This window comes from Physella acuta, unplaced genomic scaffold, assembly GCF_028476545.2.
Source record: "Physella acuta isolate Inbredline_101_S28 unplaced genomic scaffold, ASM2847654v3 ptg001648l, whole genome shotgun sequence".
NCBI classification, from domain to species: domain Eukaryota; kingdom Metazoa; phylum Mollusca; class Gastropoda; family Physidae; genus Physella; species Physella acuta.
In genome coordinates, this window is record NW_026733162.1 from 47,881 (window position 1) to 114,168 (window position 66,288).

Consider the following 66,288-nt stretch of genomic DNA (forward strand, 5'->3'; position numbering starts at 1 on the left):
AACATCATTTGGAGCATAGCAATAGAACTTTTAAAACATGAACATCAGATACAGATTGCAATACAACTCCAATACATCGTTTAGAGCAAAGCAATAGAACTTTTGAAACATCAAACATCAGATACAGAATGCAATACAACTCCGAAACATCATTTGGAGCATAGCAATCGAACTTTCAAAACATCAAACATATAGATGCAGATTGCAACAGAAAAAAAATTACCCCCGACACCAAATAAATTACTATTCGGAATTTCCCAACGCGAGATAAAGATTGTATCAAACCTTTAACAACATGCACCCAAGTCGCAACATATCCCGTCAAGGCATTCAACATTTCAATGAGGACCGTGTTACAACTCCGCGGTCATCAGAAGCAACAATGAACGGTCCATTTCTCCACCCCGGCGGGCAGGAGATTGTTTTATTATTCCCGACCCCCAACAAACACTGCATACGACTGTAGGTAAATCATGGCAATTACGCGGTGGTCTAAGCTTCATTTGTCCCGTAACCATGGCAACGTATGAAATTGGCATTCAGGGGTAATGTGTGTGGTAGGTTCGTGTGGGGGAGTTCTCTTGCTGGGAAAAATAAGTATTGCTCGTGGGGAGTTCATTGCTGTGATAGCGGTAAGGGGGGAGGGGGGGGGGGCTGGAGGGAGGGTGGGGGCAATCAAAGAAATCAATCATCGTGTGATCAACGGATCAAACGTTCATAGGGTTTTACTCTCGTGGTCCCCGGGGAGGGGGAGAACGCTGGGGGGGGGGGGGGGGGGGGTCAGGTTAAGGGGTGTGGTCGACTCGTCTATACAAGCTGATCGCATTATTGAGCTCTCGATAATGGAAGTTTGGTTTCCATGGTAGTTAGAAGCTCATATCAATGGCCCAGTCCATTATTACATCACTGGTCTGTAATGTCCAGTCCATTATTACATTACTGGTCAGTTGTGACCTATGGACCTACTTAAGGTGGCTGGCCAAAATCTGCTTGGGTTAAAATATCTGTATCTGTAAACTTCTTTAATTAGTGAGTATACTAACATGACCTGTTGACTTACTTATTCTTCTGATAATATGTGGCAGCACAGAATCCAAACAAAAATATCTGAAGTGTTTCCAGTAAAACAGCTGCCCACTGTCAGTGTTTTATTAAAGTGTAATTACTTTTTAAACTGAACAAAAACAGAACACTATAAAGTTAAGATAAATTATTTACTTATTAGATCCATTCAACAATAATTTCCATATCATCAGGCAAACAACATTTATAATTCAAAGGCAAATCACATCCACCCTAAGATCAAACATACCATCATATTAATGAGATAAAACATCATGAATCAATCACTAGTATAGAAACATTGTATTTTCAATCAACAACAACAAAAAACAGTGGTACAGATCCCAGAATAACAGAAAGTTGTGCATGGACATAGGGACATGGTTAGCATTTAGATGGTTTAGAGCACGCTAGAGATGGATTCATGTTTGGATTTATATATATACACATACATATGTATAGATGTATTTATACATGTATATATGCACACATACACACACACATATATATATATATATATATATATATACATATAGATGTATATATACATGTGTATAAGCACATATATTATATATATATACACATATATACATAGATATATATATAGGTGTAAAATGTATATATATATATGTGTGTATATATATGTATATTATACCAACATATGTATAATATAAATTTTTACATATATACACACATAAATATTATATAAATATATATATATATATATATATGTATATATATACATATATATATATATACATATATATATATATAACTGTATCATATACATGTGTATATTATAACAAACATATCTATATGAATGTTAAGTGACTTAAGTCTATGTACATAAAATACACCAAAAGAATAGTCCCAGTAGCTCCACCGGGAATCACCTAACCCAACACCTGCTGTCATGTCACTGACACAATGTACCATTGATGCCAGGCTTACAACACCTGCTGTCATGTCACTGACACAATGTACCATTGATGCCAGGCTTACACTTAACACAACAACTCAAGTGAATCCCTCTAGATGCACAAGTTTAAAAAAAAAGGAATTAGTTGGGTATAACTGCAGTGACCAGATTACATCCTTCTGACTTTAAAAAAAAAAATGCAGACTGCTGTGTATATTGAATAATGTGGTTAAAAGCTTTGGTTAACGCATGTAAAATTAAAGAAATTAAAGCTACATCAAGTCTAGAAAAATCAATCCCCCAAACATAGCCAGGAAACTGTGGATCAAATGTTTAGTGAGGTTTGTCCTGACACAATCATCACATAACTAAATCAACAAACTTGGATACGTTTGTAAGGTGGATAATAAATAAAACGATCCATTTTATGATTAAATCAAGATGCTAAATATGGGTTAGAGAAATTAGAGGTCACGGATAGGGTTAGGGTTATAGGGAAAGCGAGGGATGGTATAGGGAAAGTGAGGGATGGTATAGGGAAATTGAGGGATGGTATAGGGAAAGTGAGGGATGGTATAGGGAAAGTGAGGGATGCTATAGGGAAATTGAGGGATGGTATAGGGAAAGTGAGGGATGGTATAGGGAAAGCGAGCGATGGTATAGGGAAAGCGAGGGATGGTATAGGGAAATTGAGGGATGGTATAGGGAAAGTGAGGGATGGTATAGGGAAAGTGAGGGATGCTATAGGGAAAGTGAGGGATGCTATAGGGAAAGTGAGGGATGCTATAGGGAAAGTGAGGGATGGTATAGGGAAAGTGAGGGATGCTATAGGGAAAGTGTGGGATGCTATAGGGAAAGTGAGGGATCGTATGGGGGAAAGATCAGGGACAGAAAGATAGAGAATAATAGGCTAATATATAGAGAAAGTGTAGGATGGGAAAGGTAATTGATGACAAAATAATGGATGGTAGAGGGAAAAGATAAAATATAGCATATATCAATAACATAGTTTTATATTTCATAAATTAATATACATAATTGATATAAACAAAAACATTGTATTATGTATCAGACATAAAACCTATATGTATTCCCCACACATCTATAAATAATAAAACTGTCAACATAACATCAGAATGTATATCATGTCCAGACACACCGTTATATGACTGACATACAAAACAGTCATTGTTATATCATTCTTTATTAATACTTCTCATGTAATCACATAACCAACTTTTTCTGGTAATTTTAACAGTTGAATGTGGATGACGGGAGGCAGTTTGCATACCTATAGCCCTGGGTAGCCAAAACAGTCACTTGACAGGAGGTAGCCCAACAGTCACCTAAGGTAGCCTACCCATCTATCTAGCCAGGTTTACATCTAGACCTATGGCACAGGCTAACCTGCCAGCCAGTAGGTTGCCTATCTAGACCTATGGCAGAGATCAACTGGCTAAGACCAAGATAAACATTGCACTGATTTCCCTTGAGCCTTTGGTATTTAGTGATACAATATTTATGTAGTCCTCTCTCTACATTCTGCTGGACTGAAACAGTGGAAATGATATAAGCAACAAATCTCCATGGCAACAGACATTAACAATGTTGTTTGTCTAACTAGTGGATCTAAGATCTGTCGGCCTAAGTTGTGTGGGCCTAAGTTGTGAGGGCCTAAGTTGTGAGGGCCTAAGTTGTGTGGGCCTAAGTTGTGTGGGCCTAAGTTGTGTGGGCCTAAGTTGCGTCATTGGATGTCAACTAGCCTGGACCTATGATGTGTCATTGGATGTCAACTAGCCTGGACCTATGATGTGTCATTAGATGTCAACTAGCCTGGACCTATGATATGTCATTAGATGTCAACTAGCCTGGAGCTATGATGTGTCATTGGATGTCAACTAGCCTGGACCTACATATGTCAACTAGCCTGAACCTTATGATATGTCACTAGATGTCAACTAGCCTGGACCTATGATGTGTCATTGGATGTCAACTAGCCTGGACCTATGATGTGTCACTAGATGTCAACTAGCCTGGACCTATGATGTGTCATTGGATGTCAACTAGCCTGGACCTATGATGTGTCATTTGATGTCAACTAGCCTGGACCTACAGATGTCAACTAGCCTAGACCTATGATGTCAAGCAACCTAAAACTATGTGTCACTGGATGTCAACTAGCCTGGACCTATGATGTGTCATTGGATGTCAACTAGCCTGGACCTATGATGTGTCATTTGATGTCAACTAGCCTGGACCTACAGATGTCAACTAGCCTAGACCTATGTGTCATTTGATGTCAACCAGCCTGAACCTATGATGTGTCATTGGATGTCAACTAACCTAGACCCTATGATGTCCAGCACCCAACAACAACGCCACCAGACATGTCTAACAGATGTTTACACTGCCAGCGCCACCAGAGGCTAAAACATTAATTTAGAAAAAATAATTTGATCAATAAAAAAGCCTGCCAGTTTTTATGTCAAAGCTGGCTTAAACAAAAGACTGGCAGAATAAAAGTGTCTGGGGGGGGGGGGGGGGGGGGAGAAATTTATTGCTGCGCTGTTCTATGCCTGCCAACCCCAGCAGAAAAAAAACAACTAGAGATGACTGTAAATCAATTTGGTATGAGAATCTCAGCCAGATTATACCTGGTCGTGTTGTACAGTCAAACTAGATCAGTGCTTGTAAAATTGTCTATGGTATAAATCTTAGCTGTGTTGTTCAAACTGATTCTTCTTATCTTTTGTTCATGTTATATATGTAGTACAGACAGTGGAAGCAAACAGGGGCTTACATGATTTACATCATTCAAGTTCTAAGTTACTGCACAATATGATGGATGCTAAAGAGCGGATTTGGTGCTAGATATCAGTGACCAGTTTCAGAATCAAGTGAACAGTTTAAGAATAAGTGGCCAGTATCAGAATGAAGTGCTCAGTTTCAGAATGAATTGACCAGTTTCAGAATCAAGTGACCAGTTTCAGAATCAAGTTACCAGTTTCAGAATCAAGTGATCAGTTTAAGAATCAAGTGGCCAGTTTCAGAATGAAGTGCTCAGTTTCAGAATGAAGTGCTCAGTTTCAGAATGAATTGACCAGTTTCAGAATCAAGTGACCAGTTTCAGAATCAAGTGAACAGTTTCAGAATCAAGTGACCAGTTTCAGAATCAAGTGCTCAGTTTCAGAATGAATTGACCAGTTTCAGAATTAAGTGAACAGTTTCAGAATCAAGTGACCAGCTCTACCATCATAAACAAGTGATCAGAACCAACACTAAGGCCTTGTGTTTTGACCTATAACATAGGTTGTTCCAGGTAGCTAAAGCAGCTAGTATGTCTGTCAGTCCAAAGTATGTCTGTCATTAATAAGTATATCTGTAAGTCCAAATTGTGTCTGTCAGTACAAAGTATGTCAGTCAGTCCAAAGTGTATCTGTTAGAATGTTTTGCTTAAAACGGCAACTAAAAAAAAGATTCTATTTTAGGCAGTAAATTATGACAAGATATTATCAGCCAACAACCTTGGAGATACATTTTAATCTTGACAAAGAAATGACATCATTAAAAAATGGTAACACATTGGACTCATGACCAAGAAATAACAAGTTTAACCGATATGTGATACAGTCAAGTCTTCACCAAAAAATGACAAGTTCAAACAAATTGTGATACAATATGTCTTGATCGAGCAACTGAAATCATAAACAATGAGTGATAATACAACAAATGGTACTTGCCTGTATAAACTAGACAACAAAACAATGGAGTTGATTTGATAGCATCATAACTAGCAAACCCTACCCCCCATCTATCCCCTTAACCAAATTCTAAACACTGGTCTAGTTCAACAGAAAAGTACCAGAGAAGCAAAAAAAAAAAAAAAAAAATGAATCATTCACAATTTGAGCACCACATTCTTGTCTGGAGATAAAAAAAAAAAGAAAACAACTTTCATCATCTGTCCACATGTCCTTCTTTAACAGAAACTTTTTCGCCTGTGTGAGAACTGGCCTCCGCGGCTGGCGCCGCCTGGGGCTGCTGACCATCCGCCACCCCATCGTTCAGCACGTCCAGCTCCCGCTGCTTCCAAAAGTCAGAGTTCTGCTTGATGTGGATTGTGTTGTCTGCCACATCAGGGTCAGGCTGGCCGTAGTTGGGGGGGTTGGCATTGGGGTCGTAGCCAAGTGTCCTGAGCATGGGGGCTGGAGAATAAACATGTACATCGTGTGGTGCAGGGTGTACAATCAGTTATTCTTATTGCCTTCTTAATTAAGCAGCAATTAAAGCTGTATACTAATTTTTTTCCTATATATATGTGTGGGTGTGTATGTGTATGTATATACATATATATATACATAATATATATATATACGTATATATGGGAACAGGGCATTACCACCCCCACCCAGTAGGACATTACCCCCCTGGACAGGGTTAGGGCTAGGGTTAGGGCTATAGCTATGGCTAGGGTTAGTGTCACAGTTAGGCTTAAACTAATGTTTAGCCTTGGTTTTGGTTTTGTGTTAAGTTTCAGGCTGAGGTGGATGCTTAGGTTTTGGTCTTTTTAAGGTTAGGATTAAGGTAATATATAGGTATAGAATTTGAGTTAGAGTTAGGATTCTAACTTGAGGGGGGGGGGGAGAGAGAGACTGTCCAGGGGGGGGGGGGTAATGTCCTGAAGCCATAAATAAAATTAAAAAAAAAAAAATATATATATATATATATATATATATATATATATATATATATATATATATATATATATATATATATAGACAGCAGACAGACAACAAACAGACAGACAGATATAGATCACTCCATGTCTATCAGTTTATGCCTATGTTTGTCAATCATAGTGAATGAATACAGTCATTAAGAGATAAACTGAAGTGATGGTGTGCACATCTGACTCACCTATACTTTCCATATCTTTGACAACATCCTCCGGTATGGCCCCCACCCACTTTGATAAAGCTTCTATATTGACTGGCTTTATAACCTGGTCGGTTGACTTCTCCGTTCTGGAAGAAAACAAAAAATAAAACATCGTTAAAATACAACGAAACAAAACAAACACAAAACATCGTTAAAATACAGCGGAACAAGACAAAAGAAACGCAGCAGAAAGAAACCCACTCAGACACGACGGTCTACACATCTCCACCACACACCGTCCCATCTCAACCCTGCCATTTCCTCAAATTGTTCCACATGAAGAATTAAAGTCTCATTTCGTTTTCAATACCCATTCCATCACACAACGGATAAGTTTGCATGTGCCGCCCCCACCCCCTTCCCCTCCCTAATCGTGATTCACCTAGATCTGCAGTTGTCTCTCCAATCGAATTAAACTCACCCCCCCTCCCCCTCCCCAGAGATGTCCATCTACCGCAGAAGCAAGCCGCTGCTGGCAGCATTCATTTCCGTGGTCACTCCGTTTCTTGCAGACAACGTCTGAAGAATTTCAAGCCTAAAGAAATGTTTTGCATACAAATCTCGGGCTTAGTGGAGCTAGCGAGCCTGGGACGGGGGCCACTCCCATGTGGCCATTTTGTTGGCGGCCAGCAAAACATTGCGTGATTGATGTGGCATTTGAGAAACATTCTAGCCTGTAAATCGGGGGGAGATTCGGAATTAATTTTTTATTATCCGAGAGCCCGGCAAATAAAATCAGAGTCCAACAAGCTTCGTCGGCTAAACATGGCCAGCACAAGTTGGCTAAACATGGCCAGCACAAGTTGGCTAAACATGGCCAGCACAAGTTGGCTAAACTTGGCCAGCACAAGTTGGCTAAACATGGCCAGCACAAGCTTCGTCGGCTAAACATGGCCAGCACAAGTTGGCTAAACATGGCCAGCACAAGTTGGCTAAACTTGGCCAGCACAAGTTGGCTAAACATGGCCAGCACAAGTTGGCTAAACGTGGCCAGCACAAGTTGGCTAAACGTGGCCAGCACAAGTCGGCTAAACATGGCCAGCACAAGTTGGCTAAACATGGCCAGCACAAGTTGGCTAAACTTGGCCAGCACAAGTTGGCTAAACATGGCCAGCACAAGTTGGCTAAACATGGCCAGCACAAGCTTCGTTGGCTAAACATGGCCAGCACAAGTTGGCTAAACATGGCCAGCACAAGTCGGCTAAACATGGCCAGCACAAGTTGGCTAAACATGGCCAGCACAAGTTGGCTAAACATGGCCAGCACAAGTTGGCTAAACATGGCCAGCACAAGCTTCGTCGGCTAAATATGGCCAGCACAAGTTGGCTAAACGTGGCCAGCACAAGTTGGCTAAACATGGCCAGCACAAGTTGGCTAAACATGGCCAGCACAAGCTTCGTCGGCTAAACATGGCCAGCACAAGTTGGCTAAACATGGCCAGCACAAGTTGGCTAAACATGGCCAGCACAAGTTGGCTAAACATGGCCAGCACAAGTTGGCTAAACATGGCCAGCACAAGTTGGCTAAACTTGGCCAGCACAAGTTGGCTAAACATGGCCAGCACAAGCTTCGTCGGCTAAACATGGCCAGCACAAGTTGGCTAAACATGGCCAGCACAAGTTGGCTAAACTTGGCCAGCACAAGTTGGCTAAACATGGCCAGCACAAGTTGGCTAAACGTGGCCAGCACAAGTTGGCTAAACGTGGCCAGCACAAGTTGGCTAAACTTGGCCATCACAAGTCGGCTAAACATGGCCAGCACAAGTTGGCTAAACGTGGCCAGCACAAGTTGGCTAAACATGGCCAGCACAAGTCGGCTAAACATGGCCAGCACAAGTTGGCTAAACATGGCCAGCACAAGTTGGCTAAACTTGGCCAGCACAAGTTGGCTAAACATGGCCAGCACAAGTTGGCTAAACATGGCCAGCACAAGTTGGCTAAACTTGGCCATCACAAGTCGGCTAAACATGGCCAGCACAAGTTGGCTAAACATGGCCAGCACAAGCTTCGTTGGCTAAACTTGGCCAGCACAAGTTGGCTAAACATGGCCAGCACAAGTTGGCTAAACATGGCCAGCACAAGTTGGCTAAACATGGCCAGCACAAGCTTCGTCGGCTAAACATGGCCAGCACAAGTTGGCTAAACATGGCCAGCACAAGTTGGCTAAACTTGGCCAGCACAAGTTGGCTAAACATGGCCAGCACAAGTTGGCTAAACGTGGCCAGCACAAGTTGGCTAAACGTGGCCAGCACAAGTCGGCTAAACATGGCCAGCACAAGTTGGCTAAACATGGCCAGCACAAGTTGGCTAAACTTGGCCAGCACAAGTTGGCTAAACATGGCCAGCACAAGTTGGCTAAACATGGCCAGCACAAGTTGGCTAAACTTGGCCATCACAAGTCGGCTAAACATGGCCAGCACAAGTTGGCTAAACATGACCAGCACAAGCTTCGTCGGCTAAACATGGCCAGCACAAGCTTCGTTGGCTAAACTTGGCCAGCACAAGTTGGCTAAACATGGCCAGCACAAGTTGGCTAAACATGGCCAGCACAAGTCGGCTAAACATGGCCAGCACAAGTTGGCTAAACATGGCCAGCACAAGCTTCGTCGGCTAAACTTGGCCAGCACAAGTTGGCTAAACATGGCCAGCACAAGTTGGCTAAACATGGCCAGCACAAGTCGGCTAAACATGGCCAGCACAAGTTGGCTAAACATGGCCAGCACAAGTTGGCTAAACATGGCCAGCACAAGTTGGCTAAACATGGCCAGCACAAGTTGGCTAAACATGGCCAGCACAAGCTTCGTCGGCTAAACATGGCCAGCACAAGTTGGCTAAACATGGCCAGCACAAGTTGGCTAAACATGGCCGGCACAAGTTGGCTAAACATGGCCGGCACAAGTTGGCTAAACATGGCCAGCACAAGTTGGCTAAACATGGCCAGCACAAGTTGGCTAAACATGGCCAGCACAAGTTGGCTAAACATGGCCAGCACAAGTTGGCTAAACATGGCCAGCACAAGTTGGCTAAACATGGCCAGCACAAGTTGGCTAAACATGGCCAGCACAAGTCGGCTAAACATGGCCAGCACAAGTTGGCTAAACATGGCCAGCACAAGTTGGCTAAACGTGGCCAGCACAAGTTGGCTAAACTTGGCCAGCACAAGCTTCGTCGGCTAAACTTGGCCAGCACAAGTTGGCTAAACATGGCCAGCACAAGTTGGCTAAACATGGCCAGCACAAGTCGGCTAAACATGGCCAGCACAAGTTGGCTAAACATGGCCAGCACAAGTTGGCTAAACATGGCCAGCACAAGTTGGCTAAACATGGCCAGCACAAGTCGGCTAAACATGGCCAGCACAAGTTGGCTAAACATGGCCAGCACAAGTTGGCTAAACATGGCCAGCACAAGTTGGCTAAACATGGCCAGCACAAGTTGGCTAAACATGGCCAGCACAAGTTGGCTAAACATGGCCAGCACAAGTCGGCTAAACATGGCCAGCACAAGTCGGCTAAACATGGCCAGCACAAGTTGGCTAAACATGGCCAGCACAAGTTGGCTAAACAAGTTATTCTACGGCTACGATATTGTACTTTGGGTTTTTCTAATAGCCCCTTGAAGGTAATGTCATCAAATTAAAAAAAAAACACCTAATGAGCAGTGTTAAGATTCGACAAGCGAATACATGACATGTTTTGTTTTTGCTCGCACGTGTAATAAGAGCGGGAATTTCACTCACGCTGAATTAATATGATGATTGAAATTCACAGGACTTGAGAAATGAAAAGGGAGTAGCATTCATACGAGCGTGACATTCTACACATCACGTGACATTCCACACATCACGTGACACTCCAAACATCACGTGATATTCCACACATCACGTGATATTCATCACATCACGTGATATTCATCACATCACATTCCACAGATCACGTAACATTCCACAGATCACGTGACATTCCACACATCACACCACGTGACATTCCACACATCACGTGACATTCCACACACCATGTGACATTCCACACATCACATCACGTGACATTCCACACATCACATTCCACACATCACGTGACATTCCACCACATCACGTGACATTCCACAACATCACGTGACATTTCACACATCACGTGACATTCCACCACATCACGTGACATTCCACCACATCACGTGACATTCCACACATCACGTGACATTCCACACACATCACGTGACATTCCACCACATCACGTGACATTCCACACATCACGTGACATTCCACACATCACGTGACATTCCACACACATCACGTGACATTCCACCACATCACTCGACATTCCACACACCACATCACTCGACATTCCACACACCACATCACGTGACGTTCCACACACCACATCATGTGACATTCCACCACATCATGCGACATTCCACACACCGAGCCATAAGAAAGAAATAGCACCAAGACGCATGATGTAGCCCAGCCCGCCTGTTGACACACGCTGGACTGCACTCAACTATTTTAAACTCTCGAGTGACCCGTGCCAAAGCTGACCACATCACGTGACTTTCTCCCACTCACTGACGTGGTCGCCCTCTGACCACAATCCGCCACTAATTACACACACACAACATGGGATATCTGCAATGTTAACAGCCTCTCACACAGTAGTAAGGTACGCCGAGCCAATGCTGTAAGTTGCCCTGCGTGTGGACATGATAATTTAATGAAAAAAGTTCCAAGTAAAGGGCAAGTGAAGTAGAGTTCACTTGTTTTTGTGACCTCGGCATGTGACCTCAGCCACCTTTACTTACCCAAACGTGCGTTAGGTACCCATCAGAGCTGGGTGGACTCAGTAATGGTCTACTGATTCGAACTCGAGACTTACGGGTTAGCAGTCCAGTCCCACTCCGTCCCTTTACAACTGATTAGGTTTACTAAAGACATTGGCTCATATGGCCTGACTTAAATCCCGGCAACCCCAGCTAAAGCCCCCCCCCCATTACATCGGTATAGTGTAGCGCCACTTTGACCGCCTATGGGAACCTAGTGAGCTGTGCTACAGTGTGACATGGAGATCAAAGCGCCGCCACGAGTGGTGATCTCACTATGTGCTGAGGTGGTGTGACCGGGGCCTCTACAACAAACAAGGGAACCTACCAGCTGGTCAAGCAACTGTTACAATATCTCATTGTGGCACACGGTTGGAAGAAATAGTAGAATTCAGAACAACTTGACTACATTTAACTATTTACACAACAATCCACTGTAAAAATCCACAACAGCTGTATGCACTTCATGAAATGCTTGCTGTTCACTACACCACCACCCCCATACACACAACCAGCCCCTCAGTATAATCCAGTGGTTTGTAATCTGGGTTTGATCAAACCTCAGGGGTTCGGTGAATCAGTGTGAGGGGTTCGCCGGAGGTGAAGACACATACCCGATACATGTAATTCACAATCGGATTTTTGTCAGTGCGGACGATAGAACAATTAAAAAGGGTTCGGTGAATGCGCAGAAGAAACGGGTGGGGGTTCGGTACGTCCAAAAAGGTTAGCTACACAGATACTTGGTGCACCTACCGACTTTGGCTACAGATACTTGGTGCACCTAACGACTAGGGATGCAGATACTTGGTGCACCTAACGACTAGGGCTACAGATACTTGGTGCACCTAACGACTAGGGCTACAGGTAATTGGTGCACCTAACGACTAGGGCTACAGGTACTTGGTGCACCTAACGACTAGGGCTACAGATACTTGGTGCACCTAACGACTAGGGCTACAGGTAATTGGTGCACCTAACGACTAGGGCTACAGGTACTTGGTGCACCTAACGACTAGGGCTACAGATACTTGATGCACCTAACGACTAGGGCTACAGGTAATTGGTGCACCTAACGACTAGGGCTACAGATACTTGGTGCACCGAACGACTAGGGCTACAGATACTTGGTGCACCTAGCGATTAGGGCTACAGATACTTGGTGCACCTAGCGATTAGGGCTACAGATACTTGGTGCACCTAACGCTAGAGCTACAGATACTTGGTGCACCTAACGACTAGGGCTACAGATAATTGGTGCACCTAACGACTAGGGCTACAGATACTTGGTGCACCTAACGCTAGAGCTACAGATACTTGGTGCACCTAACGACTAGGGCTACAGATACTTGGTGCACCTAACGACTAGGGCTACAGATACTTGGTGCACCTAACGACTAGGGATGCAGATACTTGGTGCACCTAACGACTAGGGCTACAGATACTTGGTGCACCAAACGACTAGGGCTACAGATACTTGGTGCACCTAGCGATTAGGGCTACAGATACTTGGTGCACCTAACGACTAGGGCTACAGATACTTGGTGCACCTAACGACTAGGGCTACAGATACTTGGTGGTGCACCTAACGACTAGGGCTACAGATACTTGGTGCACTTAACGACTAGGGCTACAGATACTTGGTGCACCTAACGACTAGGGCTACAGATACTTGGTGCACCTAACGACTAGAGCTACAGATACTTGGTGCACCTAACGACTGGGGCTCCAGATACTTGGTGCACCTAACGACTAGGGCTACATATAATTAGTGCACCTAACGACTAGGGCTACAGATACTTGGTGCACCTAACGACTAGGGCTACAGGTAATTGGTGCACCTAACGACTAGGGCTACAGATACTTGGTGCACCTAACGACTAGGGCTACAGATACTTGGTGCACCTAACGACTAGGGCTACAGATACTTGGTGCACCTAACGACTAGGCTACAGTTAACCAGACAACAGCCTAGGGACACGAGACCTGTGTTTTAGAAATAACGAGCAAAAGATCGATATCACCAAGAGGGGGGTGGGGCAGAGGGATCATAACAGTATCAAACTGTGAATCTAGTTTAGCAGTATCAAAGTGTGAATCTAGCTTAACAGTATCAAATTGTAAATCTAGCTTCACAGTATCAAAGTGGGAATCTAGTTTAAATCCGCCTAACGCACGGGTTCCCAACCTAGGGGTCGCGACCCCCCTGGGGGCGCGAAGGTCTTTCTGGGGGGTCGCCAACTGGTATACTAAACCTTAGTAATTTGAAACAAAACATAAATATTTAGAAGATTTTTTAAAATTCGGCTTCATTAACATCACTGGAAATGTAATAGAGAAGAAACAAAGCGCACTGTACAAAGTTGTTCTCAGTCACGAATCTATGAAATCTTCAAAACTAAAACTCCATTTGAGACGAGTCATTCGGAACACACCAAAAACATATGGAGTTCTTTCGTCGGCAAGAAGCTAGTTGCAAACGCCAGAGACTTGATCGAACTGGAAGTTTTCACCAACATTAGTGCAAGCATCAAATGAAGTCGCGATAGAAAATGCCAAGCAAAAAAAAAAAAAAAACAATAAGGGAAAATCTCATCAAACGCTGCATGTACTTAAATGTTAAATAACACATTTTTATCGAAATTAAGCTTTCACCATTGTTTGCTTTTCAAGTTGATAAATCAACAGACGTGAGTTCGTGTTCGCAGTTGCTGGTCTATGTCTATATTCATGCGGATGATAGCAAAGAAGAGTTGCTCTTTTGTGAAGATAGCAAGGAGAAAATAAATACCATTTTTGAAACTGGATGATTAAAATGGGTTGGAACGGCTATGTGGGTTTGTACGGATGGTGCGCCATCTATGTTTAGCTCAAAATCGGGCTTTCAGAAAGCAGAAAAGATTTAGCTCCCTAACCACTGCCCTAACCAATCGACACCAATAGTCCATTGCTAGTATAAGTCGTAAATTATATAAAATCTGGAGCCTTCAAAGAACTGAGCAAAAACATTGATATAGATCACGAGGTTCTGCTCTTCTACACTGCAGTACGCTGGCTGTCAAACGAAATCTGAAATCAAATTGTTCTTGGAAGTGCAAAGGAAACAAGACTTTTTGGTATACTTAAACCGACATAGAGTGATTGGAGAGTTTCATACCTAGCAGATGTGTTCGAACATCAAGATAAGATTAACCTGAAGCTTTAGGGAAAATGAACGAATATTATAACTTTCCATGATAATCTCGGGGCATTTTTATCAAAGCTGTAAAATCGGTAAAGAAAATAAATCTTGGAAATATTGTAAATTTGAGAAACTCTGCGGTGTGGTAGATGAATCTGATTGTGAGATAATTAAAATTTTGAAAGAAGCGATTTCTGGGCATCTTGAATCTCTTGAAAACGAACTGCATCGCTATTTCTCTGAGCTGAAAAAAGAAGAATCTACATTGACGCATTACCCATTCTCTTCTTCCCTTGATGTTGCCAGCATTCCCGATGAATTACAAGATTATTATTATCTGATTTACAGAATGATTCCGCGTAAAATGAAAAACTGTATACACAATTTCGGTGTAGTATTCACCATTCATACCCAAACGTAAAATTGATTGACTTTTCGAGAATATATTTTCAACACTATTCTTTGATTAAAAACAAAATTAAGATAATTATAATGACATAGGTTGGCGTTAACAAAAATGGTTGTTAATTAAAAACTTAACCACGAAGGTTTAGTGAATAGTATGCAATTTTAATCATGCTATTAAAATAGTTATCAAGAGTAGTTCATATTGAAAGTCTAATAGAAAATCTTATTTTAGTGCTTATTAATTTTCATACTAATTTCGACTTTTTAATTCTATGGGGGTCGCGGGTCGCTTAATTTTTATAAAAGGGGGTCGCCACTCGAAAAAGGTTGGGAACCACTGGCCTAACGTATACAACAGTTTATCAAGGCAATGTCAACAACAGATTTTACTACATCTGGCCAATTTAAACATAGGATCAAACAAAATCTGGCCAATAATAAAAAGTATGGCCAAAGTAAACATGGGATTTAACTACATGTGGCAAATGTAAACATGGGATCGAGCTAAATCTGGTCAATATTAACATGGGTTCTAACTATATTTGGCCAATGTAAACATGGCATGGGTTCTAACTATATTTGGCCAATGTAAACATGGGATCTAACAAAAATCACGGCAAATGTAAACATGGGATCTAACAAAAATCACGGCAAATGAAAACATGGGATCTAACAAAAATCACGGCAAATGAAAACATGGGATCTAACAAAAATCACGGCAAATGAAAACATGGGATCTAACAAAATTCACGGCCAATGTAAACATGGGATCCAACAAAAATCACGGAAAATGAAAACATGGGATCTAACAAAAATCACGACCAATGTAAACATGGGATCTAACAAAAATCACGGCAAATGAAAACATGGGATCTAACAAAAATCACGGCAAATGAAAACATGGGATCTAACAAAAATCACGGCAAATGAAAACATGGGATCTAACAAAATTCACGGCCAATGTAAACATGGGATCTAACAAACTTAGGGAAATGTAAACAACAGATCAAACTTAACATCTGTCCGATGTAATCGTATCTAACTGTAATTACAGCCAGTGTAAAGTGTAATTTAGTCCTCAACCTATCCCAGTGGTTGTAGCCGGCGTGTCATTTTGACCAAGCATTATCCTTAATGTTTCATTAACCTAAGCTCCCCAGCCTGGTGCCACGGCTCATTAGCTCCAGCCGGCCCTGTCAAAGTGAGACGCCCGTGGAGGGGCAGGAAAAGACGGGATCAATAGGCTAGAAAATATGGGGACTCGGGGAATGTTTGCAGAGTCGGAGCCGGAGTTGGTGATAGCTGGCTGGGTACAGCGGCTGGCTGAGTTGGGGAGTTCTAGTTGGCTGGGTACGGCTGCTGGCTGAGTCGGGACCAGGGTAGGCTGGTGCTAGACGGACGGTGTAATCAGCCGGAGTTGGTGATAGCTGGCTGGGTACGGCAGCTGGCTGAGTCGGGGAGTTGGTGATAGCTGGCTGGGTACGGCGGCTGGCTGAGTCGGGGAGTTGGTGATAGCTGGCTGGGTACGGCGGCTGGCTGAGTCGGGGAGTTGGTGATAGCTGGCTGGGTACGGCTGCTGGCTGAGTCGGGGAGTTGGTGATAGCTGGCTGGGTACTGCTTCTGACTGAGTCGGGGAGTTGGTGAGAAAGGCAGATCAAGAGACATGGCTCAAGTGAGACAGTCAGATCAAGGGGGACACTTGTTGTGAGAAAGCCAGCTGAAGAAAACAACTGAACTGAGACAACTGAAGTGAGACAACTGTAATGAGACAGTTGAAGTGAGACAACTGAAATGAGACAGCGGAAGTGAGACAACTGAACTGAGACAACTGAAGTGAGACAACTGAACTGAGACAACTGAAGTGAGACAACTGAACTGAGACAACTGAAGTGAGACAACTGTAATGAGACAGTTGAAGTGAGACAACTGAAATGAGACAGTTGAAGTGAGACAACTGAAATGAGACAGCGGAAGTGAAACACCTAAGCAAGACATGAGTAATAAGACAGCCAGCTGAAACGAGACAGCAGAAATATGAACATCAGCCTTTGTAAGACACCCACCATTTTAATGTCAGCCTATGTACCGCTTACACGTCAGCATATTGAGCCAGAAAGTCAGCACAACACGACCAACACATGAAACAGAACGTGTCCGCTTGTACACTATACCAATGTATAAAACGCTAACAATGCTATGTACACGTGATATTTTGAACAAATGCAATTTTTAAACCTAGCGGCGTGATTAATTAGACCTGTCAAGTTTTTAATATGAAAGGGAAATAATTCTTCATGCTCCAATAATTAATAACGTCATACATCAGGGGGGAAATAAAACCATTAATTCTTCAATAATGTGTATAAGAAAATATAATTCTCTGAACTATTTTTAAGCCGGAAAGATGCATGTAGTTTTATCAGGGTAGATAAATCTTCTTAGCCCCCATCCACAAGCCTCGTTAGCGCCCGGGCAGCGTTTAAATAACCCAATAATAAAGATGTTCCAATAGGATGGAGACGTGGAAGGGTGGAGGACATTGATTGCTCGTTTCTTCAGCCTGCCAGCTCGCATCTACATCACAGCATGGCTACAACCACGTGTCTCACATCTACATCACAGCTACAACCACGTGTCTCACATCTACATCACAGCATGGCTACAACCACGTGTCTCACATCTACATCACAGCATGGCTACAACCACGTGTCTCACATCTACATCACAGCTACAACCACGTGTCTCACATCTACATCACAGCATGGCTACAACCACGTGTCTCACATCTACATCACAGCATGGCTACAACCACGTGTCTCACATCTACATCACAGCATGGCTACAACCACGTGTCTCACATCTACATCACAACATGGCTACAACCACGTGTCTCACATCTACATCACAGCATGGCTACAACCACGTGTCTCACATCTACATCACAACATGGCTACAACCACGTGTCTCACATCTACATCACAGCATGGCTACAACCACGTGTCTCACATCTACATCACAGCTACAACCACGTGTCTCACATCTACATCACAGCATGGCTACAACCACGTGTCTCACATCTACATCACAGCATGGCTACAACCACGTGTCTCACATCTACATCACAGCTACAACCACGTGTCTCACATCTACATCACAGCATGGCTACAACCTCGTGTCTCACATCTACATCACAGCATGGCTACAACCACGTGTCTCACATCTACATCACAGCATCGCTACCACCACGTGTCTCACATCTACATCACAGCTACAACCACGTGTCTCACATCTACATCACAGCATCGCTACCACCACGTGTCTCACATCTACATCACAGCATGGCTACAACCACGTGTCTCACATCTACATCACAGCTACAACCACGTGTCTCACATCTACATCACAGCATGGCTACAACCACGTGTCTCACATCTACATCACAGCATGGCTACAACCACGTGTCTCACATCTACATCACAGCATGGCTACAACCACGTGTCTCACATCTACATCACAGCATGGCTACAACCACGTGTCTCACATCTACATCACAGCATGGCTACAACCACGTGTCTCACATCTACATCACAGCATGGCTACAACCACGTGTCTCACATCTACATCACAACATGGCTACAACCACGTGTCTCACATCTACATCACAGCATGGCTACAACCACGTGTCTCACATCTACATCACAGCATGGCTACAACCACGTGTCTCACATCTACATCACAGCATGGCTACAACCACGTGTCTCACATCTACATCACAGCTACAACCACGTGTCTCACATCTACATCACAGCATGGCTACAACCACGTGTCTCACATCTACATCACAGCATGGCTACAACCACGTGTCTCACATCTACATCACAGCATGGCTACAACCACGTGTCTCACATCAACATCACAGCATGGCTACAACCACGTGTCTCACATCTACATCACAGCTACAACCACGTGTCTCACATCTACATCACAGCATCGCTACCACCACGTGTCTCACATCTACATCACAGCTACAACCACGTGTCTCACATCTACATCACAGCATCGCTACAACCACGTGTCTCACATCTACATCACAGCATGGCTACAACCACGTGTCTCACATCTACATCACAGCATGGCTACAACCACGTGTCTCACATCTACATCACAGCTACAACCACGTGTCTCACATCTACATCACAGCATGGCTACAACCACGTGTCTCACATCTACATCACAGCATGGCTACAACCACGTGTCTCACATCTACATCACAGCATGGCTACCACGTGTCTCACATCAACATCACAGCTACAACCACGTGTCTCACATCAACATCACAGCATGGCTACAACCACGTGTCTCACATCTACATCACAGCATGGCTACAACCACGTGTCTCACATCTACATCACAGCATGGCTACAACCACGTGTCTCACATCTACATCACAGCATGGCTACAACCACGTGTCTCACATCTACATCACAGCATGGCTACAACCACGTGTCTCACATCTACATCACAGCATGGCTACAACCACGTGTCTCACATCTACATCACAGCATGGCTACCACGTGTCTCACATCAACATCACAGCTACAACCACGTGTCTCACATCAACATCACAGCATGGCTACAACCACGTGTCTCACATCTACATCACAGCTACAACCACGTGTCTCACATCTACATCACAGCTACAACCACGTGTCTCACATCTACATCACAGCTACAACCACGTGTCTCACATCAACATCACAGCTACAACCACGTGTCTCACATCAACATCACAGCATGGCTACAACCACGTGTCTCACATCTACATCACAGCTACAACCACGTGTCTCACATCTACATCACAGCATCGCTACCACCACGTGTCTCACATCTACATCACAGCTACAACCACGTGTCTCACATCTACATCACAGCTACAACCACGTGTCTCACATCTACATCACAGCTACAACCACGTGTCTCACATCTACATCACAGCATCGCTACAACCACGTGTCTCACATCTACATCACAACATGGCTACAACCACGTGTCTCACATCTACATCACAGCATGGCTACAACCACGTGTCTCACATCTACATCACAGCTACAACCACGTGTCTCACATCTACATCACAGCATGGCTACAACCACGTGTCTCACATCTACATCACAGCTACAATTACGTGTCTCACATCTACATCACAGCACGGCTACAACCACGTGTCTTACATCTACATCACAGCATGGCTACAACCACATGTCTCACATCACAGCATCGCTACCACCACGTGTCTCACATCTACATCACAGCATGGCTACAACCACGTGTCTCACATCTACATCACGGCATGGCTACAACCACGTGTCTCACATCAACATCACAGCATGGCTACAACCACGTGTCTCACATCTACATCACAGCATGGCTACAACCACGTGTCTCACATCTACATCACAGCATGGCTACAACCACGTGTCTCACATCTACATCACAGCATGGCTACAACCACGTGTCTCACATCTACATCACAGCATGGCTACAACCACATGTCTCACATCACAGCATCGCTACCACCACGTGTCTCACATCTACATCACAGCATGGCTACAACCACGTGTCTCACATCTACATCACGGCATGGCTACAACCACGTGTCTCACATCAACATCACAGCATGGCTACAACCACGTGTCTCACATCTACATCACAGCATGGCTACAACCACGTGTCTCACATCTACATCACAGCATGGCTACAACCACGTCTCACATCTACATCACAGCATGGCTACAACCACGTGTCTCACATCTACATCACAGCATGGCTACAACCACGTGTCTCACATCTACATCACAGCTACAACCACGTGTCTCACATCTACATCACAGCATGGCTACAACCACGTGTCTCACATCTACATCACAGCTACAACCACGTGTCTCACATCTACATCACAGCATGGCTACAACCACGTGTCTCACATCTACATCACAGCATGGCTACAACCACGTGTCTCACATCTACATCACAGCATGGCTACAACCACGTGTCTCACATCTACATCACAGCTACAATTACGTGTCTCACATCTACATCACAGCATGGCTACAACCACGTGTCTCACATCTACATCACAGCATGGCTACAACCACGTGTCTCACATCTACATCACAGCTACAACCACGTGTCTCACATCTACATCACAGCATGGCTACAACCACGTGTCTCACATCTACATCACAGCATGGCTACAACCACGTGTCTCACATCTACATCACAGCTACAACCACGTGTCTCACATCTACATCACAGCTACAACCACGTGTCTCACATCTACATCACGGCATGGCTACAACCACGTGTCTCACATCTACATCACAGCATGGCTACAACCACGTGTCTCACATCTACATCACAGCTACAACCACGTGTCTCACATCTACATCACAGCATGGCTACAACCACGTGTCTCACATCTACATCACAGCATGGCTACAACCACGTGTCTCACATCTACATCACAGCATGGCTACAACCACGTGTCTCACATCTACATCACAGCATGGCTACAACCACGTGTCTCACATCTACATCACAGCATGGCTACAACCACGTGTCTCACATCTAAATCACAGCTACAACCACGTGTCTCACATCTACATCACAGCATGGCTACCACGTGTCTCACATCTACATCACAGCTACAACCACGTGTCTCACATCTAAATCACAGCTACAACCACGTGTCTCACATCTACATCACAGCTACAACCACGTGTCTCACATCTACATCACAGCATGGCTACCACCACGTGTCTCACATCTAAATCACAGCTACAACCACGTGTCTCACATCTACATCACAGCTACAACCACGTGTCTCACATCTGACTCACACCCAACAGGAACAACTTATGACTCCCACCTAAAAGGCCCAACTTCTGACTCCCATGTGACTCCCACCCAACAGGCCCAACTTCTGACTCCCACCCAACAGGCCCAACGTCTGACTCACAGACAATAGGCCGAACTGACTCTGACATAACACAAATGTCAAGCAATCAGTGACGGCAAAATATTCAGCACAATGTAAATTCAATCACGAGCATTTGTTGTCCCATGCCCCATTGAGCATTGTCGACCCCCCCCCCCCCACCTTACAGTATTATCCCCAAACCCTGTTCCTAGATGCTATTTCCCTCTGTGCATGACCCCCTGCTCCTCTTGGTATTGCCTAAATCAGACAAAAATGTAAATGTATAAATTCCCTAAATCAGACAAAAATGTAAGTTTACATTGCCTAAATCAGACTAAAATGTAAATGTATACATTGCATAAATCAAACTAAAATGTACAGCACACGACGCCCTAAGCTAAAAATAAAGCACTTTTACACTTCAGTCCTTGTACGTATTTATAACGTGCTGTGCTTTATAGATCCAAAAAGTATTTACTACAGTAACAGCTTTGAGCATTATGATTAAGTTTGGCAGAAGGTTATACTGTACAGTTGCAACTGTTTTGATTTATTGGAAATGTTTTAATATTACCTGGCAACAAAAAAAAAATCACTGCGTATTTCTTAAAATAGTAAATGCTTTACTACATTTTCTTTTATATTAGTATCTTTGTTTATTATTTTTAAAATCTGTTTAAAAATATTTTTTTTCTATTATTTTCCTAGAATCGATTGGTCATTACACTAATGTGGGCTTCTTAGAGACAGGACAACACGGGTATTACTGGCACAACAGGCCAAACTGGCCTTCATTTGACGCGGTCTAAACAGATTTCAATTGAACCAGTCTAAACAGATTTCAATTGAACCAGTCTAAACAGATTTCAACTGACCCAGTCTAAACAGAAATAGATTGACACCAACCGACACAATAGACTTGCCTTCATTTGGCCCGGTCTAAACAGATTTCAACTGACCCAGTCTAAACAGATTTCAACTGACCCAGTCTAAACAGATTTCAACTGACCCAGTCTAAACAGATTTCAACTGACCCAGTCTAAACAGATTTCAACTGACCCAGTCTAAACAGATTTCAACTGACCCAGTCTAAACATATTTCAACTGACCCAGTCTAAACAGATTTCAACTGACCCAGTCTAAACAGATTTCAACTGACCCAGTCTAAACAGATTTCAACTGACCCAGTCTAAACAGATTTCAACTGACCCAGTCTAAACAGATTTCAACTGACCCAGTCTAAACAGATTTCAACTGACCCAGTCTAAACAGATTTCAACTGACCCAGTCTAAACAGATTTCAACTGACCCAGTCTAAACAGATTTCAACTGACCCAGTCTAAACAGATTTCAACTGACCCAGTCTAAACAGATTTCAACTGACCCAGTCTAAACAGATTTCAACTGACCCAGTCTAAACAGATTTCAACTGACCCAGTCTAAACAGATTTCAACTGACCCAGTCTAAACAGATTTCAACTGACCCAGTCTAAACAGATTTCAACTGACCCAGTCTAAACAGATTTCAACTGACCCAGTCTAAACAGAAACAGATTGAAACCGACCGACACAACAGAACTATGCTAGGCCTGAACTCACTATCAACAGAGGCAGAAAATGAACCGAGTGATAACACTAAGCATATAAGCACCAAGAACAATTACCACTTCAAGCGTTGTCAGTCAAGGACACCACAAAAAAGGACAAATAAAGGCTGCGAATGCATTACATTACAATACAGCATTGTAAAAACAATGGCATGCAAACATAACGTATGTGTGAAGCTCTCTATTTAACAACCAAACATCAAATGTGAAGACGACTTAAGTACTCGAACACGATCTTATCCGTGACAACTGAGTTCTCTTACAAGAAAAGATCGGGCGAGGAAACTCGAGAGGGGAAAAAAAAACTCGGTCTTTGCCGCATCTTGCACCAAACTTTAACGATCACGGTGATGCTCCCCTATTTGTAGAAACAAAAAAAAATATTTAAAGACGGTTGTCCAACTCTGTGTAAAAAGAAGGAAATGACATGTTACAATGTTGCTGGCACCAAGGGAAGCGTTGTATGCAACCTTTTTTTACCAGCCAGAATGTCACTGCAGTTTTTTTTCCCTGGTTTTAATCAGCTTCATTTCAACAAAATTCTTAAGTTTGTTTATAGAGGGGTAAAAAATTAAAAATGGTGACGAAGCGAGCATGTAAAAGGATGAGAGAAAATGGATGATGTTTGTGGGGGTGGGGATGGGTGGAGGAAGGGAGGGTGGGATAACACAAGATAAAGTAACAGATGCGCATGGCAATGATGGACAGAAAAATTGAAGGGGAGATAAAAAAAAATATTGTGTAGGGGAGATAAGATTGTGCTTTAAACAAACAAATAAATGCCAGCAGCTATACAGACGCTGTGGACGAGTGATTGGTCTCGAGATGAATAGAGACCACTGCCGTAGTGAAGACGGACTGTGCTGACAGACCAACTAGCTTAATTAATGCACTGCCTGGTGAGCTGTGCTACCTTACTCACACAATTACACTCTTCGCTACTACCGCTTCCTCCTCTCCTCACAACGCCCTGCCACCATCCTCACAACGTCCCTACCACCCTCCTCACAAAGTCCCTACCACCCTCCTCAAAACATCCCTACCACCCTCCTCACAACGCCCTGCCACCCTCCCACCACCCTCCTCACAACGCCCTGCCACCCTCCCACCACCCTCCTCACAACGCCCTGCCACCCTCCCCACAACGCCCTGCCACCCTCCTCACAACGCCCCACCACCCTCCTCACAACGCCCTGCCACCCTCCTCACAACACACTACCACCCTCCTCACAACGCCCTGCCATCCTCCTCACAACGTCCCTACCACCCTCCTCATAACGCCCTCCTCACAACGCCCTACCACCCTCCCACCCTACTGCCACCCTCCCCACAACGCCCTACCACCCTCCCACCCTACTACCACCCTCCCCACAACGCCCCACCACCCTCCTCACAACGCCCTACCACCCTCCTCACAACGCCCTCCGCCCTCCTCACAACGCCCTACCACCCTCTCACCCTCCTGCCACCCTCCTCACAACGCCCTGCCACCCACCCCACAACGCCCCACCACCCTCCTCACAATTAAACAATGAAGGCACCGCATTAGACTACAAATATAACTAACTTCAATAATGTCTGTACACTATAAATTTCAATCTCAAAATGTCGAAAACATACAATTTTATAATACAGAGTTCAAAAATTAAAGTTCGCCTACGACAAATATAGATCTTGCAGGTCTGTAAACCTCCTGTAGAATAACGAGAACGGCTATTTACACGGTAGCTTATAAGTAAAAGTGTTGAATGGCTAGACTAACAAGGCTCAGTGGATCATGTTTTTGTTCAGCCACTCGTGTTATGAAAACCTCCCCACTCAACACTACTACACACGGGTGTTAAATATTGATTAATGCTTCACTTTATGCTAAATCAATACTATCTACACACAATTAAACACCTTGTTGGCCCATACATAATAAGTTTAACATACGAGGCTTTAGAAACTTACTGCTTCATATATCATAGTTATCACACATTACACTGGTTTGATTATGTAGCAAAACTTTCATTCAAGATACATACATACATTAGGATAAATGACATTATTGCAAATTACTGTTATTGCTTATTCAAATGTAGGCAATAATTTTAAACAAATTTAATGATGTGCCTTGTGTTATGCAGTCGTATGTCTATTCCAGCATACAATTAACATACATTAAAACATTTAAGACCGAGAGACATGAATTTGGAGCAGCGTTTGTACAATATAAGGGGGTAATAAATGCAGATGGTCTGCATATTTGATTGTCCCTTGACAAATTAGTGCTAGGGTCACATAAATAACATACACTGAAACAAAAAAAAAAAAAGAGACGCCGATAATCGATCGGGCACATATAAATGCGAGGCGCATGTCACCTCATGTTCTACGTTGTTCTGGAAGCTATGGGCATTTGGCAAATCTGTCAATTGTCTGCAGGTCTTTAGCCCTAACACCTCGCAAATACATGTGGGTTAATTCGTGGCTATGCCATGGGCTGGGCTCAAAAGCCTATTTGTTTTGTTGTTTTTGGTTGTTTATTTTATTGTTTTTAATCAGGTGCTACTTCCATTATAACGCAATCAACTAAAATATTTAACATTTCTAAATTAAGTATTTTTTATGAATTTTTTTTTCAACTTAAATATCCGTTGAAATTTTTTTTTAAATCTTTCTCTGGGATATATATTTTTTCTTAGCATCACGTGACTCTCTCTCTCTCCCCCCCCCCCCCTCCCTCGCTCTCTGAACAGATCACCTTTCTTCCGTGCCATTAGAAGCAAGAAGTAAATTGTGTAACATGTTTACTGTGTCGGCTGTTACACCACACATGCGCGCAACAGTCGAATGTACATGGACCAACAGCCTCTTGTGGCAGGTTCTGGTTGGTACACAATTACAGGCAGGTTAGGAGCAGCTGGATATACAATACAGTCTTGCTTGAGAAAAAAACATAGCAGTGGGGCTATGGCCTGTAGGGAGGTAGTTTTGTGGTCTTTGTGTGATAAAGTACAACAGTATTAACAGCATGTACATGTACTTGAAATGAGAAAATCTAACATTTTATCAATGGCCTTTATGTGAGCTAGTATAAGAGAGTGTCCATGTACTTGAAATGAGAAAGAATAACAACATGTCTCTGGCCTTTATATGAAAAAGTATAGCATAATGTCTATGGTCCCAGTGTGAGAAAGTATTGACCTGAAGACAGTCCAGTATTGCTGGAACTCAAACGCCAGCCAGAATGGTATGAAAATGTAAATTGGTTTGGTCCGAATCATGTGGTACAGATAGGTTAATAGGGGGAGGGGCAGACGTGGGGGAAGTAGAGGATGGAGCACGCGATTGGAAAACTGGTACAAATTGGTACTGGTGCTGGTGATAATAAACCGGTAGTGATCTCCCCTAAACTTTCTCGAATATTCTTATATAAAACAACAGGGGATGGTAACTGGGGATATAGTTATGATTTTTAATCCATTTTAAATACTTAAACTTTTAAAAATAGAATAGAATCTCATAAAAAAAACATTGCGCACCAAGCAAACGCCGAATAAAAACGCGTATAATAGTGCGCAATATTATTAGTACTTTAAAAATTTACATTAGTTTTTTGAGAAATCGGAAGTAGCGTAAATTACTACTTCCAGTCAACGGAAATTACTCAAAATTTAACAGAAGGTAGAGAATTAGATCTTTTACTTACATGTGAAATTTCATTTATCTATCTGAAATAGTACTCAAGTTATAGGCTTTTGAAAAATTCAAAGTAGGAAAAGTACCACTTCCGGTTATCGGAAATCGCTCAAAAGTTGATACGGATCTACGATTTTGATAAAATACTTATATATGAAATTTCATCAACCTAGCTGTAACGGTACTCAAGTTATCGTGTTTACACACGGACAGACACACAGACACACACACACACAGACATACGGACAAGATTGCAAAATTATGTTTTTCCGTATCAGTGAGGTGTAAAACGTCGAGATTTGTAAAAATCTCGATTTTTTTTTTTTGCACGATTACAATACTTTCTCTATACTACGTATATACGAGAAAGTAAAAAAGGTCAACGCTTAAGGATAGGTGTAGGTATAGGATAGTGCTACTGATACTTGAGTGTAGGTATACAACAGTGCTACATGTATTTGAGTGTAGGTGAGGTATAGGATAGTGTTACTGGTACTTAAGTGTAGGTGTTGGTATTAGTGCTAATGGTACTTTTCTGAAAGGGCTAATACTTGAATGGAAGTGGGGTCAGTGGCGTCGCTATGACGGGGTGTCACCCGGTGCGGCAATTCATGGTGTCACCCCCCCCCCTCAAGAAACAAAGTAAACACACACACACACACACACACACACACACACACACACATATATATATATATATATATATATATATATATATATATATATATATATATATATATATATATATATATATATATATATAGGCCAATAATTTAAGTATATGCCACATACGCGTACATGTATGTGTAAAAGCTTTAATCGCTGCTGACGTAATAGTAACGATGTTTATCTTTAATCTGTTAATAATACAGTTGGATGTAGCATTGTTTTCTCTAAAGTTAGCGCGTTTAAGTCATGGTGTCACCCCTCCCCCTTGTAATAATTGACGATTCGTACTTAAAAGACTATTTACCTCTAATTAATCATTATTAGAACTGGCGAAAAAAGCATTTTTCTTCTGTACATTTTGCAATATTTTGCCTTGGTGTCACCCCTTTAAATGGTGTCACCCGGTGCTGTCCGCACCCCCCGCCCTCGCTACGCCTTTGAATGGGGTATAGAATAGTGCTAATGTTGTTTTGAAGTAATAAGTAGGATCACGACTGGGCAACGCATAAAGTGCATGATTTGAAGAAGAATAAAAGTGGCCAACAAAAATAAAACATTTCATTTGTTTAGTTAGAAAACACGATAAAGTAAATATGATGCAACCTTCGGTTTTCTTGGTGTGCATGCAAACGCCATTTGATTTTTTTAAAACTCAGAACTATTAAAACCTAATACGTGCCTTCGTTCTATTACAAAAAGAAGAGAAATAAACATACCCCTCAGTTTACAAAACTGAAAAATCAACTGTAAAATTATTTGCTCGCGTCCAATACAACCGACAAACTTTTTTAAAAAAACGGAAACTTTGTAAATAAAATTCATCACTGTATGTTTATCAATTCCATCTTGTAAATAAACGGCTGACAGATTAAAAAGAAAAAGAAAAAAAAAAAGTCAACAGACTCGAGTCGTGTGTGGGTTTGAGTGGATCCCTTCAGCCCTGTAATGGGTCAGCTTCCGGTACAGGAATCGATTGGTTGGTGCAATACAATACGTTATGTTCATAAGATAATAGTCGTTAGTGTTGCAAGTTTGAAGCCATTTATTCCAGTGACGCACACAAATAGTAGTCGAAGGATGGGGGGGGGGTGTTGGGATGTTAGGGAAAAGGGTTTGGAGTGGGTGCTTTAAAGCTAGTTAGAAAGAAGAAAAGAAAAGCTGAAAAAAAAATGATAAAATAGATGTTTGAAATGTTTGTTTTAACTTACAAGACGAAGAAAGCAGAAGGGGGTGGCAGCAGGATTAGAGGATATCGTGTGGAAGAGGGGGATCTTATGATCTCATTGAAAAACACAATAAAGTCAGATATCAACTGGGTTGTCTCGGGCAGATAAGGCTCGATAGCTGGGGACAGCAACTCTTCTAGGATAGACAACTCCAAAATCAAACTACTGCCTTGTAGTTTGTTCTTGGTTTCACAAATGCTATGAAAGCAAATCCAAAATAAAAAGCAGGCTGAAATCGGAGTCAACGACATAAGTGGCGTATAACCAGTTGACGCGTATACTTAATTGTGTTTGGAGGGAATCACTTGTAAAACTAAAATTAAAAACGAAGAAGAAGAACTGAGTTGTGTGCTTTTCTGTTTAGTTGTGTAGAATATGTGGCTGGTTGTTTAAACGGGAGCAGCGAGAGAGCAAGTTAACCAACATATAAAGGCCAGACTTGACTAGAGTTGGTAGTCTCAGAACACGAGAAACATTTCCCTGGAGTAACTAAACTACTAGCTAATGGGAGGACATATTTAATCAGCGCTGTCTAGTTATTTCATAATTAATTAGGCATTATGGAATATTGGAGAATTTATTAATTCATTAAACTTCATCACACGGCAAAAACAGAACGCAATATTAAAACTCGTCAAACATACGCCAACAATATTCTATATCCAATATTCATCAACATTCTAAACCATCTAACATACGCCAATAGCCCAGCAATATTCGATAAATCCAACATACAGACCATCAATAATTTATCCCAACAAACATACGCCAATAGCCCAGCAATATTCGATACATCCAACATACAGACCATCAATATTTTATCCCATCTAACATACGCCAATAGCCCAGCAATATTCGATAAATCCAACATACAGACCATCAATATTTTATCCCATCTAACAGATCCCAACAGCCCAACAATATTCAAATACATCCAACATACCATCAATATTTTATCCCATCTAACATACGCCAACAGCCCAACAACGTCCATCTAACGCAATAAACGATAATCTCTTTATTGTCAACAATGTCTTCACATCCCCCTCTCTCCCCCCCCCCCCCCCCCACCATATACAGACACGGACAGAAAACTAATACAATTAACCAGATGACCTCAGTGCCTCCATCGAAAGGGGGGAAAACGGCCGAGGGGAGAGAAGAAAAGAAAAAGGCAAAAGGAATAGTTCAATGGTAAAAGGAATGATTAAATGAACTCAAAGTCACGAACTCTTCAAAGTCATGGGTAAAAAAATACACACGCCGTCAATCAGTTTTAAAGGGGAAGTTTTTGTCATTGGCAGGGAACATGCTTTAGGTCTTTCCTCATTCATTTGCTCAAGTAAAGGGAACCATTTTTATAAGGTTAAAGAGAAACTTGGAACATGTTTTCAAACTGGGGTAAAAAACGAACGTCTCTTGGCTGCTATTGAAGAGAGTGCTATTTGAATAGTGCCTGTTTAAGTGATTGTAACATTGATTCCTATAGATCAGGGCTGTGTGGGTAGTACAGCAGGCAAGTACCTTGTGGTCCACCACCCCACCCACCCACACAGGACATCAGCATTGAGTGGACACACCAACAACATACACCTTCCATCTGGTGAGTCCCGAGAGTTACTGGCTAAACATGTACAGGTTGGCCAACCTATTCAATTGCGTTTCATCATCATCTTTACTCGTTCGTGCCCAAGACACAAGGAGGCAGGTCAAGTAGTTCATCTGTTTCGATGACCTCGGCATACAAGGGGATACTGTGGTCAGCACTATGCCTAGTCACCTCTGATTTCCTAACGGTACTCTTCAGAGCTGGGTGGTTCTAATTGTGGCTAGTGGTGTACTAGCTCTTTTGTGTGGGCACTTTAAAAACTTTGGCAACACGTAGCTGATGCCTGTGTTTGCTGGTTTCGCTAATCTAATACAAGCCATAACTTAAGCCCAAACGTTAACCCTAATCCATCGTCTTATCGCAGTTCGTACCCTAGCACGTATTTGAATGGAAAAAAAAAATAAAGATTCCCTTTTAGACCTAGCGGTCCATTGGGCGGATGAAGTTGAGTTCATGTTTCTTAACCTGGGCATATGAAGGGATGGTGTGGTCAGTCCTATGCCCAGCCACCTTTACTTTCCTCAACGTTAGTCAGGTACCCATCAGAGCTGGGTGCACTCAAGGACGTCCTGGTCACAGGTCCGAACCGAGATCCGAACTCGAGACCTACGGGCTAGCAGCCAAACGCTCTACTATTCGACCACGCCGTCCCATTTTAATTAAAACATCACTCTGAAAGACTTCGAGACATGTTGTATCGTCTAGTTGACGTTTTTATAGGAACCAAATCATATATACGACATTGATAAATTATCCATGTATTTACCCCCCCCCCCCCCCCCTTTAAGATATTCATCTAGTACTAAAATAGAATACATACTTGGAGAGCGCCACACCCCCGGGTTTGCCCACAAACTCCTCGTGGTGGAGCACCGACTCATTCCAAGGAATGTCTAGAAAATGGAGGATCCGGTCCATCCACTCCCGCGGGTGGAGCACGAGCTGCTCGTAGTAGACCGGCATGCACTTGCGCGGCCCCACGTGCAGGCACTGGGCGTACATGGTCTCGAGGGCCACGTTCCACTTGGAGAGGCACTTCCTGTAGCTGTTCAGGTCGAACCCTGAGATGGTCACCTTCCGCGTGATGATCGAGTGGACGACGGCCCGCCCGTCCCGGATCATCAGGATGTACTTGGACTGCGGGAACTGCCGGCTCAGGTACACTGTGGATTTCAACGTGAACGGGTCTTTGTTGCACAGGTGCGGCGCCGCTGAGCCGTGCTTGGCGATGATCTCGAGGATGAAGGCGCGGACCGCCGCGTCGATGACGTCACTGGTGACGCCGGCTTCCTCCAACCGGCGCTTCTCGATGGCGGATTTCTCCCACTGCGACCTCATGCCGAGGATTCTTGGGATGACGCGGGTCTCCTCGCCGCACCGGATATCCGGGTGGGCGTCCAGCATCACCCGCATGAGCGTCGTGCCGCTCCTGGGCATGCCGCCGACAAAAATAATCGCCATGTTGTCGTCGTACGGAAATGCCTGGTGGTCCTTGTCGTAGATGTACTTTGTTTTTTCCTTGGGGACCATCACAGCCTTGGGCCCCGGGTCGCACGGGAAGGCTAGGTAGAGAATGTAGATGAAGATGAGACAGACGGCGACAACGAAGACTTTCTGGCGCCCTATAGTGCGACATATCCCCATGCTAATCCTGTCTTCCCTAGACTTGCCGAGCTCCGTTTTGTACATACAATTGAGCAGGCTATGCTTGAGATGGAAGAAGGAACGTCGCGAGATGAACAGGTTCTCACGGTTCTTCAAGAGCGCTGAAAATAGAGAAAACGGTGTGAGTCTTGTAGTTAAACACTAACAACAGGTAATAGAATATATGGGAGTTTGAAAAACAGAAAACATTGACATATTACATTCACCACTTTTGGAGTTTTTTTTATTTACTATGGGCTAGAAGCGGGCAGCTATTGAGAAAGATCCAAAAGTGTTAGGGGCGTCTGCAGAAAATGTATCTGATTCAAAGCAATTAAGATTATGAGTGCTTTAGCTGTTGTTTACAGTAGACCAGGGGTTCCCAACCTTTTTCTACTCTAGAGCACATTCTAAAATATCGGTAGGGTGGCGGGCACCACCTATTTTAAATCGACAAACTCCTTCCATAACTTGTCATTTAACATTTTCCCATAGTTTATTTTCTTATTATATTATGGTCATAATGTATTAATAAATAATAAACAAAACTGTTTCAAAATAATAAAATTATTTTTTTCAAATTGCATACACACAGAGAAATGTATTTCCAAAACGTAAATAGTGCCGTCTGGCTCGCCGCTAGACAAGTATCAATTATCAAACATATTTAATAAACCTAGACAGTAAAAAAAATTAAAACTGTAACAAATGAATAAAAATAATTCATATTTTAAAATAATGTTTATGAAAAAAATATGTCTCTGTCGAATAGTGAGAGGCGGGCACATACGAATCGTTCAGCGGGCGCCATGGCGCCCGCGGGCACAGGGTTGGAAACCCCTGCAGTAGACAATATGTTACATTAGTCATTAGACAATAAAAAATGTGGACTAAATACTGTTATATTAAACACAAAAATTAAGACTGTATACTACCGCTCTAACCCAGTTTGTTCTGTAAAAATAAAAATAAATAGAAACATGACGTCACTAAACGAGGGAAATTGAGGACAACTCCTGACGTCACACAGACACAGGAAGGCGGGGGAAAAGAGGACCACGTGATGCTGGCACTGAGGGGAAAGGCAACCTTTTAACCGATCCCTTTCTGGGGAATATTTACGTTACACGTCGATAGTCTGTTATTCTATCAACATTTGCCCAATACCGATTTGGAACAATCAATAAATATTTCTCTCTTGACAATAATATGCTGAGATGTAGGGTGCGTGAGGTGGGGGTGGGTAAACCCGCCACAACACGGCTATTTTTACTTTTACTTGTGTTCTTATTTTCTGACAATAATATTTTATGGCCATCTTACAAAGAGAAAAGGGGGGAAATAATGTTATTAAGATCTAGATATAAAAATGGGAGAAGCTTTATTCTATTTAATAGTTTCATTATTTTCTCTGACGTTGTGGAACACATCAGAGTTTAAATGAAACTAAATTTAATACTGCTGTTACAAGCTTTCGAAAGCACTTTTTAAAAAAAGAAAAAGTTTTTAAATATAGATTTAAATATATATTTATTACTCGGGCTTAAGTTAAACCAACCCCTGTGAAAAATATGTTAAGTAAATTTGTGTTTGATGTTGCTGAAAAGGAAAGTTTAAAATTATTTCTGATAAAAGTCCAAAATAAAAAAAAAGGGCAGTAAGGTCATGATAAATATCTTCCAAACAGTTTGTTAACTATACAATTGACTGGATCTAAATACAATACTGTCTATGCTATTACGGATCATTTATCTGTTAAGCATGCGTGAATACCAATGGACGAAAGAGAAAATAGGAAACATTAACAGCCTAGTTTCCGTTGTATTTTACCTCAACGGGCAAAAACAGCTAGTTTGATAAAAAGCAGCCCCATTTTTTTACACATAATATCACATTTATCTGCGAATAGCGTCCTATTTTATAACCACAAAAACACATTATTAAATTAAATAAACAACGGTTCTTTGTATCGATTTGTCTATTTAAATAAAAACACATTCACTAACCTTGATAAATTCTCACAAAAACAACTAAAATAACCCTGTCCTTACACCTAATACTAATTTCTCTGTTATGTCCAAAGCCTAATTAGCCCCCCGCCCCTTTAAACCCCTCGTACTGGCATCAGGAAGGACAGATAGGTTTACAATGAGACCAGCCTGAAGCCGGCTATTACGAGATGGAAACAGATACGAAAACCTCCAGGGTATCAAGTAGAAATTATTTCCGATACTATTTTTTTTTTATAAATGTCACATGACGCAACCGTAGTGGTAGGAACAGGAGTGGTTGGAGGAAAAGTGGAATAAATGGATGTCGATTTAGTTTAGAAGAAAAATAGTTTAGCTGGGACGCCGATTTTTTTTTCCTTCCGAATACCTTCCATACACGCCGCCATGTTTGTCTTGCTCCGACAGAAATCATCGCTCACGGAAAGGGAGATCACTATCTCCCCCCTGGCCGCCAGGGTAGAGGGGCTCTTCTCGCAGCGGGGTGGAACACGAGGAGCTTGAAGAGGACTGGCCAAGGGAGTGAATCTAGCTGTTTCTCATGGCGCTGGAGTTGCTGCCCGCGACGAGTAAAAAACACGGAGATGGCCAGCAAGGTGCGATGCTAATCTCGCTCAAGACGTTTGATAAGCAGGGTGGGGATAAGACGCGACTCTCTGCGATTTTCTAATTATCCGGGGACAGTGGGGGAAACACGTTAAGGATGTCTGTAAAATGACGCGAATCGACCGGCGGCTGTTATTGAGCACCTCCAACACCAGAAACGTGGACATCTGTTAACACAGTGAGAGATGACGACAATAAGATAAACGGGTTTCTGGAAACGTCTCACGGAATAATAAATTGGAATCCATATTTTTAAGACGGCATGCCTATAGAAAGATAATAAGAAGGCTTGGTAATGTATTTTTGGCTATTTTTTATACAGCTTGTGCCTTCGTTGTTTTGACCAGTAGTTCCATATTTGCTTTAATATGATACCAAAAACATGTTTAGAACCCAAGCGTCAGTCACGAAGCACAACTGACTTCCACCCATTATTCTAAGGAAAGATAAAACTGACTTCAAACTTCAATGTTGAAACACCACATACCCCCCCCCCCCCCCTCCCCATTTCAACGACTAGCAATAGCTGACCTCCACTTTTCTAACAAGACACAACTATCACCTACTTCAATGGCGAGATACAACTTACCCCCCCCCCCCCTTAAAAAACGAGACACAACTGACCCTTACTTCAATAACGAGTCACAACTGACCCATACTTCAATATTGACACAAAAACGACCCCACCCTCATTTCAATTACAACACAACTAACCCCCTATTTCAACGACTAAACACAGCTGGTAAATATCCCAGCCCTTTTAAAAAAAAAAAAACTAGACCATTTCGAGATCAAATTTAGTTGTGCTAATAGTCCGCTCATCAAAACTGTGATCGAATACCCTTTATAACGCTGATTTCCCCCTTTGTGTTTCAAGTACTATCGCAGCGATCTCAAGCCTGATATCCGGTAACGTGATTCAAACCCCAATGGGGTGGGGATGGATGATAATTCCAGAAAAAGCAAAGTTCATTAGTGGAGATATCAATAATTGATCTTCGATCCCCACATGAGAGAGTGAGAGAAGAGATTTATATTGGCATCGAGGTATCAATGGACGAGCGGTGATCGCCACTAGCTATGGTTTCATTATCTCAACACCTCCATACAGATCAGGTTTAGGGAGCGTTGGAGTGTGTTTACACAGGCTGGGATGTTGGTTTTATAAGTTGGGTGGGGGGGGGGGGGAGAAATGGTGGTTTTATAGGTCGGTAAAGATGGTGGTTTTATAGGTCGGTAGTGATGGTGGTTTTATAGGTCGGTAGTGATGGTGGTATTATAGGTCGGTAGTGATGATGGTTTTATAGGTCGGTAGTGATGGTGGTATTATAGGTCGGCAGTGATGGTGGTTTTATAGGTCGGTAGTGATGGTGGTTTTATAGGTCGGTAGTGATGGTGGTTTTATAGGTCGGTAGTGATGGTGGTATTATAGGTTGGTAGTGATGGTGGTTTTATAGGTCGGTAGTGATGGTGGTTTTATACGTCGGGGGAGGAGGGATGGAGGTTTAATAGGTCGTGGGAGGTGGGGGAGGATGGTGGTTTTAAAGGTCGGGGGAGGATGGTGGTTTTATAGGTCGAGGGGATGGTGGTTTTATAGGTTGTGAACCTAATTAAGCAACAAATTACTTAGAGCCAGTGCCAGAAGACCGTCTGACCCTCTTGTACTAGTACATATTACGAAACTCCATTGACAAATCCCATTTCAGCACAAGCGGGCCAGGGACTAAGAAGATCAATCCTCACTATAGCACTGACCGAAACAACCTTTCACTGCCTGGGTAACCAGCATAACTAGCCTGGGCGGTGTTACGTAGATGTTGGACGGTGTGGTGTAGACGTTAAGGTAACTATCAACTAATGTTATCACGGTGTTACTTAGATGTTGGCCGGTGTGGTGTAGACGGTAAGGTAACTATCAACTAATGTTATCACGGTGTTACTTAGATGTTGGCCGGTGTGGTGTAGACAGTAAGGTAACTATCAACTAATGTTATCACGGTGTTACTTAGATGTTGGCCGGTGTGGTGTAGACGGTAAGGTAACTATCAACTAAAGCTATCACTGTGTTACTTAGATGTTGGCCGGTGTGGTATAGACGGTTAGGTAACTATCAACTAATGCTAACTTAGATGATGGCCGGTGTGGTGTAGACAGTAAGGTAACTATCAACTAATGCTAACTTAGATGTTGGCCGGTGTTGTGTAGACAGTAAGGTAACTATCAACTAATGTTATCACGGTGCTACTTAGATGTTGGACGGTGTGGTGTAGAAGGTAAGGTAACTATCAACTAAAGCTAACTTAGATGTTGGCCGGTGTGGTGTAGACGGTAAGGTAACTATCAACTAATGTTATCACGGTGCTACTTAGATGTTGGACGGTGTGGTGTAGACAGTAAGGTAACTATCAACTAATGCTATCATGGAGAAACTTAGATGTTGGCCGGTGTGGTGTAGAAGGTAAGGTAACTATCAACTAATGTTATCATGGTGCTACTTAGATGTTGGACGGTGTGGTGTAGACAGTAAGGTAACTATCAACTAATGCTATCATGGAGAAACCTAGATGTTGGCCGGTGTGGTGTAGAAGGTAAGGTAACTATCAACTAAAGCTAACTTAGATGTTGGCCGGTGTGGTGTAGACGGTAAGGTAACTATCAACTAATGCTAACTTAGATGTTGGACGGTGTGGTGTAGACAGTAAGGTAACTATCAACTAATGTTATCACGGTGTTAATTAGATGTTGGCCGGTGTGGCGTAGACGGTAAGGTAACTATCAACTAATGATATCATCTTCTCGTGAGTTCCAGCTGAATTTGATGGTTTTATTTCACCACCAAACACGCCTTAAAGCATTTTACAATTTGTTGACATATTTTTTTGTATAAAGCAGGTACAGTTGGGGGTAAAGCCATTGGGTAAAATATAGCCCAGTGTATAAATAAAGCTTGCGCTATTATATGAGAACATGTTATATTCTAGCATGCTGTATAGCCTAGTTGGGATCATGTTATAGTCTAGTACAATATATGCCCTAGTTGGGATCATGATATATTCTAGTACAATATATGGCCTAGCTGGGATCATGTTATATTTTAGCACACATATTTTATCTTTCTTTACAGAGCTTTCCATGACACCCATTATACAAAATTTAAAAACAAGAATCAACTTCATGAGCTACCTTCAACTTGCCTCTTCCAAAACTGTATAAAACCTTTAATGAAACAGAAGACAGGCAATCTGTGCCCGGCATTATAAAGAGAAATAAATCATAAATCCTCCACAACACTTCCGCTACCTGACTCGTGTTAATTACGCGATAAGTCCACGCTTAAATTATTCTTATCACTACACCAAATTTATGCTCAACGTCATTTTTTAGTACGTCTAGGTAAAGTATGTAGCAAAACAAATATGACATTTTGACCCACCGCGATAGCCATACAAACATTTCCTTAGACCACCAACCTACCTGTCATCAAACATTTCTAAGTAACATTCCACCTTTTAAGTAAAGAATAAAGATTACATTCTGGAAACACAAATATCTCGTATTACATCCCCTTATAGAACGCCAATGGTTACGCCTTCATTAAAACAGATGTGAAGCGTCTAGTGTATCAAAAAATTTAAAAGTATTTTCGTTGTTTCAAATTATTCCTCCAACCATCAAGTGTAAAAAAAAAAAAAATAAGAATAAAGAAAATCAATTAATTTAGGCATACTACTGACGTGCCTTTATGAATAATCAGTCTAACAACTAACGAAACAAAGACCCATTTGTGATAGGCGAAGAACTCTTTAAACCAAACATGTATAGACCTACTGTTCCGGCTAATTACATCGTTCGAAATCACTACATTAGGTAGGAATTAACGTGTTTTTTAACGTTAGGCCTAGTTATTTGAAAGACAGGTCGGTTAGTGAGGTTTTTTTTTAATGTAATCAATTGATAACTCGACGCCAGGTGGGAGCTTCAAGGATACGACTAGGTTTATCTCACAAGTATAGAAAAAGCCATAATTTATTGACAGTGACGGGTTAATGTGTTGAACGGAGGCCACCAATTTTCTGTTAACGACAACCGTTCGAAATATCCTATTAACTTTTTTATTTGTTCCTTCTAAATGTATATCTAAACCAGATTGGACGGTGTGGCCTAGCGGTAGAGAGCTAGACTGCAAACTGCAAGTCTTGAGTTTTAATCCGGGTTCAAATCAGCGGAACGTCCCTGAGTCCACCCAGCTCTGATGGGTACCTAACTCACGTGAGGGAAACAAAGGGGACTGGGCATAGTGCTGACCACACGATCCCTTCCTATGCCGAGGTCTCTGAAGCAGATGAACTCTTCTTCATTTTCCCAATGAGTCTTGGGCACGAATGGGAAATGATGATGATCTCCAAACCAGAAGCTTTTCCCATCTATATTTAACGCGTGATCTACTTAAAGTAATAACTGTGTTTTTTGATTGGCTTCGCTTAAAAAACAAGACAATTACATCAGGCTAGCGTTTCTTTTGTTAGATTTGCAAGTGTCAAATGGTTTGATTACACATACAAACATAATACAAATTGACATATCTGTTGTAACCCTGCGTCTTCAATTGAATCCAGACAAGCAGCACTAAAACACTAAAAAGTTTACAAAAGTAGGCCTATTTAGAAAGGTGTGGAGAGATTTTTTTTCAATTTTTGTTATCTGAATCTAATTTGTGTATAGTTATACTTTTTACTTTCTCGTATACGTATAGTTTACGAGAAAATACGATTAGGCCTATAGAGGAAGTTTTGTAATCGTGCAAAAAATCGAAATGGAGATTTTCACACACCTCCATGAGTCGGAAAAACATAGTTTTGCAATTTTGTCCGTTTGTGTGTGGTACTTGAGTACCGTAACAGCTAGGTTGATGAAATTTCATATAGAATTATTACATATTTGTAGTTTTGTATCAATTTTTTAGCGAGTTCCGATAGCCGGAAGTGAAACTTATTCTACTTTTTGTTCTTCAAAAGCCTATAACTTGAGTACTGTTTCAGATAAATAGACAAAATTTCACATAAAAGTAAAAGATCTAATTGTCTTCTTTCAAATTTTGAGTAATTCCCGTTGATCGGAAGTAGCAGTTTACGCTATTTCCGATTTTTCAAAAAACGCATTTGAATTTATGAAGTACTAATATTCCGCACATATTGTTTGTCGTTCACTTGGTGAGCAATTTTTTTAGGAGATTCTATTATATTTTTTAAAAAATTAATTAAAAATGCATTAAAAATCATGTATAAAACCCGAGTTGCCATCATTTAGGGGAGATCACTCCCGGTTTATTTTTTTTATCTTGAGTCTTTTTATTTCCTATCTTGGAATAATACTTGCGTATTTTCAACAGCATTTGTTTACTTATGGTTTAACCTTTTTTTCATTTCACACACACGCGCACACACACACAAAAAAACATTATATATATATATATATATATATATATATATATATATATATATATATATATATATATACAGAATTATGTACGGCCCACATAGAATTTCAGCCGGGGGCCCCGCTCAAACTTATCCGCCCCTGACCTTTACCCCGTCATGTATATCGTCCGATTAATTACAATGGACTACCCAGGTGTGAGTAAGATTGATATCAATCAATGGGGTGTTAGCAGCACAGTTATCTAGCACTGAGTGTGAATAGCACAGTGAGCTAGCACTGAGTGTGAATAGCACAGTGAGCTAGCACTGAGGTGTTAGCAGCACAGTGAGCTAGCACTGAGGTGTGAATAGCACATTTAGCTATCACTGAGGTGTGAATAGAACGGTTAGCTATCATTGAGGGGTGAATAGCACGGTTAGCTACCATTGAGGTGTGAATAGCACAGTTAGCTATCATTGAGGTGTGAATAGCACAGTTAGCTATCATTGAGGTGTGAATAGCACAGTTAGCTATCATTGATGTGTGAATAGTACAGTTAGATATCACTGAGGTGTGAATAGAACGGTTAGCTATCAGTAAGGTGTGAATAGAACGGTTAGCTATCATTGAGGTGTGAATAGCACGGTTAGCTACCATTGAGGTGTGAATAGCACAGTTAGCTATCATTGAGGTGTGAATAGCACAGTTAGCTATCACTGAGGTGTGAATAGAACGGTTAGCTATCATTGAGGTGTGAATAGAACGGTTAGCTATCATTGAGGTGTGAATAGAACGGTTAGCTATCATTGAGGTGTGATTTAGAACGGTTAGCTATCATTTAGGTGTGCTTAGAACGGTTAACTATCATTGAGGTGTGCTTAGAACGGTTAGCTATCATCGAGGTGTGAATAGAACGGTTAGCTATCATTGAGGTGTGATTAGAACGGTTAGCTATCATTGAGGTGTGAATAGCACAGTTAGCTATCATTGAGGTGTGATTAGAACGGTTAGCTATCATTGAGGTGTGATTAGAACGGTTAGCTATCATTGAGGTGTGATTAGAACGGTTAGCTACCATTGAGGTGTGAATAGCACGTTTAGCTATAATGGAGTAGTCACCGGATAGATGCGAGGCTAGCCAGCTGTCGCCACATCATCTGCAACCACCTGAAGGAACAGCTTAATCCGCCGTCCCAGTAAACACTGTAATACGCTCAACTAAACGTTCGTGTCGAGCACACATCAACTATAATAAGCTCAACTAAACGTTCGCGGTGAGCACACATCGACTGTGCTACACACACACACAAAACGTTCGCGGTGAGCACACATCGACTGTGTACACGGGGTCCACACAGTTGCTGCAACACATTAACTGTGCTATACACACATCTGTCACAGAAAATAAAACAACAACACGCTAATCACGTTCGTGCGTACGAAGGCAAAATATCAACAAATCTATGGTGACAATATAAATCTCTGCCTCTAAAGTCTATTGTGACATTCCAAATCTCTATCACCAAAATTTATTATGAAAGTTCAAATCTCTATCACAAAAATATATTGTGACAGTTCAAATCTCTATCAACAAAATGTATTGTGACAATACAAATCTCTGTTATCTATTGTGAAAGTATAAATCTCTGCCACCAAAGTCTATTGTGACAGAATAAATCTTTGCCACCAAAGTCTATTGTGACAGTATAAATCTTTGCCACCAAAGTCTATTGTGACAGTATAAATCTTTGCCACCAAAGTCTATCTTAACTATTCAAATCTATTGTGACATTTCAAATCTCTATCACCAAAGTGTATTGTGACAATAGAAATTCCAAAACTCTGCCGTCTATTGCTACATCAGATCTTCCATTAACACGGCAACATCTCGTCAAGACGGGTGATCACGGGAACTGACAGATCGCCTTAACATCAACAGCTGCCTTAACTCGGCTATCTCCAACCAACAAGTATCGCTCTAGATAGAATAAGACATGGATAACAAAACATGTATTACCTCTAGGAGATCGAACGTACTCCATTTATTTAACACGCAAGGAAAAACGTTGACTGGTGTATATGTGACCAGACTAATGTGTCACTTGGTAGGATACGAGTCGGTCACTTAGGAAACAAGCAGACTCTACTTCACCTGCCGGAATCTGAACGCAAAAGGAGTGCGGTTACCTACAAATGTAACAAACGGTAGTAAGTGATTCCAACAAAATAAATCAACATGAAAAAGGATTACTGTTCATATCGATAAAGGTATTTATTGAAAGGTAAATTAAAAATCAAATCACTCCGAATTTTTTAACAATTATAAACTACGCCTGAAACAAAATATGTCTGAAATGTAATTTCTGACAAACACCACGTGACAGACGTCCATAGAATACAAGTACCCCGGGGCGAGATCTCGTCTAATGCGGCGATCTCGCGCGGCTCACCGTTACTCACACGGCAAGGCTAGCACAGCTCCCAGACATGTTTTCCTATTGTGACACCCGTGCACATGATGGGTAGCTGATGCGACAGGCGCCTTGTTAGCGAAAGGTCACCGTTCAAATCACCGCGACGCACATTCGGGTGTTCTACACGGCGCTCTACCATGCTTCTACAAACAAAAGTGCCGGAAGGAGTTCACATCATACTTGCGCTAGCCCTGATCATATTCCTAGCTCTAACAAATACCATCAAAACAAAAAACCGATACGAAACAATATAGCAATGCTGACGTCCCCAACAGAAGAGTAACTTGTTTAATCCAACCTATCCACCCATCGTTTTGGTGGGTTATAAACATAAACAATGAAAAGCATGGTTGAAGTTTCTTGTTTGTTGGTTTTTGACAGGGAAAAACAGGCAACAGAGTTTTACTTTTAAAGTAATAAACTATTTAAGAACAAAGAAAATAAAGCAATTTCTATTAGAATCGGTTCAACGAATCTCCAGTCATCGAAATGTTAAATAGGTTTCCGTAAAGCGGATGTCGCTAGAATATTCACCAACAAAACCACAAGGTCTTCTGAGAATATCATCGTCGTCAATCAAACTATGTACCAGGAAACGTTTGATTTACACAAACATGACAAATTTACACAAGAATAATTTCACATGTTTTAACATCGATGACACAAAACTACACCTATTTCACACTTTCTGTTATATCCGTGTATACGAACATTTCCTATATAACATGAAATAAATTGAGAACGTGTTCATTAAAGCTACGAGTGTTTCATCCCAAGATTTAAGTTAAAACGTGTATTAAAATACAACTCCCATAAATTTACCTGGATGTCTCTAAGTCTACGACTGGTGGTCTAGTTTTAAATGTCACCGTAACAATTTTTTTTTAAACCGCCTACACGAGCGTGACCTTGAGTTTGCAACTCCCATAAATTTACCTGGATGTCTCTAAGTCTACGACTGGTGGTCTAGTTTTAAATGTCACCGTAACAATTTTTTTTTAAACCGCCTACACGAGCGTGACCTTGAGTTTGCGGGGTGACCTTGGTCACGCGGGGATGGCAAGAGTTAAAATCATTGAAAACGGTCGATATGTGAAGCACGCGAGTCACCCACTCACTTAACACAACAGCACATTGCATCAACTAGATAAAGACGTGCAAGTGGTTCTCACACGGGTTAAGTAAAACACATGACATCAACTAGATAAACACAAGCAAGAGGTTCTCACACGGGTTAAGTAAAACACATGACATCAACTAGATAAACACAAGCAAGAGGTTCTCACACGGGTTAAGTAAAACACATGACATCAACTAGATAAACACAAGCAAGAGGTTCTCACACGGGTTAAGTAAAACGCATGACATCAACTAGATAAACACAAGCAAGAGGTTCTCACACGGGTTAAGTAAAACACATGACATCAACTAGATAAACACGAGCAAGAGGTTCTCACACGGGTTAAGTAAAACACATGACATCAACTAGATAAACACAAGCAAGAGGTTCTCACACGGGTTAAGTAAAACACATGACATCAACTAGATAAACACAAGCAAGAGGTTCTCACACGGGTTAAGTAAAACACATGACATCAACTAGATAAACACAAGCAAGAGGTTCTCACACGGGTTAAGTAAAACACATGACATCAACTAGATAAACACAAGCAAGAGGTTCTCACACGGGTTAAGTAAAACACATGACATCAACTAGATAAACACAAGCAAGAGGTTCTCACACGGGTTAAGTAAAACACATGACATCAACTAGATAAACACAAGCAAGAGGTTCTCACACGGGTTAAGTAAAACACATGACATCAACTAGATAAACACAAGCAAGAGGTTCTCACACGGGTTAAGTAAAACGCATGACATCAACTAGATAAACACAAGCAAGAGGTTCTCACACGGGTTAAGTAAAACACATGACATCAACTAGATAAACACGAGCAAGAGGTTCTCACACGGGTTAAGTAAAACACATGACATCAACTAGATAAACACAAGCAAGAGGTTCTCACACGGGTTAAGTAAAACACATGACATCAACTAGATAAATACAAGCAAGAGGTTCTCACACGGGTTAAGTAAAACACATGACATCAACTAGATAAACACAAGCAAGAGGTTCTCACACGGGTTAAGTAAAACACATGACATCAACTAGATAAACACAAGCAAGAGGTTCTCACACGGGTTAAGTAAAACACATGACATCAACTAGATAAACACAAGCAAGAGGTTCTCACACGGGTTAAGTAAAACACATGACATCAACTAGATAAACACAAGCAAGAGGTTCTCACACGGGTTAAGTAAAACACATGACATCAACTAGATAAACACAAGCAAGAGGTTGTCACACGGGTTAAGTAAAACACATGACATCAACTAGATAAACACAAGCAAGAGGTTCTCACACGGGTTAAGTAAAACACATGACATCAACTAGATAAACACAAGCAAGAGGTTCTCGCACGGGTTAAGTAAAACACATGACATCAACTAGATAAACACAAGCAAGAGGTTCTCGCACGGGTTAAGTAAAACACATGACATCAACTAGATAAACACAAGCAAGAGGTTCTCACACGGGTTAAGTAAAACACATGACATCAACTAGATAAACACAAGCAAGAGGTTCTCACACGGGTTAAGTAAAACACATGACATCAACTAGATAAACACAAGCAAGAGGTTCTCACACGGGTTAAGTAAAACACATGACATCAACTAGATAAACACGTCCAAGTGGTTCTCACACTGATTAAGTAAAACACATGACATCAACTAGATACAATAGCAGATGACATCAACTAGATAAAACACCAGAACATGACATCAACTAGATAAAACACCAGAACATGACATCAACTAGATACAATAGCAGCACATGACATCAACTAGATAAAACACCAGAACATGACATCAACTAGATAAAACACCAGAACATGACATCAACTAGATAAAACACCAGAACATGACATCAACTAGATAAAACACCAGAACATGACATCAACTAGATACAACACCAGAACATGACATCAACTAGATAAAACACCAGCACATGACATCAACTAGATACAACACCAGAACATGACATCAACTAGATATAATAGCAGCACATGACATCAACTAGATACAACAACAGCACATGACATCAACTAGATACAACACCAGCACATGACATCAACTAGATACAACACCAGCACATGACATCAACTAGATACAACACCGGCACATGACATCAACTAGATACAACACCAGCACATGACATCAACTAGATACAACACCAGCATGTTACATCAACTAGATACAATAGAAGCAATGACATCAACTAGATACAACACCAGCACATGCCATCAACTAGATATAATAGCACTACATTATACCAAGAAAATATCTTATCAAACAAATGTTTAGGTACACATAGCAATATTTTTTAAATGAGTATAAAACAGTACCGTGCAATCACTTTCGTCCAACTGCCGTTTATAAAACGAACGACGAGGAAGTAAAGAAACGAAAACAACAAAATACTGTTAACAATATCCAACACTTGAAATAGCAAAGATAAAAGAATCAGCATCCAAATTTAAAACACCGGCAGCAAAAAAACTGGCCACATAAACAGTTGAAATGTGTTGAAAATATCCACTTGCATAAGCCTCGGGTGGTGGTGTCTAGCCTAAGCTAAAAACTTCCCAATACTTTGATGTATGTAAGCTATTTATTCGATCGCCGGGTGCCAGATCATCAAGCAGCAGGTTCGACTACACACAACTTGATGTATTACGAAATTTGGTGTCAAGTTCAAAGCAACGCTTCCTTCATAAAGTTCGTGTACAGTACACCATTACCTCATGACCCATGCCCTACATACCTGGATCGTAACCAAGTATTTGGCAGAACAATACCCAACTCTCGATACCACAACTATAGTACAGTAGACCTAATCGATACCCTATGATAATCGATACGACCCGATGAATCGATAATTGAACGAGGAATCATTACCAGACCTGGGCGTATAGAGAAAAAAAAAACGAGGGCTATGTAACTACCATCACAAAGTAATCAGGCTAAAAATAGACAGTTCAACTTCGGTGGCCCAACGTAGCGTATAAAGACATGAGGCCATAAAAATATCGGTTCGGCGTGGCACGTGAAATTCTCGTTTAGGCAATTAAACGGAGAATAAACGCCCATAATACAGGGACGATTTATTGTTCCAGATAATGTAATATAAACTGTAACGGTTTTAGATCAAAAGCTACGCATACTTCGAAAACTGAGATGCGCTTTTACAGTATGTATATATACACCAACTTATGTCGAAATCTAAAGTTAATCTTTTAAAGATTTCCACAGAACCCACGTTAATTTTTTTATACACGTGCCACGAAGACGATGAAAATGATTAATTCCGATAGAACAAAAAAAAAACCTGATACCAAATCAAGTGCAAATGAGAAATTTGGTTTTAAAAACAAGCAAAATAAAGATTATATTTTAAGGCACAGCGTGGAATCTGAGAGGGAAACCACACTCAGTCTTTAGTTAAACCTTACCACCCAATACGATGTGGATTAGAAACTAGTCCTAATCAGAACCCCGGTCCCTAACCCGTGAAATATTTATTAGTGCTACATTAAGGTCGGAGTTTGGATAGGGTTGCGATACCAGCATCAAATCAACGTACTTAAAATCACCGAGTACGGGTTTGGTTTTTAAAGAATATCGTCAACTCCAGGGGTAGAGCCAGGCTGTGGGGTAGACTAGCATGTAGGTATTCCTAATCGACCAGTTCCCCTAGATCAGAGGTCAAGACAAACACTTTGATTTATAAGATTCCCAGTCGGATTTTGGCGGTGCGGTCGGTAGAACTATAAGAAGGGTTCGCTGAATGCGCATATGAAACTTGGGGTCGGTACATTCAAAAAGCGTAAAAACTACTAACCTATATCCTACAAATAGAATTAACCAAAACTGTCCAATTCACCCTAGTACTACATAGCCCTACGTCAAATACACACATTCATAAGACCGATACCATCACTGTATATATAAAAACTACTGTATAAATCTACATAGCAGTAAATAGATTCTGACTGTGACTCCCCCCAAAAAAGGGTGAAAGTTTGTTTTCAACCAACAGACATCACTGTTAGGGACGCTCCCTCGTTTTACGATTCGCTGGCGGCGACACCCGAATCGATAACACGACAGGGTATCGCACTTTCCCCCGGCTTAAGTATCGATACATCTTTCGGTCAAATGACTTCATTTCTCCGATTTATTTACGATCGTTGAACAGTGTACACACGGTTTTTTCTTTTTCTTTCGGCGGCTTTCGCGTTTATATAGAAACAAATGGCGAATTAATCTTCAGATCGGAAGGGGAATGTTTTGGAAAATTCCAGGAAGTGGTTGCTGATGAAGCGGTTATTTATAGCCCAAGGACACGTGTTAACAGTACTCAGCTACTAATACACACGCTACCGTTGGCCTAGGCGTACCACGCCAACATCTACACTTACCATTAGGTATACAACTGATAAAGAAGGAAAACTTATCGTTAAACCACACGATAACCCCGTGTTGTAGAAAAAAAAATATATCTGTACTGTAAGATTAGCCATAACTCTGAATGGAATGATACTGATGCCAGAATTCACCTTAAACCCGAGACTTAACCCTAAGACATTTAATTAATTAGAACCAATTAACAACACGCTTTAAATAGTTCTAGGGGATTTGAACAACAATAGTGCAATACATTAACTAGTAGTAAGATTATAGCTATGGTTGTGTTTACATTGGGCAGAGGTTAGAGCTAAGTATATATTTATTAACACGCTTTAAACAGTTCTAAGGGATTAGAACCGCAATAGTACAATACATCAACCAGCAAAATCATAACCAATGTTGTGCTTACATTGGGTTGGGATTTTGGTCTAATGACTTGAACGTCGTGTATATCAGTGATGCGAATAAAACGGGACGGCTAAAAGGTTAAGTACGTGTAAAAACTGATGAGCCACAGTGTTCTAGGGTGGGCCTACACCTAAACAAAACAAAATAGGTAGCCACAGACCTAGAGTATGACCCATGGCAATGGACTCAACCGAAACTAGTCTCAAAATTATTCGAAAGGCCGATTAAAAGGTTATAAAATCTGACTGTTTGATTTTTATTGGACTTAACTAAAGATTTGATGTAAATGGTGCTATACTAAGTATTCTCGGTAACTAAACAAAAAAATGTCAACAATAATGATGGAAGGATTCTCGTCAACTCGGTCAAGTTCACTTGACATCCTTGTTTTTTCTCATTAATATCGCCGGAATCGATAGCCAAATCACACATTCTGCACAAATCCTAACTTGAATAAACCCTAACCTTAATTGATTGAGCATAGATTTCTGCATTCGACATTACATATTCAACAGTGAAATGAATAAATATCTAGATATCGATATAGATTCTGATTATACATTTAGATTAATTCTAGAGGAGATCGAACATAGACCCAATCTTAGTAATCTAGTCTAGAATCTAGATCTAGATAAACATAAACCAAATCCCTATTTTAGTTTTTAGGTCATATTATTAACTGAATAATAACTAATTTCTCATAACTTTACAACCAAATTAAACTAAAAAGCGTCAAAAATAAACCAGTTTTAACCATCCCAGTTATATTCAGGATGAGAAAAACAAAAGTGCAATATCCGATACCTAACTTCATTCTTCCTTTCGTCATGGTCCCTGCACATTAGTGCCGTTCGTTCAAGTAGGCGCGGCATTTTGGTGCTGTTGTGTGCACGTAAATTACCCGGCGCTTGCTGTGCATGATAAATCACGTCGGATAAAAAGCACGGCATTAGATGTATGTATGTATGGATCCCATTACGGGCGGATGGATAAATTATAGCGTAGATGTTCAGCGGTGGGGAAATTTTATATCCACTGGTCTTAAATATAGCGTGGGTGACACAGCCCTGTATTGAAGCACTAGCAATTATCAAGATTTAATTTCATAACGTAGCGTATAATACCTTGTTTTTTTCTCCATTCAAAGTAACTTTTTGACAGTTTCTTAATTTAGTTTTGGTCTTTAAAAATGTGTTAGCTTGTTGTTTCTGTGTTGTATGTGCTATCGTTTTTTCCTCCAGAAATGTGTGTCTTGATATCCCTGAGTAGACTATGATTGTATTTTGTATTTTATGTTTCTTGAGCTATTTTTTTTTTCTTTTCGCAATACAACTGAGTATCTCTGACAAAAACTATAAATGTCTGTTTATATTTGTGTGTAATGTTGTTTTTCTTTTCCAGAACATTAGTTTTGATAGCCATGACTTAATTGTAGACATTCTGTGTGCTATAACTTTTTAGACGTTATTCGTGATATCTATGACTTAACTGTAATTCTGGTCAGACACACTCCTGTCCTGATTCCTCTAGCTTCGGTTCAAAACACATACAAACATTACTCATAATTCCTTACAAAAGACATACAAACATCACTCAAGGTTCCTTACAAAACACATACAAACACTACTCATGGTTCTTTAAAAACACAAACACTACTCATGGTTCTTTACAAAACACAAACACTACTCATGGTTCTTTACAAAACACAAACACTACTCATAGTTCTTTACAAAACACATACAAACACTACTCATGGTTCTTTACAAAACATACAAACACTACTCAAGGTTCTTTACAAAACACATACAAACACTAGTCATGGTTCCTTACAAAACACATACAAACACTAGTCATGGTTCCTTACAAAACACATACAAACAACTCATGGTTCTTTACAAAACATACAAACACTACTCATTGTTCCTTACAAAACACATACAAACACTAGTCATGGTTCCTTACAAAACACATACAAACATTACTCAAGGTTCTTTACAAAACACATACAAACAACTCATGGTTCTTTACAAAACACATACAAACAACTCATGGTTCTTTACAAAACATACAAACACTACTCAAGGTTCTTTACAAAACATACAAACACTACTCAAGGTTCTTTACAAAACATACAAACACTACTCAAGGTACTTTACAAAACATACAAACACTACTCATAGTTCTTTACAAAACACATACAAACACTACTCATAGTTCTTTACAAAACATACAAACACTACTCATGGTTCCTTACAAAACATACAAACACTACTCAAGGTTCTTTACAAAACATACAAACACTACTCAAGGTTCTTTACAAAACATACAAACACTACTCAAGGTTCTTTACAAAACATACAAACACTACTCAAGGTTCTTTACAAAACATACAAACACTACTCAAGGTTCTTTACAAAACATACAAACACTACTCAAGGTTCTTTACAAAACATACAAACACTACTCAAGATTCTTTACAAAACATACAAACACTACTCATAGTTCTTTACAAAACACATACAAACACTACTCATAGTTCCTTACAAAACACATACAAACACTACTCATGGTCCTTTACAAAACACATACAAACAGCTCATGGTCCTTTACAAAACACATACAAACACTACTCATGGTTTTTTACAAAACAACAAAACAACTTATGGTTCTGTACAAAACACATTACAAACACTACTCATGGTTCCTATAGCTTCACTACAAAACACATACAAATACTACTCTTGACAACACTATACCCCCTCTCTTTACCACTCCCGATACCTTATCTCCATCACCAGCCCGTCCCCACCCCACTCCTCCTACTTCCTCCCTATAATTCGCCCCCATTTCAACCAGCCGAAATGGACTGGGCTCTCCGGAACACCGTGTTTTGAAAAGCCGCCTCCAAATTAATGCCTCAAACAACGTTAAGTGCTTTTGGCTTCTCGGCCTTTTAACGTCCCGATCCATGCGACCAGCAGCGTTCGGTGGTGAAGGCAGCGTTCGGTGGAGGCGCATGTTCTTGGATGTTTACTGTACGGGGCTATAATCGGCGTAGTAACGTGGACACAGTGTTCAAATGATTAGAACACACTTTATTAAAAGATGCAGTTTCGGTGGAATAAAAACAGACTGAAACAGCGTGTTTAAAAAAACTAAAAAATATTGGCCCATGCGAAACTTGCCATTGTGGCATGGCCGCGGAAAAGGCAGAGCAAGTCCAACAGGATTACTCTTTGTAAACCAGGCGCGATCCAAACACTGGCCCATATACAGCCCACTCAAGGAAAAACTGTATGAGGCACCAGCAGATCTGGATACCTTAGTCCAGTTCGTCCACGAAGTTGGACCTGTTGTCTAAATACTCCGAAATAAATATAATTAAGAACAAAGAAGGTGGAATAAAGATAAAGAGAGTACTAAAAAATACTTGGACTGACGCAAGCCTACTGGGTTAGACACAGCCATGGCTAGTAGATTTGTCGGCATACAACACTTCCAGGCAACCAGAACATCAGCTGTAGATGTGGGCAGTTAAGTGTTGGTCCATCCACAACAGGTCGTTGTCCTAGCCAATATCAACTTGTGTTGGCCAAATCAAAACCTCCTTAAGATCACCTTTAAGTTATGCTGCAATCTACTGCGTTTTAGCCCTGCGTTATCTGTGTGTTAACCCCCCCTCCCCCACCCTTAAAGGCCATTTGAATAAACTGCTGCAGATTAATGATGACATCTCGCAGCATCGGTTATGCGGTTACGGAAATTTATGTTCAGTGTTTTGTCTATCAAAATCCGTCAGTGTTTTGTATATCAAAATCCGTCAGTGTTTTGTATATCAAAATCGGTCAGTGTTTTGTATATCAAAATCAGTCAGTGTTTTGTATATCAAAATCAGTCAGTGTTTTGTATATCAAAATCCGTCAGTGTTTTGTCTATCAAAATACTGAAGAAACGACCGTATAGTCATTTATACATAACCCATGAAGTTTTTCACCACAGAATGTAGAACTTCGCAGCGTCCGCTCGTGGAAACTAAGACAACGGCCACCCGTGTCCAAACAAAACATGGAGTGACTGGGAACAGCGGGGGAGTCAAGGGACGACAACCCATTTCTGGCTAGACTGCTCTCCCCTGATCGATTCTTCCGCCCACGGTGGATACGCCTTAAGCAGACGCACGAGCTAAATATGTAAATAAACATTGCTTCATGTTCTTAAAAAAATCGCTTAGTTTATAACTAGAAAAAGAATACCCACCACCTCATCCCCCTCCCTACCAAATAATTTTCTATATTTTTTATTTGTTTGTTCTTTTTAAAAATGCGGTTATATTTCGCTGGATGTACACAATGGAAATCTATATCTCCCGTCAGAAAATGGCAGACGAATGCATTAGTTATTTAACATCACGTGCTGGGCAGAAAATATATTTCAGCTTATTTTGTACAGCGCTTTAACCTGGTGAGTAATACAAGCTGGTGGTTAATTTAAAAAATTAATAAGACCGAAACCACGGCAACATCTTTTTTATAGCTTATCGCTGAACCTTAACTCTGTAATTAACTCCGGCGTGATAGCTATGTAATTGATGCTAAACAAATATTATTTCCCTTTACGAGACAGTTACGGTTGTTTCCCTTTTGCGAAACAACATTGCGTTTATTGCGCACAGTTATGTTATAATTAAAGAATGTTTGTTTAACCAACACAAGGCAATACCGAAGAACAGGCTTATCGTGTGCATTAGGTTGGGCCTCAATTTAAAGTCGTTTCTCGGGGTTTTTCTTTGCTAACATCTATTAAGTCTTGTTTTTTTTTTTTTTTAATGTTATGCAAAATATTCTCAATCAAGTCTGGCTTGTTTTATTTATATTCTAAGCACTGTATATGCAGCACTACTTGCTTGATTTAAATAATAGTAACAGTTAATCGCTAAAATAGAATGGGTGTTTCTTTAAACTAAAATCACAGTGTGTAGTCTGACTTCCTGGCAGTCCGGTGGCTATGTCGCAACTCTGTTGAATAGGAGTATCATAAACATGGCAAACTTATGAGATAAGCGCGTATATTTATAACAGGCTTACGAGAAGGACTCACAAAACAAGATCATAGCCCATTTATAGGAATTTACAAGTGCTAGTTGAAGACAGAGGATAATGACAATATTAGTGGTTTTATGTTAGGCGAGTCAGGATTAAACGAAAGCCACGTCCAACTTTCTACCTAAGAGAGAAATGTATGCATTCATTCATGAGCTGCAGAAATTGGCCACGGTGATATCATCTGTGTGGTGATCCGAGCGGCCGGGACATATTGAGAGATTTATCGGTTAATAAAATCAACATGCATACACGGCTTCACTCATCCGGGGGTTATTTGCAGATCCAAAGACATGCCGTTCTAAGACTGGGCAACGAATAACACAATTCTATTTAGTCAAAGGCATGCAATTCTAAAACTGGGCAAGGAATAACACAATTCTGTTTTGTCAAAGACATGCAATTCTAAATCTGGGCAAAGAATAACACAATTCTATTTGGTCAAACACACGCAATTCTAAAACTGGGCAACAAATAACACAATTCTATTTTGTCAAAGACAAGTAATTCTTAAACTGGGCAACAAATAATAAAATTTTACTGTGTAAAAGAAAGACCGTTCTAAAACTGGGCAAAGATTAATACAACTCTACTTTCATCTAATTTAGAAAACTCATCAATTCTGCTCATGCTGTGTATGTAGAATGTATATATTAGTCATCATCAGTCGTAAACTGCTGTTTAACAGCGTGGGTTTCTAATTAGCGCATTAAAAAAAAAGTCTTTCAACATAATTAAATGAATGCCGTTAACCGACTGCTACAGTTCTACAAAGCATCAAATTAAATGTCTTTACAATCATCATTATACAGAATACTTAGTACAGGGCTAATTAAACGGGCGTTCTACAGAGTGATTTCTAACACATCGTTTAAAAAAATACTACACAAGTTATACAGGCTTATCAAATAAAGCTTCTAAAGCCAAACATGAAAACAAATTCCTTTCACACTTGTACCATAGAATATTTAGAGTGCTACAACAGTGAAACTCAACAATTTGAGGCCTTAGTTAAAGATTTTTAAAAAAATCTGTGTACCAACTTATAAGGTTTAGCCCCACATCTATACAGCTAGCTAAACCAACATAGAATCTCAAAGACTGAAAAGAATCAATCGGAACCAACTTATAAGGTTTAGACCCACGCCTATACAGCTAGCTAAACCAACATTTGAAAAAAAAATCAATCTGTGAACCAACTAATAAGGTTTAGCCCCACATCTATACAGTTAGCTAAACCAACATAAAATCAGACTAAACTCCCGCAACAGATGGTTGACACGTGTGGTATCCATTACAAAGTAATTTATTCTCAAACAACTTCATTTGTAGAAAGGTAGACATGAAAACCGACCCGAGCAATTACTTATGGTTGGAGAGATGCGCAGGGGGAGGGAGATATAAATGACAGGGCATTGTGGTTGAGCAGTAGGGCGCGTGCTGCAGATGGTAAGGATCCAATGTTCGACCGAGTCTGCGGGATGTCCCTGAGTCGACTCAGTCTAGATGTGTACCTAGTATATTTTGATCAATAAAATAGACAACCGGCCATGCAATTATTTCGAATGAAGTATAACATTACAATGGGTAGTTGTTCCAGCAAGTTATTTTTTGAGAGTCTGATAAATTGCAGGTAAAATCCTAAATAGGTCAAGGGTTATATTTTGATCCAACTCAGGCTGTCTAGACAGCACAATCTTCTTATATTCTGATCTACAGCAGGTTAGCTAGACAACAAACTCTTGTTATATTCTGATCTACCTCAGCCTGTCTAGACATCACACTCGTTATATTCTTGTCTACATCAGGCTGGCTAGACAGCAAACTTGTTATATTCTGATCTACCTCAGCCTGTCTAGACATCACACTCGTTATATTCTTGTCTACATCAGGCTGGCTAGGCAGCAAACTTGTTATATTCTGATCTACCTCAGCCTGTCTAGACATCACACTCGTTATATTCTTGTCTACATCAGGCTGGCTAGACAGCAAACTTGTTATATTCTGGTCTACATCAGGCTAGCTAGACAGCACACTCTTGTTATATTCTGATCTATATCAGGCTAGCTAGACAGCACACTCTTGTTATATTCTGGTCTACATCAGGCTAGCTAGACAGCACACTCTTGTTATATTCTGATCTATCTCAAGCTGTCTAGACAGCAGGCGACACGAGAATGCCGTACAAGCCACCCAGAGAATTAGGTCCAGACACAGGCTCAATTCTCACCATCGGTCACGTGACGTGGCCTGCTCGAGTACTCTCCAGCCCGTCGGTGATCGAATCAAACTGATCACGTGGTCACAGGACTAGTTTGCCGGACAATGTTGAACCGGCGAGTAATTTGTCGCAAGTGCTGCCGGACACTCGAATTACGGGTGGGGTGGGGATGTAGGGGGGACAGGATGGACACCGGGATGGTGGCCGCCAGACAAACTTGACCTCGGCTCTACAACAGGACAAGAACAGTTGGCTCATAGATCACGTGATTTAGGACGGGAAAGTTGATCGGTGGCCAATGGACCACGGGGTGGGGGGGGGGAGGAGGGGACACTAAACAAACCTGACTCCCCCCCCCCCCCCTTACTAAAAAAAAGACAGTTGACTCAAAGATCACCTGATTTAGGACGGGAAAGTTGACCGGTGGCCAATGGACCACGGGGTGGGGACCATCAGAAAAGCTTGACACCTCCCCCCCCCCCCCCACCTCTACAAAAGGACAGCTGAACAAATGCCTCATAATCACGTCATTTTGCAAAGTTGACCGGTAGATATTGGACCACGGAATGAGGGCCACCAAACAAACCTCCCCCCCCCCCCCCCCCCCTACAACAGAACAAGAACAGTTGCCTCACAGATCAAGTGATTTAGAACGGAAAAGTTGACCGGTGGCCAATGGACAAATCTCGTTTGTTTAGACAAGCTGAAAACGTGGTGAGAATCCGCGCGGCCTACCACGAACGGCCATTAGCGCCTGACAAGCAGCAGTAGCGGTGAAATCAATTCCCCCGTCCCAGCGCCAATGAGAATTTATCTCTCTCTTAAACAACACTCTCAAATACTCTCAGGCCGACTCCATTGTTTACAGCTGACACCACGTTTACACTTGCGACATGTATACTATACAAGTTTAGGGAAGAAAAAAAAACTCTCGCAGCAAGTTAATGTTAGATGAACACATTTTTCTCGTGGAACTTGTATACTAACTTGCTGTGAACTGGGGGTTTTTTTTCTAGACATGTTAAGTATAAAATGTTGCAAGTGTAAACGCAGTATTAAACCAACTTTAATCTAGCTTACTGTTATCTTCTTTAATTTATATCTTAAAAAATTACCTGCAGCATTCGCCCAAACCGTTATTGGTAGCTTGGAGTGGTCGAATGGTAGTGTATACTGCTAGCCCGAAGGTCTCGAGTTCGGATCTTGTTTCGGACTGTAGGAGCCCCTCCCCAGCTCTGATGGGTACTTGACTTATGTTGGGGAAAGTAAAGGTGCCTGGACATAGTGCTGACCACACCGTCCCTTTAGATGCTGAGGTCAAGAAACATAAACTCTACTTCATCTGCCCAATGGATCGCTAGGTCTAAATAGAAATCTTTTGAGATAGCTTACAGCTGTTTTAAAAATTTTGTTTAACAGAAAATGAATTTTTCATTAATGAAATAACTACACAAGTCAACAACTAAACCCTGTTGTGTGTTGTGACTGAAACTATATTAAATACAGCGTGTATTTTTTTAGCGATCAAACAAAGCGTTCGAATCATTATTTACAACATGGTTAAATGCTTAGATAAAGCGGAATTGTGATGATTAAATTATGCATACTCCTGATAATTAAACAAAGCGGATAAGGAAAAATTACCACCATCGCTTCACACAACAGGTCATTGTTAATTTTTTTTTAAAAACTTGATGACAGGAAGGGCATCATTAAAATAAGCACCAGCCAAAACATGAACATCGTGCTACGGTCCACTAATTTCTATTTTAAATGATACATGCAGAAAGAATACCAAAGAAATGTGTTCAGGAAAATAGACCAGAAAAAATTTACGAAATAAACTAATTATTGGTTAAATTAATTAATGCTTTAATTAAATAATGGTTAAACCAATTGACAGTTAAACTAATTAGCCGTTGAACTAATAAATGGTTAAACTAATAAATGGTTAAACTAATTAATGGGTAAACTAATTAATGGCTAAACTAACTACGTAGATTATGACCAGACGGTGCAGGATTTAATGCAAAAATACATGTCACGGATGTCACCAGCAAAATAAAATGGAAGAAATGTAAAAACTACTGCAATTTAATATGTTTGTTAGGAAAGAAAGTGTAATTATTTAGCCCTCTACGTGCGCTTCGATTTTCTTTTATGCAAAATTTATATTCATATTATCTTTACCCAATTTTACTCTCTCTCTCTCTCTCTCTTTCTCACTCCCTCTCTATGTATATATATATATATATATATATATATATATATATATATATATATATATATATATATATATATATATGTATGTATATATATATATATATAGGCTATATATACATATATATACATATTCGTTATAAATATATTATATATATATAATGTATATTCTATACATGTATACATACTGTATATATATATATATATATATATATATATATATATATATATATATATATATATATATATATATATATATATATAATGTATATTATTTACATATATATAGCCAATATGTATTTATATATATAATCTACAAAAATAACTGAGTGTGCGATGACCTACCGTGTGAGTACGCTGTGATTGGCTGTGACCAGGAATGACAAATGTGCGCACCCCTAACGACAGATTCCCCATAGAAAAAAAGCTAGCGGGAGTTGTTGAGCGGGCGGACGTCGCGTCAAAGCCAGCACTTTGCCACATTTTCAAACGGACGTGTGCATGAGTTCCCGGCATTCCATGCACACGGGGAGGGTGGGGGGACGGTAAACAAGGGGATGTCTGGGGGTAAACACAAACTACAGCTGTTGTGGTAGACTTCCCTCTTTATGTCGATATATATATATCAAAATAGCTTAAAGGCGAGCATTTTTTTGGCAATTTAGTCAGCAGTATGAAATATTGACAAAACAAAATGCTCTGAAGTGGGCTTATGGGGTTCAATATAATCACTAATTCAATATAAATCATAAATAATAATGCAATATAAATATTCTTCTGTCATGTGATATGTATAAGTCTGTTCTTCAGTCCCAGGACTCGACCAAGTAATTATCCCCTAGTTTGTGGTACCAGCGCTACTCGTAGATGGTCAGCTACCTTTAAGGCAATATAAAGGGCACAGGTAACAGCAGTACGTCAGAGTGTAACTACCGTCAGAATCATTTTATTTGGGTAAGGTTGGATGACCAAGTGCCCCTATTGCAAGTCGAACATGATATAGCATTGAAGATAGTAACTTTAGAAAAATGCAATCAAACTTTCAAATTACTGATTAACAATAAAAAGCCAGGAAAAATTGAGGTTGATAAATTAGTACCTTTATGATATGATCCTTTTCCTCTAATGTTATTTCGGGTTGTTGTTTTTTTTTTTTTTATAAACCCTTAAACTATAAGGAAATCTGGTTATACTCTAATTATAACTGACCTCTATAGACTTCTCGATATTATCGAAAAACTCCAGGGAAATTGGTTAAATTTGTATTGATCTGTAGGATAAAATTATTTGGGTTGGTAGCAATGATGAGGAGATTTTAATTATCTACGGGGAGGGAGATTTAGTAGCGACCATTGTACAAGATGGACAGACAACTAGTACCATAAACTAATCAATAGACCGAGGGAGGTTGTTTAAATACGCACAACGGAATAAAATGACCGTTAATCTTAGAACAGTAGACTTGGATTGGATATTTTAACAAGTCTCTCATACACATAAAATACTACAATACACTGACAAACAGACTAACAAGTAGATTGAGTGAAGTTTCTCAAACACACAAAATACTTCAATAAACTGACAGACTAACAAGTAGATTGAGTGAAGTTTCTCAAACACACAAAATACACTGACAAACAGACTCATGGACCTTTAAGCGGGTAAAATAAATACGTAAATTAAAATACTAGAGAACGTTATTACATCCACCTAACACCTGTCTTTAAAAATCCAATTACATGGCGATTGTGTGCTTGTTAATACATATTACTGGGATCAACCTGGTTCTATTCAGTACAACTGAAATATGATGGGTATGGTAGAGTCCTCAGCTAACAACGAAATGTAGATCTATTAGTTAGTGCATTTAGCGGGGATCAACCTGGTTCTATTCAGTGCAACTGAGATATGATGGGTATGTTAGAGTTGTTAGCTAACAACGAAATGTAGATCTATTAGTTAATACATTTAGCGGGGATCAAACTGGTTCTATTCAGTACAACTGATATATGATGGGTATGTTAGAGTCGTTAGCTAACAATGAAAGGTATTGCAATGTTTCCAGTCCAGATACTAAAGAAATATCGTCCTAAAATAGTATCAAAACTGTATAATTAAGTCTTTTTTATAGACATAAAGGTAATGAAATAACGTATAACGCAGCTAAAATCTTACCTTTTAAAAAACACCTTTTTTCTGTTTCTCACTATTAAGCACGACTGTTTATTAGACATAAAAAAAAACTAAACATAACATCTCTTCTAATGACCTAACGAGATCATTCAGCTATGTAGCAAACATTCGCTTGTCTCCGAGGTTGCATCGAATGGCCTGGTTATGGCCCTTGGATAGAGCGATCAATCGGCTTTCATACGACGTGAAATTGTGTTGTTTTTTAATCGAACCTAAAGTGCTTGTAAACATTTGACCAGGGAAAACAAAAATGGCCTTTAAAAATGTAACATCGATTGTAGCTTTAACGAGCTAATGAATTGCGAACAATCAAGCCACTATTGTCTCCTGTTATAGAAATAGAGGTTAACGTTGTGGCTATTTACTTAAAACTATCGAACTCAATCTTTAAATGAGGAAACCGTGTACCTATTACAACTGAACTCATCAATGCATTGATTACTAACTAATAATCTTCTGGGTTACTAGTAACAATCTCAACTACTCAGTTATAAGATTGCTAATATCGCTACAAGATCAGTCACCTTAAGTTTAAAAAAAAATTTAAAATATTAAAAAAATTAAAGTTCTAACTAAAAATCTCAGAAACATATTACGGCATGCTTTAAGTCTTCAGTGTACAAGTTACATACACGTTTAAAAAAAATAATTAAAGAGACCACGTTCAGTTAAAAGAAGATAAAAAGTACACAGACAAAACACGTACATCTCATGTAGGCTCAATTACCCAGACCGTCGTGTATAGCATGTTGTTTAACAATGCACGAGTTAAATAACACCATTCATCTCAGGGCATCTATAATTCAGCTTCACAAGCAAGGCGTCTCCCCCAAGGGGGCGGCATTACTCCATACATCCACAGAGCGAGAAAGAAAAAAAATCTAATTTGCCAACGTGGCTTATTAAACTACCGGAACAGAAAGAGAGAAAAAAAATACGATTTGATCATCTTTGGAGTAAATAAAATAAGAGTAAAAGATTATTTTATACATAAATAAATATCAGCCTAAAAAATCATAACGATTCTTACTTTTTTTTTAAAATTCCAAAAGAATTATTGGTTTCAGCGTAGCCATGCAGCTAAACAAAAAAATATAACGTAAGAATTAAAATAAATGTCACCAATGGCATTTGGACATCGATGGCATTTGCGTTAAAGAAACGACAGTGTTGATTTTGGTACGTCACTGATAATAGCTTTATACAAGTGTCATCGGGTGAGTATTACAAAGTGTAAATAACGCCGTAAATAAGATCATTATATTATAACTTAAATTCTCCTAAACAATGAATTAAACCATTAACGTTAAGTTTTCAGATATTATTACAACGTCTCAATAGCTACTTACAAAACTACAACGTACAAACCGGATCAACGTTAATAAAGACAACATACGTGACCATTGTTGTTATTTTAATTATCCCTCGAGTAAATTGATCTGGCCATCACTGTCAATTTCTTGTGGCTTTAATGGACTTTCATACATCCCGCGAACGTTTGAAACAAACTGTGATGACAGTACGTTATAAATTGTAGAGATTTTTTTATTAACAAACTAGCTCCATATTAACATTTTCTCGGGCTAAAGTGGTGTAGTTTTTAGCCTGTAAACTTTGAACTGACGATTTAAAACTGTTGGTGTTTTAAAAAAAAGGTTTATGTAGTCCCTATGATGATTTTGAATACGAAAGCACGGATCATCTTTGGGCTTCGTGCAAAAATGACGCCACAGCAAAGGGGGGGGGGGGTATGGAATTTAAATAAATTTAAAATAACAAAAAAAACGTTTCTCCTCCCCCCCCCCCCCCGGAATCACCAGCACCACCCTCGTGTCCGCCAAAAACGTTTCCCCAACCTTCCCCACCCCCCCCCCAACCCCTACCCCCATAGCACCACCAGCACCACCCTCGTGTCCATCAAAAACGTTTCCCCAACCTTCCCCCGCCCCCCCCCCCCCAACCCCTACTCCCATAGCACCACCCTCATGTCCACCAAAAACGTTTCCCCAACCCCCCCCCCCCCCCACCATAGCACCACCCTCGTGTCCACCAAAACCGCCCCCCCCCATAGCACCACCCTCGTGTCCACCAAAAACGTTTCCCCAACCCCCCCCCCCCATAGCACCACCCTCTGTATCCACCAAAAACGTTTCCCCATCCCTTGAGAGTGCCGGCGTGACAACAGCCAACAGAAGGAGATTACCGACCGCTTTGTTAAGCTTTCAACAGCGATCAATATTCATAACTTGGCTAATTGGGAGGGGTGTAAAAACTCTCATCTCAGAACGACTCAGTGAAGCTAAAGGTGAAGTAAAGGACTAGCGCAACAATAATTCTTACACGTTGTAAGGGGTTGAGAGAGTTGAACATCAAGTAAGGCGGGAATATTTGAGGAATATGGAAGGGGAGGGATGTCTAATTGATTATGTTAATTATCACTTGATTTCACTATATTACTGTGAGATTTGGGTTGCGGTGATATAAGATTTAGAGAATGTCGAGAAACTTTTTTTTCCTAATTTAGGTATCATCTTAGTAAGTCATAAAAATTCATAAAAAACGTTTTAATAACAAGCTTTTATGTAATGATGCACTAAAAAGTAGAAAATAAATTATAGACTACTATTTAAATAACTATAAAGAAAAGCGTGGGTCACTTTAGTATCTATCGGATACCTTTACTAATGTTAAGGAAGACACCCACGCTTTTCTTTATAGTTATTTAAATAGTAGTCTATAATTTATTTTCTACTTTTTAGTGCATCATTACATAAAAGCTTGTTATTAAAACGTTTTTTATGAATTTTTTTTCAGTACTTTACATGTTTTATCTACAATAGAGTTACATGACTAAAAACCATTGCGCGCCTACTGAATATCACGTTCAGTAGGCGCGCAATGGTTTTTTGAACGCAGCCATTACGTGGTCGTGATGGCGCAGCTATTGATGACGCGTGTGGTGTGGTTGGCTAGACATGCCTACTAATTCGGTCCAAATTTTAATTAATTCATAAAAAATCAATTAGGCATCCAATTAAGTCAAATTTAGTTTCAGATTGCATTGTCTTCATGTCTTGACCCACGTGCCAACTGTGAATCGTGTCGGTCAAGTAGAAGTGTCCGAATTTTCACTCCTGCGTTTCCGTCTAGACAGACTGACGACAGACTGACGACAGACTGACGAGGAAGTGAGTTAAATAAAAGCTTGTAATAAATAGTGTTTTTAGCGCAATTTCCATTCTGGAGAATTGCGTTTATTAACGCGTTATTTCTGGATGGATGGATGGATGGATGAATGTATGGATGAATGTGTGTCCGGGCTTTAAGTCGTATCTCCTCCTCAACGAAGCAATATCGATGACTAGTTCCAAAAGCAATTATGTTAAGCAAGCTACAAGAATGAGCATAGGCCATAAAAATTCCGGGTTTCTTTCATGTATTTCCCGGAAAAGTCAAAAAACCTCGAAAAAAAGCAGTTTTTGGCCCATATCTCGTCAACCAGACCACTTAGCGACTTGAAACATGTACCAATCGATTCCTGCCATAATTAGAGCAATATTGCCGAAGAAAGTTTTCAAAAATATCCTCTCGTTTGGTCACAAATTTTAAAATTACAAAAACACCTACAAACCGATTGTTCTTCTAGCTTGAACGCATCCCAGCATTATACGTCAGAGCTATTTTTAGATAACATAAGGAAATTGCGCATAAATGTCACTAGACTTTTTTAATTAACTTGTTTTTTTAATTAAGTGGACTAAATAGAACATTTATTAAATAAATTGTTGAAGAAAGGCTTTTAAATATAAGTATGTCCGTGTTGATAATTTCAGAAACACATCTCGTACATATCAATATTTTAAAAATATTCGAAACAATAATTGTTGAGTTGTTTTTTTCTAGCTTGATGCAAGAATTCTCAGAAAAAGAAGAGTATTTTTTTCACTTTACCTGTTCAAAATTTTGAAATTCAGCGAGGCATAGCATCACACATTTTTCAGAATGGCAGGTTTTTTTTTAGACGGAGAGGGGGTGTGGATGTGGATTGTGTGCATGTGTGTGTGGGGGGGGGGGTGGTGAACTTTTTGAAAGTTTCACAAACGCATGAGAGCATACTGGTGTTATAAAAATGATTCCGTTATGAACGATTAGTGGCACGTGTGAACTTCAAGCAGCGCGTGGCGAGGTGGCTCACGTTTTCCAAGGGCTGGAGAGTTGTTTAAGTCATCGTTTTAAAAGTTCAGCTGTCGGCTGTGATGGGGGGGGGGGGGTGTACACGTCAAAGCTGGATATAACAGAGGTTGGGTGGATGGGGAGAGGTGTACACATCATAGCTGGATATCACAGAAGTTAGGAGGATGGGGAGAGGTGTACACATCATAGCTGGATATCACAGAAGTTATGAGGATGGGGGAGGTGTACACATCATAGCTGGATATCACAGGTTGGGAGAATGGGGAGAGGTGTACACATCATAGCTGGATATTACAGAGGTTGGGAGAATGGGGAGAGGTGTACACATCATAGCTGGATATCACAGGTTGGGAGAATGGGGAGAGGTGTACACATCATAGCTGGATATTACAGAGGTTGGGAGAATGGGGAGAGGTGTACACATCATAGCTGGATATCAGAGGTTGGGAGAATGGGGTGAGGTGTACACATCATAGCTGGATATTACAGAGGTTGGGAGAATGGGGAGAGGTGTACACATCATAGCTGGATATCAGAGGTTGGAGAATGGGGAGAGGTGTACACATCATAGCTGGATATCACAGAGGTTAGGAGGATGGGGAGAGGTGTACACATCATAGCTGGATATCAGAGGTTGTGAGGATGGGGAGAGGTGTACACATCATAGCTGGATATTACAGAGGTTGGGAGAATGGGGAGAGGTGTACACATCATAGCCGGATATCAGAGGTTGTGAGGATGGGGAGAGGTGTACACATCATAGCTGGATATCACAGAGGTTAGGGAGGATGGGGAGAGATTTAAATGTGGATGTAAATTAACCAAAAACATTGAGCAGGGTTATAGCTTGAGGGAGGGGTGGGAAATGTCATGTAAAAAAGCTAAGACACTCCATTATTATGGTTCATAGTTTTCTATAGTGATGCCAAGATAACATACAGGCTTGAGGAGGGGTGAGGTTTAGAACCAGAGAGTTGGGGAAGGGGTTGCCCATTACACCACAATATTTTAGCTGATTTAAAAATCAACTACAGAGGCTGCCCAATACATGATACAAGTCAAAATGCCTAAAGTCAAGGATGGGGGTAGGGGCAGCAAAGCAGTTTGTGTTGAGGGCACATTTTAATTGGCCCAGGATAGTATTAATGCTATTACATGTACTAAAATATTTTAA

The 66,288-nt window shown here is 40.7% G+C and overlaps 1 protein-coding gene across 2 annotated transcripts; it reads right to left on the bottom strand.

Annotated features, from left to right (window-relative positions):
* Nucleotides 1-4,932: 4,932 nt before the first annotated feature.
* Nucleotides 4,933-59,122, bottom strand: LOC131929552 (protein-tyrosine sulfotransferase 1). 2 transcript variants are annotated; one of them, XM_059285819.1, is made up of 4 exons: nt 59,073-59,122; nt 31,914-32,859; nt 6,899-7,005; nt 4,933-6,186 (listed from the first exon to the last, which is right to left on the bottom strand). In XM_059285819.1, exons 2-4 carry the CDS (start codon nt 32,780-32,782, stop codon nt 5,939-5,941), a joined length of 1,224 nt encoding a protein of 407 aa, XP_059141802.1. In that variant the 5' UTR covers nt 32,783-32,859; nt 59,073-59,122; the 3' UTR covers nt 4,933-5,938. The 2 variants fall into 2 exon arrangements, with proteins under 2 accessions (XP_059141802.1, XP_059141801.1); XM_059285818.1 differs by lacking the exon at nt 59,073-59,122 and adding an exon at nt 49,992-50,022.
* Between the last annotated feature and the right edge of the window lie 7,166 nt (nt 59,123-66,288).

Excerpts from the sequence above, each read along its gene's own strand:
- LOC131929552 (XM_059285818.1), bottom strand. The coding sequence starts at position 50,016 with ATGACGAAAGGAAGAATGAAGTTAG. Across the intron at positions 7,006-31,913 it reads GGGGGTGTGGCGCTCTCCAA|AACGGAGAAGTCAACCGACC; the intron begins GTATGTATTCTA and ends GTTTTCTTCCAG. Across the intron at positions 6,187-6,898 it reads CAAAGATATGGAAAGTATAG|CCCCCATGCTCAGGACACTT; the intron begins GTGAGTCAGATG and ends TTTATTCTCCAG.